Raw genomic sequence first — 72089 nt, 5'->3', positions numbered from 1 at the left:
ATGATCATATAACCTCTTCGCCAATCTCTTCGCACTGTCAAACGTTTCAGGGTTCGTAGCTATCACATTCCCTTGAATGGGGGATGTCAGTCCCCAGATGAATCGCTCAATCTTCTTTCCTTCGGATGTGATCATTCCCGGGCACAGCAGAGATAGTTCGCTAAATCTCGATATGTAGGCATCGATGTTCGCATTCTGCACAGTGAGATTCCATAGCTCTTGCTCCATCTTCTATATTTCGCCTCGGGGGCAGTACTCAGCCATTAACATTTCTTTCATTTCTGCCCATGGGATAGAGTTGGCGACAGGGAGCGTCATAGCTTCCACGTGTCCGTTCCACCAAGTGAGTGCTTGGTCCACAAAAGTACAGGCCGCGAACTTCACCTTCATCTGCTTGGGGCAATCGCATATCTCGAATACCGACTCTACCTTCTCGATCCATCACTTCAGAGTGATCACCCCTCCAGTGCCGTTGAAAGTTCGTGGTTTAGCATTTGTGAAGTCCTTGTAGGTGCACGTTTTAGTGGGTCCTTGGTTCGTCCCGTTGTTCGAACTTCCGGACCCTTGCCCGTTGCCTCCTCCGTTGTTCCCTCGGTGAAGTTGTGCCATAGCTGCTGTGACCGCAGCAGACACGGCTGCCTGGAAAGTAGTGGTGTCAACTTCGGGCGGGGTTGGTTCGGGATTTCCGCGAGTAGCTCGGCGAGGCATCTTTCTGTCATGAAACGGAAAGATGTTGAGTGTATGTGGTTTCTGTGAGGTTGTGATCCTACTAACTAGGTGTATGGTACGAACCTAGACATTACTACCATCGGGCATACAATCATAACGTCTCAACACATAACAACTGGTAATATCATAGCAAAACACATAAAAGTTCATTAATATTATCTGCATTTAATACAAGAAAATTTGCTCGTAAGAGCATACATAAGTGACACTAATTCGACAGCATAACGGCTCTATGAGTAGTGTAGTCACTTAAACGTAGAGCCGGAGTACATAACATAGTTCCTAATGGCCTACTATGATAAGTCTATCCCTAACCGCGATGAGCTGCGTCAGGAGGTGGTGCCGAAGTCATATGCCGAAATGTTGCGCCAGTAACTGCGCCATCTCTGCCATGTCTCCAATAACCTCATCCCTCTCATGCTCTGCTTGCACTGCCCGAGCTTCCATAGCATACAGCTGTTGTCGCAGTGCGGCGACCTCAGCTTCGAGGGAACGGTTCTCTCTTGGGGGGTTCACTGGTGGAGCGGGGTGATCTGGTTGTGCCTCGTTCTCGCATGGCGGGACGGGGTCCTGGTCCCCGACCTGACCTTCCTCGTCGCCGTCGTCGATCTCTCCAAATTCGTAGTCAGAGTCTACGTATTCGTCGGGTCCGACGTCGTGCGCTTCCCCTGGATTCTCTCCCGGTTCATTCTCAAGCATCCCGTGAGCTACTAGGACCTGATGAAACTGGATACCCTGCTGCTCTTCCTTAGGCTCCTCCTCCTCTAGCCACCCGTTGTTTCCCTGATTAGGGAAATAGGGGTCTCCAGGGTGATGAAAACCAGCCATGCTGTCTGCGCGAGTATGTAAATATGCTAACATTATTCCTAGGGTGCTATGACTATTGTACAGACTAAGCAAACGTTCTCTTTTTGGTGATAAAGGGTATAGTTTTAGGTTCCCTAGCTATCCAGATCTCATCAAGACGTGTGTTAGTTTTACTTTGGAGAGAATGTAGTTGATCAGCCTACATTCACTCCTTGGTATCACTAAGAACAGTCCCGAATTAACCGAGATACCAGCATTATTGTGTTTGATTCGGCGTTAGGTCCTTATTCCTAATGCAAGCAAGTGTGTTTTATTTACTTGTTTTGTTCAGAGTTATGTTAGTCCCTCTTTTTGGTTTATAGTTGCATATCAATGTGTGGTTCGACATGCTAGTTCACTATAAACAAAGCTCTGATACCAACCTGTCACACCCCCGAACCAGGCGGCGGAAACGTTCGGGAGCTGTCGTGACTCAATTGAATACCATAACATTGAATATATATGAAACGTAACAACATTCGTCACCATGCATTAATATAGTACAACCAGTAGAGTTTACATGAAGTACATTGTTTAAACATTACATTCCCAAAAATAAATTGTTCGATTCGTACATAAATAAACTGCAAGCCATCACTGAATATGATTTCCTTTGATTCACTGGTTCCCTGAGAATACAAGTATTTTGAAAAACGTCAACATGTGAAATGTTGGTGAGTTCATAAGCGGTATTTGAAAAAAAAACAATGTTTCGTATCGTTTGGAAACCACCAGAAAATCCGATATTTTCTGAAAAGAAAAGCTTTTGAAAACGTTTGTGAAGATCCATAGGTATGCTTGTTTGTTTCTATACTTGTAAAAAAAATTGTTCATTAAGGTTGTATGCATTTCGAATCTGTATGTATTGAAAAAACCCTAGGAAAACCCAATGTTTTCCTAATTCCTTGAATTCCATGAAGTTACATTGAAACCATTGCATAGCGTGTAGTGTCAGTCCCAGGCGACGTTGGATTATTTTTGAGCATGATTAATTGCTACAAACACGCATTACACAAACGACCAGTTTATAGCTATACTAACGATCCCGTAGGCGTCGTCCGTACTAATCACGTTATCCAACCGCCCTGACTACGTGTAGTCCCACATCCGAAGAGAAAGAGGACACGAAGGCCTCGATAACTCCATTAACCGGTTGGGGATAAAAATGTACGAGGGGTCCCAGACCCGCCTCGCATGAAATGTCGACTTTACTAGCAATACCAAAGGACCCTTGGGGACCAGTAGTATACAAGCCATTGAAAGTCCTTTTACGTTGTGTTAGATCGGTAAAACCCAACACTTCGTAAGATAGAGGTCTTCGGGCCTTAAGATCAGGCCATTGGGCTAGCTAGGCCCAACAAACAAGATTTTACACTTTTGGGGTCCAAAGATGGTGCGTAGACGTCTGTGCACACTCGCATGTATATTGAAGTCCCAAACGTTACTTGTATGAATCGTAGTGTTGTCGTGTTAGTAGTTTCGGATTTTTATTGGTTCGAGACCGAACCAATTCGTTTAACAACGACTTTTGGTATTGTTGTGTATTGTATTTCGTCGATAGTTGCGGTGCCATTATTTGATCAAATCGCGTGTATTGAATTAGCCTTGGAAGTTTTCTGTTTTCAGCCCCTCATTATTTGTAAAATTTACTTTTTCAGCCCTTTAATTAAATAACTTTCCGGTTTGGTCCTTAAATCATTTTTCTTGACATTTTAACACCAAAAATTATTGAAATTGATATTTTTCAGCATATTTTTCATTGAAAACAGTTTAAGTCCCTGAAAATGCAGTTTTCTCGGTTATAACCCTCCTTTTTCGCAACTTTGACAATTTTGGCCCAAATTGGAAAATGTTTGCAACTTTGGTCCTTTTTAAATTTAAAAAGCATTTTAAACCTTTGAAAAGGACTTGGAACACTTATAGTCCACTGTTTTACAGAAAAACACAGTTTTGGCCCTCCAAAACAGAAAATTTCGCATAATGGGCCTTATTGGGCCGAAAATGTCATTTTTAGCCCATTAAGCTTGAAATTTATGTTTTTAATCCTCCAACAAGTATATTTTCAGAAAATACATTATGGAAACTGTTTTGACTCATCTCCCCATCAGATTTCGAAATATTTCAATTTGGGCCCTTTAACTTTATATTTTTAGCATTTTATGTCCAAAAATTGAGTTTTTAGCCCAAAGAAAATGTTACTAAGCCATTTAGCTATTTTTCTTGGAACACTTTGTATGTAGAAATATACTTGATGCTAATATCATTTCACACAAGGTATATCTCGGTTTTGAGGGGTTTTATGGCTAGATCCAACATTATAACACACAAAAACACACATATAAGCATGGAAATCATACAAGGCATACAAAACACATATAGATCTACACTTTCACTTGTATTCCCCCCCCCCCCTACAAAACTCATAAAAACAGAAAATAGGGGGTATGAAGCTCACCTTGTTTGAAGCTTTCGGTTTTTGAAGAAAGATGGAAGAAAAATGAAGTGATTTTCGGCCCTAGCACCTTTCCTTGGTAGATCTCGAGTTTGGTGACTTCTAAGGTGCATGATCACAAGTTGGAATAGATTTAGAAGAAATTTTTGATGGAATGAAGTAGCTAGATCATGGATATAAGTAAAAACTTACCTAAGATGAGGATTAACTTGAAAGATCCTCTTGAAAGTTTCTTGATTCACGAAATTTTTGAAGAAGGGGAAGGAGATGTTCTTCAAGATTTAGAGAGAGTTTGGAAGAGATTTTTGTGGTGTGTGTGTGTGTGTTTCGGCCGAGAGTGAGAGAGAGGGAAGAAGAAGTGATCTTTGAAGTGATGTGCATGGAGGTATGTGATATGTTGCATGGAAATCCCTTGGGTAATGGTGAGGTGTCACACACAAAGTCAACCCTCTCTTCTTTTGGGCTTGGGCCGAGAATGAGGAGGGTGTGAGGAGATTTTTGGGCTTTTTGCCCTTAAGCCCATGCTATAGCTAAGTTTTTGATGATTGTTGGTCCAAAAGAAATATAACATGATTTTCACACTTTGTTGGGCTAGTTTTGGTTAATCATGGTTCAAAACTTTTAATTTATTTCATTCTAGGCCCAACATGGCCCAAAATGTTGAAATAAATTAGTGTGGGTCCAATTAGAGCCCAATTAGGGTTCTAAGCCCATGATAGTCAAATTGAAAGCTTATTGGTCCATTTGGATCCAATAAGGAAGTTCTAGTCCAAGGTGGACCTAAATAAGAACTTCTAGAGTTTCCAATTGTTTGATGACTATTTGTAGTACTTGTATGATGTATTTGATTGAAGTTTTTGATGTCATAATCATAGGTGTCACACATGTTCTTAAATTTTTGATTCACATTAACTTGAGTGTATAGATTACATGACACAAAATTTCCAGTTGTGACAATTTTGCTCTAAGCTTTCACTAACGAATTGACGGATTTATCCAAGGTTGTAAAAATCGTTCGACATTAGCTAGTCGGTGGACTGGGGTTAAGGGATTAATCGGCTAGACGGAGATTAATCGGGGGATTAATCGGGTACCATTAATTGTTAATTTGTTAGATTTCAAAAAATTAAATATGACTAATATCGTATAAAAGTTCGTAAATGCCACTAATATCATAACAAAATAGGTTAATATGATAAATACAATACTAATCATACCTCAAATAGTTTTTATTGAGATATAACATTTCTTTTGTGTGATTCCTATAAAATTGTTAAGTCCTATAACATTTCTTCCCTTGGAATCCAGTTTTAAATTTTTTTTTAGATTTACATAAACTATTTTATCTAGCCACTTAAATTATTTCAAACCTACTTGTTCAACAGACTGCATTGGTCTCACAAGTACTTCGTTCGATTTCTGTCTTATATCAAGATCAGGAATTTTGAATTGAAGTGAAAGCCACCCAAATTAGCCTGATTAAAAGAAGCCTTTCAACACTTCTCAATAAGTGTCTGATCGTTATTCAACGGGAAACCATACAAACACTTTAAAGTCTCTCTTGACTTTGAAGGAAGAGATTCGTGCCCGGGATCCTTTGTTTTGTGTCTTTACTGACATCACAAAATCCCTCATATGTGTTGCTTTATTTCTTTTTCTTTTACACACTAAGCACGAAAATCTTTTTGATTTTCCAAAATTCTGGTTTCATTAGTTACAAGGCATAATTTTTAAATGGGATTTGCAGTTATAAGGGAGTTGTGGTTAATATTTATCCACGTGGTCAATTTTGCTTTAAGATGACGTTTAATCTAAAAGGATAAGATGCTCCACCACTCAAATACCATCCACCTCCATCCTAGTACCCCCTCCCATCTTTACCGAAGCAACCACCACCACCGCAGAAGTAAGAACCAATGTATCTGATACAGGGGTTCCTACTGACGCACCCAAACCCCCACCAACTACCGAACATACAGCCCAAACCGAACCTACTACAACTACCGAGCCTCCACCCTCACCACCACCCTCATCTCCTGCTCAGGCAGCAGAGGACGAAGAACCATTCCTCGGCGGGGAGGATATGACATTTGATTCGGTCTATTACAATCCGTTTCAGGTACAGAGTGACGACGATGATGATGCTCCCGTTACCAAGAAGCATCTCAAGGAGCTTCACGATAAAATAGATTCGCTCATCGCCTCCTCTTCTTCATCCCAGTCTACCATCTCTGAAGCTGCCATTCAGAAAATTGTTGATGCTTTTTCCAAAGCTCATCAAGTCTTTCTAGACTCCGCCACTGCAGCAATTGATGCCTCAACCAAAGCCTGTGAGGCAGCGACCGAAAAAGTCGATAAACTATTCACTGATGCTTCTTCTTTGTTACAATCTTTATAGGAATCTGCTGAAGCCGCCAAAATGAAGCTGGAACCAATTGTCAACCAACTGGCTACCTCAGTTGCATCAGAACTGAAGTCGTTTTCTTCTCTTCGTCAAAATCTCTCAGACGACCACTCTGCCTTTAAGACGACCATTGAGGAGCAACTGACCAAGCTCCAAGAGGATCTTGCTGCTGAAAATTCTCTCATGGACGCTCTTGCCAGAAAGACCACTGCTCTGAAGGTCAAGAGTCTTCAACTCTCCAATTCTCAAAAGGAGATTGAGTCTCTTTGATCTGAAAGAGAGATTGTGTCTTCGTGTGTTTCGGATGTCCACGCAGCCATTTCAAACATCCTGGAAGCACATGCCCCGATACTCAACTATTCTGTGAGGCGAACTCTTGCAGAAAAACTTGCTCCTGCCCTTTCTCTCCTAAGCAAGATTAAAGGGCTCCTTGCTTTCGTGTCCATTCCGAAACAAGGGGGAGAAAAAGAAAATGTGTCTCAACCGCCTCCTACTTCAACAGCAACCAAAACAACCGAACCTCCTCCTTCATGCCAAGCCTCAGGTTCGAGTGTTAAAGACAAGGGAAAGAAAATTGCTGAAGAGAGCGATGATGAAGATAAGGAGACCATTGCCGACCTTCTGAAGAAGCAAGGTCGAGATAAAGATGCTGACATCAGCGCTCGTGTAGCTAGAGAGGCTGAAGAAGCCGAAAGAAGACAGAAAGAAGCTCACGACCTTCTCAAGAGTAGGAAAACTCTCTTTCCTCCTTGGACTCTTGAGAAGTTGCTGAAAGAAGCTATCGATACTCCAAGCATCTTGTGGCTAGAACCGGTGATCTCTCTAGATCGTTCTAATACTGTCGATTCTCAGTTCGATATGCCACTGACCCGAAAGGCGTTCGTATTCCATGCCTTTGACAACATTGCTGAGTTCCCTCATCCTCATCCAAAGGTTGACAGGGACTTAGTCGAATTCTATCTGAGGGCCGCTCAACCACAGTATCAAACATGGAGTGCTCAGAAGATTGTCAATGTTCGGGTTCTAAAGCCGTATATGGAAGGAAACTTTACCAACGTTCGGTTTAAGGTGCTGAGAGGATTTGCCAAGACTGAACATGCCATCTCGCTTGCTGATCTTCCCAACTTGAATCCACACGACTGGATTATTTTGCACAATATCCTTCTTACTAATGAAGCAGAATATGGTCCGATCATCGACCACTTCAAGAGGATGCTTGTTTGTTACATCATGGAAGTCGCCAAGATGGATCAGGAGATAGTGAGTGTATTCAAGAAAAAGCCTACCATATCTCCTGTTGGCTCAGCAAGTGACCTAAACATGATGCAGATGGGAAAGATAGACCCGAAGAGAAACTTCGTTATGTTTACCAGAAACGAAGGCCAAAAATGCCTGTTCGCTTTGGCAGACAAACATCTCTATACCACTGCATGTCTGGAACATGTCTTAGGGATCGTTCATCGGTGCAAGCAGAATTCGGTGGATGACAAGAAGTACTTTGATGATATGATTCAATGGTACATTCGCTTCAGACAGACTATTCTCGCACTTATCTCTCGTCTGTTTGATACAACCAAGAAGGTTCCAGCAGCTGGTCCGAGCAAGAAGAAATGATAGTCTCGCTCCAAATTGACGCAAAGGGGGAGATTGTTAGGTCCAGTTAAGTGTTGCGTCTTTGGGATCGTTAGCTAGTCCAAGTTTTGTCTCCGGTATGGGCCTGTCCATCCGTGATTTTTGTTTAGGGTTTATTATATATAGATGCTTGCATGCATTCTTAACGTAAGATTCATAGAGATTTGATAGCGTACAAGTTCTTATCTTTTGTAACCCTAGAATCCTCTATAGCGGAAGTTCTTCATCGAGCTCTGCTGAGGATTGAGTTAATCAAATCATTCGACACATTCAGATCCATACTTGTGTTTTTTACATTAATGTTTCTGTTTTATTAATTTACCTGTTACAAAGATCTAATCGATCAAAGATTTTTCGAACTCATCAAGCTCGAGCCTTGAAATTTTTAACCGAGCCAAGCTCGAGCTTGGTTAGGCTCGGGCTCGGCTCGGCTCGTTTACACCCCTACTAAAGATGATTAAAATCTCAATCTAAGCTTTTATATTTGAAATGAGGTACAATTTCCTCTCCCTTAATTATAGCAAAACAACTTTTCCCAATTGAAACTTTTTGTTTTTCTATAATTAACATTGCTAACTTGCAAAGCTTATCATAATTATCATGCTCGCACTAACATGAGAATTATCAACATAACACTTATGCTCCCACTAGCTTTGGCATGTACTCAAAAATCAACTGGACTTCTAGAAATCAGTACTTTATTGACTTTCTAACCAAAGTTCAGACTTCTGATACGAGATGCTTTGATAAAAACTTCATCAAAATCATACACATTTCCTTAGATAGCACACATATGTGCCTAAACAATTTCAGAACTATGAAAAGGGATGTCGTAATCATAGTCTCAATTGTTTAGACCTTTTCCATTCCTCACAAGTCCATGTTAGTGTGTCAGTTAACCACACACGCTCCACTAACGACTTTGAGAATGCAAATATCACAATTGCTATCTACCTAAAATCACTTAGTGAAACCGCTTCCTCACCATCATTTTCATGAATCAAGGAGAAACCTTATGAAACTTAGATTTTATGGTGTGTGTGTTCCTATCCATGTGAATTTATCAAAACCATAATCACAAGACAAGGTAAGTGACAAATCCAAACTTATATGGACTGAACATGTTCAATTTTAATTTATTGCCATCTAGCAACACGAGGGCATGCCATTGCTTCCAAGTTGTTATGAAACCAATTAAGAACTCTCAGAACTCATATGCAAACCCAAATTTAACTAGAATGGGCACAAAAATAGGAATATGTCAACACGATAGGTCATAAACCTTATGTCGTCTGCTAGTGATAAACTACATGTTTTATTCTTGATTAGATCTTGAAATTCTTTCAGGATCTTTTAGACTCCCACTTTCCTCTTGACATATAAGACTCTCTTGCCACAACCCATTCTTTGACAAAAAAATATTCAAGAGATAGTGTGGATTCTTATCAAGACAATCACTTCACACAATTGGCCTAAGTTGGTCTCTGTTTTATCCAAAACATCACACATTACCAATTTCAAATATACAAGAGTACGACACATTTTACTCTTACATTTGACAAGCGTTAATAAACCTTCTTTAAGATATGTCACTCAAGTTACAATCTTGGAGTATGACTCTAAGAATTTTTTTAGAACGAAGTATGACTCATCTTCTTAAGTTAACCATTTCAACAATTTACGATTCCTCTTTTTAGCCATAGGAATGCACTAAGATGTCCTTAGAGGACGAATCATAGATTTATCTAGGAACAGATTACAAACACTGTCACAGATTTATCTAGGAACGGATTACAAACCCTGTTCATTAAATCCATGAATGCTGTTGGAGCATTGGTTAGTCCAAACGACATAACCAAAAACTCGTAGTGTCCATATCGTGTTCTGAATGCAGTCTTCTCTATATCCTGCTCTTTGACCTTCAGCTGATGATATCCTGACCTTAGGTCGATCTTTGAAAATAACTTGAACCTTGTAGTTGACCGAATAGGTCATCAATCCTTGGCAATGGATACCTATTTTTTATTGTTGCCTTATTCAGCTCTCTATAATCGATGCACATTCTCATACTTCCATCTTTCTTCTTCACGAATAACACCGGAGCTCCCTTGGGTGATGAACTAGGTCTAATGAAACCTTTGTCCAATAACTCCTGAAGTTGCATCATCAGCTCCTTCATCTCTGTCGGTGCTAATCGGTAAGGTGCTTTTGCTATTGGTTTCGTCCCTGGTAACAAGTCTATTGTAAACTCTACTTGTCTATCAAGCGGTAATCCGGGAAGATCTTCGGGAAATACTTCCGGATAATCACATACGACAGGAATGCTCTACATCTCCTTTTTCTCCTTCTTAGCATCGATAACGAATGCTAGATACGATGTACATCCTTTGGCCAAACACTTTCTGGCTTTCATCAATGAAATGATTCTAGAATTTACTCTGCGTTTATCTCCATACACCATAAACAACTCTTTCCCAGGCGGGTTTACTTTGACTATCTTCTTCTTGCACAATATCTCGGCGTCATTGGCACTAAGCCAACCCATTCCAAGCTCGATGTCGAAACCGTTAAGTTCGATAGGCAATAATTCCTTGTGAAACTTATTCCCATTCAAGTCTGTTGGGTAGCGTAGGAATTATTTTGTATTGCATCATTGGGCTTGGTTTATAGTCCAGTTTTGCACTCCGGTTTGGGCCTGTCCAACCGTGAGCATGTAGGGTTTACTATATAATAATATGCTTGCATGCATATTAGGTCAACGTTTGATAGATCGATTGAGAGCATTACGATAGATCACAGAATACTTTCTTTCATCGTTCCTGTAAACCTTTTAATCCTCTACAGTTGTAGTTCTTCATCGAGCTCTTCTGAGGATTGTTTTATAATCATTCGACATTGTTCGATCCATTCTTGAGTTGTTTACTGTTTTCGTGTTCTTGCTGTTTACTCTTTATTTTACCTGTTTAAGATCTAATCGATCTTCAAGTTAGTTTTTAACTTATCAATTGGTATCTGAGCAGGAGGCTGTGTAATCGATACACTTCTTTTCTGTGAAAAAGGTTTCGATTAGGGTTATTCCGCAATTACTGATATTTATTGAGCCGTCATCTCATTATTGACGTATCTCGATATTTATTATTTTGCCCTAATTTGATTTATTACAAGTCTGATCTTTGAACAGGTTATTCGATCATTATGGACGAGTCGCAATCGAATCCCATCAATATTTCGAACAACATTGGATCAACAATGAAGATTCCCATCCTGTACACCCATGATTATGAAGTCTGGGCACATAACTTTGAAGATTATGTTATAGGATCTGAGGATAATGGATACCTCATCTGGGAAGCAATCATTAATGGACCGTTTTCTCATTCTGCAACTTCAAGGATTATTAAAACTCAAAAGGAGTATAATGATCTTCTGAAAGATGTTAAAGATATTGCGCAAGATGAAAAAGTTAAATTTCAGTGCAATATCAAGGCGTTAAGATTGATCAGATTCGCCCTTCAGTCTGATACTTTTAGACTAGTGAGTTCATGTACGACGGCAAAGGAGATTTGGGACAGGCTACGTGAACTGTACTCTACAGATGAGGATCTTGAACACTCCATTCAAACATTACTCTTGTCTGAGTTTGGTGAATTCAGGCAAGGAGCTGAAGAAACTGTGACCCAAACATTCAATCGCTTCAATCATCTTCTTAGCAAGATGATCAAACATGACATCGAAAGAAAGCTTATTGAGCAGAAGGTTACGTTCTTAAATGGTCTTAGATCAGAGTGGAGAGCAGCCGTGTCCACAGTTAAAGCCCACGAGCAATTTAAATCATATTCCTTGGCGAAACTGGTGGGCATTCTCAAATCTCAGGAGAAGATTGTGTTGCAGGAGAAGAATGTGGTTTCAAGCCTAGGTTCGTTAGCCCTCCTGTCCAAAAGTAAAGCTGTGATGGAGGACGAAGACCTCAACTTGGAAGATTATGACCTCACGTCCGAGGATTATGCTATGATGGTGTCCAACCCCAAGAGGTTCATCAAAAAGAGATTTCCCTCCAACAAAAACCGAAACTGGAAGGGGAGTTATAGTTCTGAAAAAGTTAAAGATGAACCGAAGGTTGAAGAGTCTAAGAAGGAACCGAAGGCAGAAGGTGATTCTGGAGTAAGCTGTTACTATTGTGGTGGAAAGAACCACTATGCAAAGGATTGTGTCCTTAAAAAGATGGCTGAAAAGGATGAGGAAAAGGATGAGGAAGCTTTGCTGCAGAAAAAGCTTGATGAGATAAGGAAGAAGAAATCTACCGCTAACCCTTCTATGAACGCTCTAATTGTGCAGGGTTCGGTTGCTGATTACGAGTTCGGTGGCGTGGAGGTTTGGTCAACCGACTCTGAAGACGATGAAGTGATGAAGCCTTCTCATGGAAAGGCTTGTGTGGCTAAAGAAGAAAGCAGTGGAGGAAGGTGCTTGATGGTGTCCAACGTATCTCAGATGAGGGGATACAACACTGATGGTGGGAGTAATGAACCGAAGGAGCAACAGGATATGTGCTTTACAGCTAAGCCGCTCAGCGTGCAGTTCAACGAACTTGACGAACTAATCAAGAAGGTACAATCCATCTTTGTCTCATTTAAAGTCCCATAAAGCTCATATGAAAAAGAACTAAAAAATGTTAATTCAAGAATCTCTCATCTAGATAGTAGTTTAACTCAAACTCGAGTCACCAATTATAACCTAACTGACCAATTAAGCAAGGTGTCTTCGAAGAGTGAGGAACGGCGCATGTGGATCGAACTAAAGGAGTCAGAATTAATCAAAACAAAAGATGAAAACATTTATTTACAAAGGGACAATTTAAAGTTGTTGAAACAGCGAAATGTTTTTTGTTTGATTGCCAAACGTCTTTACACTAATATTACTCAGCTTCATTTGGATTGTGAAATAGGACAAAAGATTCATCGCATGATTTTGCCCTTCCTTGAGTTTAAGGAGGATGAAATTGATGCTGAAGCGTATAATTGTGAGAGTGTTATTTCATATGAGGACGTTAATCCGACGTACATGTATGGACTGGACAAAATAGAATCTTTCATTAAATCCAAGGATCATAAGGACATGCTTAAAAACCTTTTGGATGAAAATGATAAACTGAAACTGAGAACCGAAACCATACAAAAATTTGATTCTTTAAACGCGAACTTGAGCTCAGAAAATAAAATTGATGTTGAAAATGCATCTGAGCTTAATGAGGACGATAATATGAGTGAAATTTCTGTAGAGGATACGGTTGATTGTTCAGAATTTGTAAAAAGCGAACCTGAAAACCACAAGAATCTAATTTCAGAAAATTCAGTAGAGTTCGCTCGATTGTCCCAACAAAAGTCCCCGATTATTGCAGAGAAGGCCGTAGTACATCAAAAGGTTAGAACCACTCCAAATCAGGTCTACAAGGTCACGGGCGTAACCGAACATCAGACTGCTGAACTCACAGCTATTGTAAACGAAGACAATGTTGATGGCTGCGATGAGTTCTTCTGGTCATCTCCAATCGATAATGCTGATGAAACAGTAGGCTTGTCTGAAAGGACCTCATGGAAAAGCAAAGGGAGATACGTACCTGAACCCTTAAATAAACCTGATAACTTCGATGTGCCAAGCACAAGCGGTACAAAATACATTCCTCAAGAAAAAGGAATTCCAGCAAAAGAAGTCACATCTTCAAGTGAAACCTCCTCAGTTCAAAGTGAACCAGCCATAGAAAAACCGAAACCGAAAGCTAATATCCATCATCAACCGAAGCAGATGAAAAATCAGAAACGTCAAAGGAATCAGAGATACAGGAAGAATCTCTCTGAAAGAAAACAGTTCTGGCAATCCCAGAATGCTTATTTCTCTCATCAAGACAAGAACCTAAAGTCTGAGAAAAATCCTATCGAAACGCAAGAGAGATACAACAACCGAAACCAGAGGTTCGGTTCGGAGAAAAACATCAACCGAAAGCAAAGGTTCGGTTCAGAAAATGATTTCAACCGAAAGCAGAAGTTCGGTTCAGAGAACTACACCAACCGAAAGCAAAGGTTCGGTTCGATTCGGAAATCAAAAGAGATCAAAGCTCTAAGGTCGGTTCCACCAATGATCAAAAGCAAAAGGGTCACCTAGAGTCTCCAGCCAAGAAGTCATCTCAATCTAAGCTCTCTCATTCTATCTCATCTAATTCTGCTAATTCTTCCAACTCTTCTTCACCTCGTTCTAAATTCCATTCTGCTCCTTCTCAAAAATCTCAATCATCAGCAGAACAAAAGGGAAAACAGAAGGCTTCAGCGTCTGAACTAGAGTCAAAACCGAAAGCACCAAATCCTAATAAAATTAAAGTTTTTACCATCAAAAAGAAAGATGAAACAACACTAATAAAACGAACATATCTTGCTGACATCTCTCTTACTATTCCTGTTCCTGTGAAAGGCTCACGTGGACCCAAGAAACTTTGGGTTCCTAAATCTGCTTAATTTTTGTAGGTTATCAGTGACGAGCAGTTTGACGAAGAATGGTACATTGATAGTGGCTGCTCGCGTCACATGACAGGAAGGAAAGAAGAGCTAAGGGAATACAGGTCTCTTTCAAATGGTGGAAACGTCAAGTTTGGAAACAACTCCTTCGGCACCATAAAAGGATATGGAATGATTACTAACGGTGATTTCAAGATAAGGAAGGTTGCATACGTGGAAGGGTTACATCACAACCTCATCAGTGTATCTCAGCTTGTTGGAGGTACCGGTCTCAAAGTCTCGTTCGGTGATGAGGGTTCTGAAATTATTGAGAAGAAGACGAAAAGAGTTATTCTCAAATCTGAACGTAAAGGTGAAATGTTTCCTCTAAACCTCAAACCCATCAAAGGAAACCCAGCTATCTGCTTGTTATCAAAAGCGCAATCTGACGAAAGTTGGCTGTGGCACCAAAGGCTCTCTCATCTTAACTATAAGGACATCAACAAACTTGTCACTGGAGGTCATGTTCGAGGTCTTCCATTGCTCAAGTACGATAGAGACCATCTGTGTGTTGCATGTGAAATGGGGAAGCAGGGTCGTCAGAGTCATCCATCTATAATAAACACTAAAGTTGTTGAACCACTAGAATTACTTCATATTGATTTGTGTGGTCCATCATCTATCGAAAGCATCGGTGGTAGCAAGTATATTCTTGTTATTGTTGATGACTTTTCACGTTTTACATGGGTGTTCTTTCTAAAGCTTAAATCTGAAGCGAGTCATAAGATGAAGGTGTTCATCAAGCAGATTGAGGTACAGCTGAAGAAGGTCGTTCGCAACATCAGGAGCGACAATGGCCTGGAATTCAAAAATAGAGAATTCGAAGAATTCCTGGCGGAAAAGGGAATTAGTCACAACTTCTCAGCTCCCTACACACCTCAACAAAACGGGATTGTCGAAAGACGAAACCGATCTTTGTGTGAAGCAGCCCGAATTATGCTAAGTTTCGCTTTCTTACCTCTTTATTTTTGGGCTGATGCTATTTCTGCTGCTTGTTTTACACAGAACAGGTCATATCTCAACAAGCGATTCACGCTCACTCCTTATGAGATTCTCAACAACAGGAAGCCCAATGTGAAGTTTTTCCATGTGTTCGGTTCTAGGTGTTTCATTTTCAATTCCAAAGAACACCGAAACAAGTTTGATGTCAAAGCCGACGAAGGAATATTTCTGGGCTATTCTCTCACTTCTAAAGCGTACAGGGTATTAAACAAGCGTTCGAGGAAAATCGAAGAGACTTACTACGTGACTTTTGATGATAGCTATGTCAAAAAGCTAAAGGCCAATGAAGACACAGCTGGGGAAATCCTTCCTCAAACTGGCCAAGTCACAGTCTCGATCGCTAATCTATTCGAGAAGTTCATGGAGCTCTTTGATGAACCAGAGAAAGCCACTCTCTCAGAAGCAGGCGCAGCAGACAACAAGGTTGATCACATGAAGCAAATTGTCGAAGAAGCTGCCAGGAGAATGAATGAAGGAGAATCAAGTTCTGACGAACCTCCACCACATAATGCTTCAGTCGAGGGGGAGGATCAACCATCGTCAACTCAGCCGATCTCACATGTTGAGGGGGAGCCACAATCTCCAACTGCTCCCGAAAGCACTTCGCCAACCGAAAGTGCCACACCATCCGAAGGTGCATCAACGCCCGAAAGCTCCACACCTCAAGAAACCTATGAAGCTCAAAGCATTCCTGAAAGCTCATCTATCGAGGGGGAGCAAGCTGATATGTCTTACGACTATGCAAGCCAGTCCGAACCAGAAGAAATGATAAATGCTGAATTAGATCCAACCTTTGATCCAAACTACCCACCTCTCACCAAATGGACCAAAGATCATCCTGTCTCTCAAGTTGTTGGTGATGTATCTGAAAAAGTTCTGACTCGATCACAACTCAAGGCAAAACAGACTTCCTTGTTTTCTAAAGTCGAATTTTGCATGTTTAATTCATTCGTCTCAAAAGTTGAACCAAGGACAGTTAATACTGCTCTTGATCACTCTGATTGGGTTCAAGCCATGCAAGATGAACTGAACGAATTCGAGAGGAACAAAGTTTGGCGTCTTATTCCAACTCCTCCAGATGCCTTGGTTGTTGGTCTTAAATGGGTCTTTAGGAACAAAATGGACAAGGAAGGAAACGTAATTTGAAACAAAGCTCGTCTAGTCGTGAAAGGATACTGTCAGGAGGAAGGAATTGACTATGAAGAGACGTTCGCTCCTGTAGCTAGGCTGGAATCTGTAAGAATATTTCTAGTCTATGCTGCCCACAAAAACTTTGAGGTTTACCAAATGGACGTCAAGTGTGCATTCCTCAACGGTGAACTCGAAGAAACTGTGTATGTGGAGCAACCTCCTGGCTTCGTAAATGAAAGGTATCCTAATCATTGTTATATTTTGGATAAAGTCGTGTATGGACTGAAACAAGCTCCGAGAGCCTGGTATGAAACGCTGACTAAATTTTTAAAGATGTCCAAATTCAAGCAAGGTTCAGTTGACCCAACCTTCTTTCGCAAGAAGGAAGGTAACCACCTTATGATCATTCAAATTTATGTCGATGACATCATCTTTGGCTCAACGAATCCTAGCCTAACAACTGAATTCAGAAAGCTGATGGAGACTAAATTTGAAATGAGCTCAATGGGTCCTATTAACTTTTTCCTTGGTTTAAATATCAGACAGGGACCCGAAGGCATCTTTATTAATCAGGAAGCTTACACGAAGACTCTCCTAGCAAAGTTTGGCATGATGGGAGATTCCAAAGTCAAAGTTCCAATGACGTTTTGTCACAACTGGAAATTTTGTGTCATGTAATCTATACACTCAAGTTAATGTGAATCAAAAACTTCAATCAAATACATCATACAAGTACTACAAATAGTCATCAAACAATTGGAAACCCTAGAAGTTCTTGTTTAGGTCCACTTTGGACTAGGACTTCCTTATTGGATCCAAATGGACCAATAAGCTTCCAATTTGACTATCATGGGCTTAGAACCCTAATTGGGCTCTAATTGGACCCACATTCATTTAATCCAACATTTTGGGCCATTGTGGGCCTAGAATGAAATGAATTAAAAGCTTTGATCCATGAATAACCTAAACTAGTCCAACAAAAATGTAAAAATCATACTATATTCTTTTAGGTTAAAACTCACTCAACTTAACTTACACATGGGCTTGTGGGTACTAAACCCCAAAACCCTCTTTTTCCTTCCATGTTTTCGGCCCAAAACAAGCCCAAGAGGAAGGGTTGACTTTCAAGTGACACCTCACTATTACCTCATGGTTATCCATGCATTATATCTCATATACCCATGCATACATCACCTCAAAGCTCATTCCTTTCTCCCTCCCTCACTCTCGGCCGAAACACACACACACATACACCAAAAATCTCTCAAACTCTCTCTAGAACACTCAAGAACACTTCCTCCCTCTCCACTCAAAGATCTTGAAATTTAGGAAGCTTTCAAGAGGATCCTTCCACAAACTCTTCATCTAAGGTAAGATTATGCTTGGATCTATGACTTAGGTTCTTTGTGTTATTAAAAATCTTTTCCTAATCCATGCAAAAATCGTGATCTTACCTCTTAGAAGCATACCAAACTCGAGATCTTCAAGAAAAGGGTGCTAAGGCCAAAAATCACCAAGTTTTCTTCCATATTTTCTTCAAAAACCGAAATCACACCCTAAGGTGAGCTTCATACCCCCTATTTTCTGTTTTTATGAGTTTTGTGGGGGGGGGGGGGGGGAATACAAGTGAAAGTGTAGATCTATATGTGTTTTGTATGCCTTGTATGATTTCTATGCTTATATGTGTGTTTTTGGGTGTTATAATGTTGGATCTAGCCATAAAACCCCTAAAAACCGAGATACACTCTATGTTAAATGATACTAGCATCAAGTATATTTCTACATACCATGTGTTCCAAGAAAAATAGCTAAATGGCTTAATAACATTTTATTTGGGCTAAAAACTCAATTTTTGGACATAAAATGTTAAAAATATAAAGTTAAAGGGCCCAAAATGACATATCACGAATTCTGATGGATGAGGAGTGTCAAAACAGTTTCAATGAAATATTTTCTGAAAATATACTCAATTGGAGGATTAAAAATATAAATTTCAAGCTTAATGGGCTAAAAATGACAATTTCGGCCCAATAAGGCCCATTATGCGAAATTTTCTGTTTTGGAGGGCCAAAACTGTGTTTTTCTGTAAAACAGTGGACTATTAGTGTTCCAAGTCCTTTTCAAAGGTTTAAAATGCTTTTTAAATTTAAAAAGGACCAAAGTTGCAAAAATTTTCCAATTTGGGCCAAAATTGTCAAAATTGCGAAAAAGAGGGGTTATAACCGAGAAAACTGCATTTTAGGGACTTAAACTATTTTCAATGAAAAATATGCTGAAAAATATTAATTTCAATAATTTTTGGTGTTAAAATGACAAGAAAAATGATTTAACGACCAAACCGGAAAGTTATTTAATTAAAGGGTTGAAAAAGTAAATTTTACAAACAATGAGGGGCTGAAAACAGAAAACTTTCAAGGCTAATTCAATACACGCAAGTTGATTAAATAATGGCACCGCGACTACCGACGAAATACAATACACAACAATACCAAAAGTCGTTGCTAAACGAATTGGTTCGGTCTCGAACCAACAAAAACCCGAAACTACTAACGTGACGATATCTCGATTCATACAAGTAACATTTGGGAATTCAATATACATGTGAGAGTGCACAGATGTCTACGCACTATCTTTGGGCCCCAAAAGTGTAAAATCTTGTTTGTTGGGCCTAGCTAGCCCAATGACCTGATCTTAAGGCCCGAAGACTTCTACCTTACGAGTTGTTGGGTCTTACACGATCTAACACAGCGTAAAAGGACTTTCAATGGCTTGTATACTATCGGTCCCCAAGGGTCCTTTGGTATTGCTAGTAAAGTCGGTATTTCATGCGAGGCGGGTCAGGGACCCCTCGTACCTTTTTTTTTATCCCCAACCGGTTAATGGAGTCATCGGGGTCTTCGTGTCCTCTTTCTCTTCGGATGTGGGATTATTCGTAGTCAGGGTGGTCGGATAACGTGATTAGTACGGACGACACCTACGGGATCGTTAGTATAGTTATAAACTGGTCGTTTGTGTAACGCGTGTTTATAGCAATTAATCATGCTCAAAAATAATCCGACGTCGCCTGGAATTGATAACTTCACGCGTTGCAATGGTTTCATTTTAACTTCATGGAATTCAAAGAATTAGGAAAACATCGGGTTTTCCTAGGGTTTTTCAATACATTCGGTTTTCAAAACGTACACAATTTTGATGAACATTTTTTTACAACTATAGAAACAAACAAGCATACTTATGGATCTTCACAAATGTTTTCAAGAACTCTTTTCAGAAAATATCGGATTTTCTGGTGGTTTTCAAAATGATACAGCACATTGCTTTTCAAATACCGCTTATGAACTCACCAACATTTCACATGTTGACGTTTTTCAAAATACTTGTATTCTCAGGGAACCAGTGAATCAAAGGAAAAATGTACTCAGTGATGGCTTGCAGTTTACTTATTAACGAATCGAACAATTTATTTTTGGGAATGTAATGTTCAAACAATGTACTTCATGTAAACTTTATTGGTTGTACTATATTAATGCATGGTGACGAATGTTGTTACGTTTCATATATATTCAATGTTATGGTATTCAATTAAGTCACGACAGCCCTCGGACGTTTCCGCCGTCTGGTTCGGGGGTGTGACAGGTTGGTATCAGAGCTTTGTTTATAGTGAACTAGCATGTCTAGCCACACATTGATATGCAACTATAAACCAAAAGAGGGACTAACATAACTCTGAACAAAACAAGTAAATAAAACACCCTTGCTTGCATTAGGAACTAGAACCTAACACCGAACCAAACAAGGTAATGCTAGTATCTCGGTTAATTCAGGACTGTTCTTAGTTGTATCAAGGAGCGGATGTAGCCTGATCAACTACATTCCCTCCAAGGTACAACCATCACATGTCGTGAAGGAATCGTGATAGCTTGGAACCTAAAATCATACCCCTTAATCTCCAAAAAGGGAACCTCAACTGAATCCATGCAATAGTTGTAGAATTATAGGAGTAATTGGTATGCTATTTGCTTCTAGTATTCATAGCCCTTCTTGCAATACGCTATGGACGAGTATCATTAGCCAGGAAACCCTATCTCCCTAGTCAAGGAATAGTAGGATGGCTAGACCCAGAGGAAGAACCACAGGAGGAACATGAAGTAGAACTCACAGGTGAACCCGCCAAGTCAATAAGTGGACCCCGAAGAGGAAGAGCCAGAGGGCAATGATGGTGATGACTCGGATGTAGAATCCCATAACATCAACCCTCCAAGTAAAGCCAGAGTACTGACACATCGTGTGGGCCCCGGTGACCCCATGCCCCTCGGGCACACAATATTTGGAGATAGAGTCACCAGTAGGGAATACGACCACACTACAGTAGGAACTGAGTTCTCTTAAATCTTGGTCACAGAGGACCAGCTGACCGGGCCCTCCCAGTCGTGGTCCAGGGCACCTGAGGTAGGGATAGCCAAGCTCAGGACACCCCTAACCGAACCAAACAAATGTGGTTTGCTATTGAGAAAGATGAGAGGCAAACATAGGAGGTGAATGGAGACTCTCGAGCGAGACTGTTAGTGTGGAAGTACGATTACAAGCCACCGAACAACAAGTAGCTTTTCTCCGAGGTGCATTCACTTCATCAGCACCACCACCAGACACTTCCCGCCACAATTAGGATCAACCTTTTCTTTTTCCCCTACTATTCAACATGACTCTCTTTCGCGTACTAAGATGGTACTTACCACTGGAACAATTATGTGGTATCTTTATTTCATATTACTACATAGACTCAATTATATGCTCAAGCGAACTCTCAAAACCGCTAGAAACTTAAGGATCTCGAAACCGGAACAACCTATATACTCTAAGGATAGACGTAACGATCGTGCCAAATCTGTAATTATGTACTACCGCAAATACATCATAGGGATGTAGATGGAAGCAGTGAGAATTATACAACAAGATACAACATTTATAGAGTACAACCAACAATGACGATCATTACTTACGATCTGGATTATCAACGTGCAGCAGGCAAATGCCATCCCACAAGAATAACAAGTGCGCCCGCGAGACACCACTCCTGCAGATGGACTCTGCTACATTTCAAGCTGCTGTAATGGCAGTAGTAACCGCTGCTATGGCACAGATCAATGCAAACAACCCTAATGGAGGCGGGAATAGCATTGACAACTCCAGCCAAAGGAACAAACATGGAAACCAACAAGTGACAACCTGTCAAGGAACTCCAAGCCCCAAGCTTAAGAGCAGGAAGCTGAGGTCTGGAGGTAAGAGAAAGGGACAACACACTCAAGGGTTCTCAAGGGAGCAACGTGTTGTTGCTGTTCATGCGACCACGACCCCTATTATACCAGCAACCAAGAGACCATATGCTGGAAACCTTCCAAAATGCAACCAGTGCAAATTCCATCATAATGGAGCCTGCAGGGAGATGCATTGTAACGAATGCAACCGAAAGAATCACATCGCCAAATTCTGTAGAACTTATCCATGCCAGAATCGTCAGCCAAATGAAAACGACAACAATCGCAACAACCCTAACAACAACACCAATGATGAGACCAGTCGCACCTGCTATAGGTGTGGAGGAACTGGTCACATCAGGCGCAATTGCCCCAGGGATAACAATCGAGGAGCAGAAGGATCAGAAAATGGTCCTGACCTTGGGTTAAGGCAAAGCAGATCAAGACCCGACAGTTGTTACTGGCATGTTCCCATTTAACAACTCTTTCGCTTACCTCTTATTCAATGGTAAATCCGAGCGAATTTTCGATTAGTATCAAATTCAAACACTTACTAAAACAACATCCCCAAAGCTAAGCTAAGCCTTTTCAATGGGCATGGCTAATGGGGAAAAAAACCGATTTAACCTAGGGTACTTATGTGGAGTACACCTTAACCCTAGACAACCATTCATTACAAATAGGTTTCATGCCGGTAAATATTAGGAGTTTTAAATGTGATAATCGTCATGGTTGGGTTAAGCCCCCACCGTGCTGATACTATGTGTCGCGAGAAGGCCGTTTGCCTTCACCTTTCTAATCATGAAAACTCTAATAATCCATGGTGATAAACCTGGCGCCAATCTTCTCCTTACCTCGTGCATCAAGGCACAGAAGTGCCTGCACCAGAAGGACTACGTTTTCTTCACTCATGTTGTGGAAAAGACCAAAGAAGAGGTAGGCATACAAGGTATTCCAGTAGCATGTGATTTTTCCAAATGTGTTTCCCAAGGAACTTTCGGGAATATCCCAGAGAGACAGGTCGAATTTCGAATCAACCTCGTATCGGGAACCACATCAATTGCCAATTCACCCTATAGGTTGACTCCCACCGAAAATTCATAAAGTTATCCAGTCAACTGAGTAGAATTGTTCCGCAAAGGATTCATTAGACCAAGCTTCTCACCCTAGGGAGCTCCGGTCTTGTTCTTCAAGAAGACAGATCATTCCGAAGGTACATCGATTTTAGGAAATTGAGTAATCTCCCTATTAAAAATCGATACCCACTTCCACGGACTGACGATCTATTTGGCCAGCTCCAAGGAGGTCGTTACTTCTTTAAAATAGATCTAAGAATCGGTTATCATCAACTCTGAGTCCGAGAAGGCGACATTCCAAAACTGCATTCCGAACTCGTCGTGACCATTTCAAATTCATTGTGATACCCTTCGGTCTAACGAATGCTCCCACGGTATTCATGGACCCTACAAACCGAGTTTTCCCAACCATTCCTAGTCGTCCTTTTCATTATTTTCATCAATAATATACTCATCTACTCTCGAGGCAAGAACAAAACACTGTCAACATCTACGACCAGCCTTGAAAGCATCAAAGCTGGGAATGTAGCGACGAAAGCACTGCATGGATGGATAAAACTCTCGAAGTCGAAAGACGAAGCTTTTTGTTATAAGAGTTGAGTTGGGCGTTACCTGGGTGATCGTCGATAGGTTAACCCAATCTACCCATTTCCTGCCAATACAGAAATCAAACAAGATGGAAGGATTAGCATTGGATCTATATCCAGGAGATCGTGAGACTCCATGAAATATCGGTAGTTACTATCTCGGATCGAGATAACAGATTTTCTTCAAGACTATGGCAGTCATTTCAGAGGGCTATGGGAACATAACTAGACATAAGCGTTGCTTACCACCTTCAAACCAATAGCCAAAGTGAACGAAACATTTGACCACTCAAATTCATGCTACAAGTCTAGGTGTGGGAGTTCAACAAGTCAGGGGATACCCGGTTTTCCCTTGACTAAATTCTCATACAATAACAACTATCGTACGAGCATCAAGGATGCTCCTTTCGAAAACTCATTATAGTCATAAATGTATATCACTCGGTGGTACTCTCATGAGACTGGAAACCACTAACGAAACAACAGAGAAGATAATCCAAATCAAAGCTGGACTTCAAGCATCGCGAGACCGACAGAAGAGCTATTCTGGAAAGCAGCGTAAGCCATTAGGATGTCAAGTCAGGGATCGCGTGTTATCAAAAGAATCTCCTTGGAAAGGAATGATTCTCCTTAGAAAATGAGCAAACCAAACCCACGATACGTCGGGTTGTACGAGATTCTTGCTCGGATTGGTCCAAAGACTTGTAGGCTGCAGCTACCAGTAGAGCTCAGCAACGTACACCCTGTGTTCAGCGTCTCAAAATCTGAAAAAGTGCCTATCAGGCAAAACTCTTATCATTCCTTTATAAGGGATCGAAATAAACAAGAATCTCATGCTCGTCAAAGAACTAGTCGAGGTGTTTGAGATAGGGAAGTAGAGCATACAAAGCAAAGCCACATTTTCATTGTGAAGGATCGGTGGAACGCTACGCGTGGACCGAAATACACAAGGGAACCACGAAGACCAGAGGAAGTACCTACACTCTCATTCGTGAACCTACCCTTCGAAAGAATTTCGGGACGAAATTCCCTCTAACGGGGGAATGATGTCACAACTGGAAATTTTGTGTCATGTAATCTATACACTCAAGTTAATGTGAATCAAAAACTTCAATCAAATACATCATACAAGTACTACAAATAGTCATCAAACAATTGGAAACCCTAGAAGTTCTTGTTTAGGTCCACTTTGGACTAGGACTTCCTTATTGGATCCAAATGGACCAATAAGCTTCCAATTTGACTATCATGGGCTTAGAACCCTAATTGGGCTCTAATTGGACCCACATTCATTTAATCCAACATTTTGGGCCATTGTGGTCCTAGAATGAAATGAATTAAAAGCTTTGATCCATGAATAACCTAAACTAGTCCAACAAAAATGTAAAAATCATACTATATTCTTTTAGGTTAAAACTCACTCAACTTAACTTACACATGGGCTTGTGGGTACTAAACCCCAAAACCCTCTTTTTCCTTCCATGTTTTCGGCCCAAAACAAGCCCAAGAGGAAGGGTTGACTTTCAAGTGACACCTCACTATTACCTCATGGTTATCCATGCATTATATCTCATATACCCATGCATACATCACCTCAAAGCTCATTCCTTTCTCCCTCCCTCACTCTCGGCCGAAACACACACACACATACACCAAAAATCTCTCAAACTCTCTCTAGAACACTCAAGAACACTTCCTCCCTCTCCACTCAAAGATCTTGAAATTTAGGAAGCTTTCAAGAGGATCCTTCCACAAACTCTTCATCTAAGGTAAGATTATGCTTGGATCTATGACTTAGGTTCTTTGTGTTATTAAAAATCTTTTCCTAATCCATGCAAAAATCGTGATCTTACCTCTTAGAAGCATACCAAACTCGAGATCTTCAAGAAAAGGGTGCTAAGGCCAAAAATCACCAAGTTTTCTTCCATATTTTCTTCAAAAACCGAAATCACACCCTAAGGTGAGCTTCATACCCCCTATTTTCTGTTTTTATGAGTTTTGTGGGGGGGGGGAATACAAGTGAAAGTGTAGATCTATATGTGTTTTGTATGCCTTGTATGATTTCTATGCTTATATGTGTGTTTTTGGGTGTTATAATGTTGGATCTAGCCATAAAACCCCTAAAAACCGAGATACACTCTATGTTAAATGATACTAGCATCAAGTATATTTCTACATACCATGTGTTCCAAGAAAAATAGCTAAATGGCTTAATAACATTTTATTTGGGCTAAAAACTCAATTTTTGGACATAAAATGTTAAAAATATAAAGTTAAAGGGCCCAAAATGACATATCACGAATTCTGATGGATGAGGAGTGTCAAAACAGTTTCAATGAAATATTTTCTGAAAATATACTCAATTGGAGGATTAAAAATATAAATTTCAAGCTTAATGGGCTAAAAATGACAATTTCGGCCCAATAAGGCCCATTATGCGAAATTTTCTGTTTTGGAGGGCCAAAACTGTGTTTTTCTGTAAAACAGTGGACTATTAGTGTTCCAAGTCCTTTTCAAAGGTTTAAAATGCTTTTTAAATTTAAAAAGGACCAAAGTTGCAAAAATTTTCCAATTTGGGCCAAAATTGTCAAAATTGCGAAAAAGAGGGGTTATAACCGAGAAAACTGCATTTTAGGGACTTAAACTATTTTCAATGAAAAATATGCTGAAAAATATTAATTTCAATAATTTTTGGTGTTAAAATGACAAGAAAAATGATTTAACGACCAAACCGGAAAGTTATTTAATTAAAGGGTTGAAAAAGTAAATTTTACAAACAATGAGGGGCTGAAAACAGAAAACTTTCAAGGCTAATTCAATACACGCAAGTTGATTAAATAATGGCACCGCGACTACCGACGAAATACAATACACAACAATACCAAAAGTCGTTGCTAAACGAATTGGTTCGGTCTCGAACCAACAAAAACCCGAAACTACTAACGTGACGATATCTCGATTCATACAAGTAACATTTGGGAATTCAATATACATGTGAGAGTGCACAGACGTCTACGCACTATCTTTGGGCCCCAAAAGTGTAAAATCTTGTTTGTTGGGCCTAGCTAGCCCAATGACCTAATCTTAAGGCCCGAAGACTTCTACCTTACGAGTTGTTGGGTCTTACACGATCTAACACAGCGTAAAAGGACTTTCAATGGCTTGTATACTATCGCTCCCCAAGGGTCCTTTGGTATTGCTAGTAAAGTCGGTATTTCATGCGAGGCGGGTCAGGGACCCCTCGTACCTTTTTTTTTATCCCCAACCGGTTAATGGAGTCATCGGGGTCTTCATGTCCTCTTTCTCTTCGGATGTGGGATTATTCGTAGTCAGGGCGGTCGGATAACGTGATTAGCACGGACGACGCCTACGGGATCGTTAGTATAGTTATAAACTGGTCGTTTGTGTAACGCGTGTTTATAGCAATTAATCATGCTCAAAAATAATCCGACGTCGCCTGGAATTGATAACTTCACGCGTTGCAATGGTTTCATTTTAACTTCATGGAATTCAAAGAATTAGGAAAACATCGGGTTTTCCTAGGGTTTTTCAATACATTCGGTTTTCAAAACGTACACAATTTTGATGAACATTTTTTTACAACTATAGAAACAAACAAGCATACTTATGGATCTTCACAAATGTTTTCAAGAACTCTTTTCAGAAAATATCGGATTTTCTGGTGGTTTTCAAAATGATACAACACATTGCTTTTCAAATACCGCTTATGAACTCACCAACATTTCGCATGTTGACGTTTTTCAAAATACTTGTATTCTCAGGGAACCAGTGAATCAAAGGAAAAATGTACTCAGTGATGGCTTGCAGTTTACTTATTAACGAATCGAACAATTTATTTTTGGGAATGTAATGTTCAAACAATGTACTTCATGTAAACTTTATTGGTTGTACTATATTAATGCATGGTGACGAATGTTGTTACGTTTCATATATATTCAATGTTATGGTATTCAATTAAGTCACGACAGCCCTCGGACGTTTCCGCCGTCTGGTTCGGGGGTGTGACACGTTCGGCACCAAGCTCACCCCATCCCTGGACAAACCGGCTGTTGATATTACGCTTTATCGACAGATGATTGGCTCACTGATGTATCTTACTGCTAGCAGGCCTGATATAATGTTTTCTGTGTGTTACTGTGCTAGATTTAATGCAAACCCACGCGAACCTCACATGCTTGCAGTGAAGAACATTCTACGCTATCTCAAGCGAACCACCTCTCTTGGTCTATGGTATCCTTCCAACTCAGGCTTCTTCGTTCAAGCCTACTCAGATGCAGACCTTGGAGGTTGTGGACTCGACAAAAAAAGCACAACTGGTGGCTGCCAATTCCTTGACGGGAAGTTGGTTAGCTGGCAGTCAAAGAAACAAACGTGTGTGTCTTTGTCTACTGCTGAAGCTGAATACATTGCAGCTGCATCCTGTACCTCTCAAGTGATTTGGATCCAGAGTCAACTTCGAGACTATGGACTCAATATGAAAAAGATCCCTCTATATTGTGACTCTGAAAGTGCAATTAGGATCTGTCATAACCCAGTGCAACACTCCAAAACCAAACACATAGCACTGAGGTATCACTTCATCAAAGATCATGTGGAAGATGGAAACGTTGAAGTACATTTTGTTAGAACCACTGATCAACTGGCTGATGTCTTTACCAAAGCTCTTCCTGAAGCATCATTCAACAAAATTTTACAAGGGCTAGGTATGATGGAATCAGAGTCAGTACCACAAACTACCTCTTGATCTCAAACGGAAGAAGCGAAATAAACCGAATGTTCGGGTTCGGTTGAATAATCTGCACTCGCTCATCACTTCAAAGGTAGTTTTCTTGGTTGTAAATTTCATGTACAAAATTGCTTATCTTATTGTTCAAAAGTATTTCCTTTTTGCAAGTCTAAATTCCTTGGTTTCTAAAAATTTTTCAAAACCGAAACCTACCGAAGGTTTGGGTTCGGTTTTCCAAAATTTTTCAAAACCGAAACCTACCGAAGGTTCGGGTTCGGTTTCTCAAAATTTTTCAAAACCGAAACCAACCGAACGCTCGGGTTCGGTTTTCCAAAAATTTTCAAAACCGAAACCAACCGAACGCTCGGGTTCGGTTTTCCAAAAATTTTCAAAACCGAAACCAACCGAACGCTCGGGTTCGGTTCCAAAATTTTACAAAGTTTTTTTTTTTTTTTTTTTTTTTTTTTTTTTTTTTTTTTTTTTAACTCTTTTTAATTTCTTTCTGAATCTTATTTTTTTAACTTAATTTTTTATATATCAAAAACTCCAAAAATATTGTTCTTTATTTGTTTTTGGTCTTTCATTTTATTTGTGTGTTCGTTCGTTTATGGGGAATTTGATGGATTAGTTAAGTGTCCCTAGAAGCATGCTGCTGTATGTGACCAAAGTCTCATCAGATTCTGAATAACAGCCTTAATGACTTGGTATACACAAACCTTGTCTTCCCAATTAGGCTATTACATTTATTCTAATCAAGCGCTACCTACCTCTTTTCTCACATGAGATAAGAGTTTTCTGCTTGGTCCTACTTTTATAGCAGAGGTACTTTTCTTTCTTACACCATCTCCATTACATTTCTCCATTAAATTCGTTTCATCAATGTAACCCTTGAGACTCTCAGAAATTACCACTGAGGTTTATGGTTACTCAAAAACTGTATTTATGATCTTAGTTTCGCGTCACTACGAGCTAAGTGAAACCCAAAATTCAAAACCAAATCTGAATTGACGGTGAACAATTAATTTGATCAAGTTTTCACTAATGAATTGACGGACGTATCCTCATAAAATCTCAAGTTTTTCTTTTGTGTGATTCCTATGAAATTGTTAAACACCATAACATTTCTTCCCTTGGGATCCAGTTTTAATTTTTTGTTGAGATTTTATATTTACCAGTTACTTTAAAATTATTTCATGCCTACTTGTTCAACAGACTACACCGGTCTCACAAGTACTTTGTTCACTTTCTATCTTATTTCAAGATTAGAACTGTTGAATCAAAGCTAAAGCCACCCTAAGGAGCCTAATTAAAAGACGCCTTTCAACACTTCTTAATAAGTGTTTGATCGCTATTCAACGGGAAACCACACTAACACTTTAAGGTCTCTCTTGACTTTGAAGGAAGAGATTCGTGCCCGGGATCATTTGTTTCGTGTCTTAAATGACATCACAATTATTCCTAAAAAGATTTGCTTTATTTCTTTTCTTTTTACACCCTTAGCACGAAAATCTTTGATTTTCCAAAATTCTGGTACTAATAGTTACAGGCTGTTTTACTGAATTGGTGGTTAATTAAAAGACGTGGTCAAAATTAATCCACGTGGGCGTATCATTCAAAAGATGTCGTTACAAGGATAAGATGAAGGGTTGCTGACTCAGGCGGGAGTCTAATGGACTGAATTTCAAACGGCGGTAAATCGGGGACGCATGCGAAATTGAAACGTCCATTCTTTAACTGACATTGTAGACGCGTGTGCGAATTTGAAGCGATTCCTCTCTGGCACATAAAGGCGCGTGTGGATTTGAAACGGTTTCTTCAGAAACGGCGCTTGTTGGGCGGCGTGTTCCAAGGAATCTGACATTCTCTCTCATGCGTGATCATCGCATACCTTAACTGTCACACATCAGTCAAATTCCGGAGAAAACCTTTCGTATTTCGATAGAAGATTTGAACAGATTTTTCTCTCTCCTGCAAACCACTATAAAAGGCGACCTCCTCTCCCTTTTACCTCTTTACTGCATCAAAATTCCCAAGAGAGCACAATTCCCTGAAAACCTAACTGTTCATCATCTTCTTCCCCACTTCAACAATGGCAAAATCATCGTCAGTTCACGCTACTTCCCACATCCTTCCCATTCGCCCTCAATAGTGTTTGGTGATCAATTTAACTCCTCAGGCGTACGACTCCTACATGTTCCCGATCATCGAGTGCCTGAAATATTCCCCAATCGCACCTGCACTTTCACGGGTGGAATCAGTGCCCATGGAGATTTTATCGCAGATCTATGCGACTGCACATTATGACAAAGCAGTCGATAGAATCTTCTTCGAGGTTTCTGATCACAAAGCCTCGATTTCCAGACAAAGATTTGGCTCATTGCTAGGGTTTGCTGCTGACCCTTCTAGGGTTAATCCGGAGACAATTCCGTTGGGCCATCTCTTCAACATGTTCTACAACATGGGGTACACGGAGGCGCTCACCTCCGTCGCTAAGTTCAAAAAGTCATGTTTGCCGCCACAGTGGAACGGCATGTTCACTGTACTCTTCAAGGGTCTCTCAGAACGGAGCTCAGGTTCAGACGGCTTCAGTCGACTCTTCCTCTCCATCATGTATGGTGTTTACAACGGCGTCAACGTTGATTATGGGTTGGTTCTCTGGCAACAACTCATCCAGAGTTTATCCTCCTCCTCATGACATTCTGAGGTGTCGTATGCCAGGTTCTGGACCATCGTTGCTAAATGGGCGATGGATAAGCACGATGTCCCCACTGCTGCCGGTGCATCGATGTCTTCGATTGGTACATTCCATACCACGAAGATTATCGTCTCAGATGCATCGAGGTTCTCTTTCATTGGCTCTATTCCGGAGACCATGTACGGCGATGTTCCATCTGACAGCAGGATCATCCGGACTATCAAGGAGTTCAAGCAGTCTGGACCGAGGGAACTCACACAGGAGATGATCAAGTCTATACATGATGTCGATAAGCTTGTTTCAAGAGGCAAAAAGGCAGAAAAAGGGAAGCAAGTGGCGAAAGGGGCTAAAGGCCCTTCTCCCAAAAAGAGGAAGGCTACTAAACCTGCTCAGTCCCCTCAGCAGAAGAGGCGCAAAACTCAACCGAAGCGAAAGCTGATAATTGCCTCCTCTTCCGGTGAGTCAGAAGGTGAGAGTTCGGATTCGGACAGCTCTCAAAGAGGCGAAACCCCTCCAAGAGGCAATACCCCACCCAGATCACCTACCCCTGACATGGAAATCCATATCTCACCAATTCCCTCTCCCACTCAAACAATTCCCACTTCCATTCCCACCATAACCCCCACTACCACTATTCCTCAAACCTCTTTCCCTATACCACCACCCATTTTCACTGATACAACAACAACTTCTACTGCAAAGGTTACAACCAACGTATCTGATACGGGGGTTCATACCGATGCAACCGAACCACCACCAGTAACCGAAACTAGAAACACAACCGAAACCCAACAACCACCCGAACCTACCCACACTCAAAAACAACCTGAACCTACCCCCCGCATACACTCAACCTGAACCAACTCATATCACAACACCACCAGCTTCACCACCACCACCATCTCCAGGTCATGCCTCTGACGGAGATAACCCTTTCCTTGGAGGGGAAAATATGACCTTCGATTCGGTCTACTACAGTCCGTTTCAGGTCCAAAGCGACGATGATGAGGAAGCTCCAGTAACGAAGAAACATCTTAAGGAGCTGCATGAGAAGGTTGACCTGCTTATTGCTTCATCCTCCAATTCTCAATCCTCTCTCTTTGAAGCTGCTCTTCAGAAGATCGTTGATGCCTTCTCCAGGGCTTAGCATGATTCCGTCGCTTCAGCCACTGCTGCCATTGACGCCTCGACAAAAGCATGTGAGGCTGCGACCGAAAAAGTCGATAAACTATTCTCTGACGCCTCTTCCCTGTTAAAGTCCTTACAGGAGAGTGTCGATGCCACAAAGACAACGTTGGAACCAATCGTTCAACAATTGGCCACGTTCGTCTCCACGGAGTTGAAGTCGTTTGCTACCCTTCGTCAATCAATCAGTGACGACAACTCGGCCCTTCGTGCCTCCATCGACGAGCGCCTCTCTAAACTCTAAGAGGATCTCGCTGCAGAAAACTCGTTGATGGACGTTCTTGCAAGCAAAACCACCGCCCTTAAGGTCAAGAGTGCTCAGCTTTCCAACTCTCAGCAACAAATTGACGCTCTTCGATCCGAACGGGAGGTCATCAAGACATGTGTTTCGGATGTACACTCTACCCTATCCAACATCCTGGAAGCACACGATCCGATTCTGAACCATTCGGTAAGGCGAACCCTAGCTGAAAAACTTGCTCCTGCCCTGGACCTCCTCAGTAAAATAGAAGGGCTACCTAGTTTTGTGTCCACTCCGAAACAAGGGGGAGAAGTGAAGTCCGGATCGAAACCACTTCCTTCCTCAAAAGCTGCTCACACAACCGAACCTCCTCCTACAAGTCAAACTTTTGGTTCGGGTGTGAAGGATAAAGGAAATAAGATAGCTGAGGAAGAAGATGAAGATGATCAAGAAACCATTGCTGACTTGCTGAAACGCAAAAATAGTCGCAATGTTGATAATGACAACATTCGTGTGGCGCGAGAAGCTGAAGAAGCTGAACGCAAGAAGAAAGAAGCCCACGATCTCCTCGAGAGCAGGAAGACTCTTTTCCCTGCTTGGACTCGAGAGAGAATGATAAAGGAGGCTATCGATACTCCGAGCATCCTATGGCTCGAACCGGTAATCTCCTTCGACTGGTACAAATCTGTCGACTCGCAGTTCGACATGCCCTTAACCCGAAAGGCGTTTATCTTCCACGCCTTCGCCAACGTTGCTGAAGTCCCTCATCCTCATCCGTAGGTTGATCGGGAATTAATCGAGTTCTATCTGAAGGCCGCTCAACCACAGTATCAAACATGGAGAGCTCAGAAGATCGTCAACGTTCAGGTTTTGAAGCCATATACCGAAGGGAGATTCATCAACGTTCGGTTCAGGGTGATCCAAGGGTCTGCAAAAACCGAACATCTCATATCTTTAGCAGATCTACCGAACCTCAACCCCCATGACTGGATCGTTCTGCACAACATCCTCTTGACGAATGAAGCTGAATATGGTCTGATCATAGACCATCTCAAAAGGATGTTGGTATGTTATATCATGGAGGTAGCCCTTATGGATCAGGAGATTGCCACTGTCTTCAAGAAGAAACCGAAGATCTCTCCTGTTAGCTCGGCCAGTGATCTGAACCAGATGAAGATGGGAATGATTGACCCAAGGCGAAATTCGGTCATGTTCACTAGGGCTGAAGGACAGAAATGTCTCTTTGCCTTAGCGGATAAACATCTTTATACCACTGCTTGTCTAGAGCATGTGTTGGAGATCATCCATCGGTGTAAAGAGAATACAGCGGATGATATCAAATACTTCAACGATATGATTCAATGGTACATCCGATTCAGACAAACGATGCTTGCTCTTATCTCTCGTCTGTTTCAGACTGTAAAGAAGAAGGTTCCTGCTGCTGCTGGCCCAAGCAAGAAGTGATGATCTCGCTCCAATTGACGCAAAGGGGGAGATTGTTGGGTAGCGTAGGAATTATTTTGTATTGCATCATTGGGCTCGGTTTATAGTCCAGTTTTGCACTCCGGTTCGGGCCTGTCCAACCGTGAGCATGTAGGGTTTACTATATAATAATATGCTTGCATGCATATTAGGTCAACGTTTGATAGATCGATTGAGAGCATTACGATAGATCACAGAATACTTTCTTTCATCCTTCCTGTAAACCTTTTAATCCTCTACAGTTGTAGTTCTTCATCGAGCTCTTCTGAGGATTGTTTTATAATCATTCGACATTGTTCGATCCATTCTTGAGTTGTTTACTGTTTTCGTGTTCTTGCTGTTTACTCTTTATTTTACCTGTTTAAGATCTAATCGATCTTCAAGTTAGTTTTTAACTTATCAAAGTCAATTAAGATGTTTTTCATACGATGGATAACAGGTACAAACTTGCCACTAGCAACTTCGACTAATAAGGCATTATCTAGTCTATCAACAGGAAAAGCTAGTTTTCTACCAAATTCATGCGAAATAAAGGAGTAGTTGGCTCCAGAATCAAATAAAATTTGGGCACGTAATTTGTTTACGAGAAAGGTACCTGAAGCAACATCAGCTTCATCTTTAGAAGCTTCCAGTGTCATCTGGAATGCTCTCACCTTCGGCTTTGGCAGAATATTGGGTCTAGTTGCCTCCTTCTTCTTCGGGCAATCCCTTGAGATGTGACCTTTCTCACCGCAACCATAGCAAAATTTCTTAGTGAGGGTGCATTCGTTGGCATAGTGCCTTGGCTTTCCACATTTAAAACATGTGGCCACTACCTCACATTTTCCATGATGCTTCTTCTTACATTTTTCGCACCATTTCGCTTTGCCTCCTCCTCCCCTCGAACTAGACTTCGAGAACTTGTTTTTCTGGTTGGACCCCGAAGGTCCATCGAACTTCCTCTTTTCACCAACCTCTATCCTTTCCAGACCCTTTTCCTTCTGCTGGGCCTCTACATTCTTAGCTGCTCGAACAACTATTTTCAGAGTGTTTGCTATCTTGACTGTCAGGCCAAAGTCGGCATGCAGTCCATTAGCGAACCTCTCAATCTTGGAGAGTTCTGTTGGCACTAGGTACGGAAATAACTTCATCTTCTCAGCGAATGCAGTAGCATAGTCGTCCATGCTCATTCTCCCCTTCTTTAAGCTTTGGAACTCATTGTTTAGATCAATCAGATCTATCTTCGAATAGTACTGCACCCTTAATTGCTCCAAGAACTCCTCCCATGACATTTTCAGGGCTTCTCCTTGTGGCATAGTATATGCCAACAACTTCCACTGACTCAAGACTCCAGTCTTCAGTTGTCTAACTGCAAAGACAGTCTTCTGTTTGTTACTACAGTCGTAACTTTCAAATACCATCTCCATTTCGGAGATCCAATCCATAATCTCAACAGGCTTTGGGCTTCCATAAAGACTTGGCGGCTTGGCGCCCAAGAAATTTTTGTACATTCGCCCATCCTTGTTGTTTCTCCTTTCCGGGTCATTCCTTCATTCTCCTTGAGTCCCAACTTGACTCATAATGCAATTATTGTTCCCTTCCTCCAATTGCTCGGGAATCAATTCAGGTTCCTCGATGGGCATGATAGGTTCGTCCCTATTATCATGCAACATCTGTCGCATTTCATCACTTTGTTCGGCTAACATAGCCCGAATCATGGCTTGCACCCCAGCCATTGTTATTGGTTTTGGTGCTGCTGCTACAACAGGTATTTGCTCAATCACTGGTGGTTGATTCCTGTTTTCATCCGCGTTTCCAACGTCACTCTTTGTTCTCACCATTTTTGATCTATACACCGAATAAGGTGAAATTAGATACTCATTCATGATAGATATTCAAATCATCCTTATTACTCCGAAACATTTACATGCTAGTTCTAATACCGTAGACATACGCTTAGAATCCTAAACACATAAGGTTTCCAGATCCGGTCGGCAACAAATCATAGATCCGAACAAATAATATCATATATGGCAACATATAACATTTAGCACATAAAAGCATTTTAGGCAACTTTCCTAAAATAAACTAGTGCTCGTGTCTGAAATATAACAGGCACACATCTAACAACCTTCACTTAGCGTTCTAAGTTTAAGTCTAGAAATCCTACAAATTCCTAGTTCGCTTAAACTAATGCTCTGATACCAACTGTGACATCCCCAAAATCTCGGCCAGAAAAGACCGATTTCATTTATCCTTTTTAAAATAATTTCAGAGTAAATCATTTTGATTTAAAAGAGTTGCGGAATTTGTTCCCAAAAACAAAATATGATAAAATAATATTTATCAAAGCATTTCATCAAGATGCATTTTCATTATATAATCAAAACTCGGGATGTCATGTTCCGATACAGACCATAAAGCATAAATGATAACTTCACAAGTCATTCAACAAATATATACATATATAGACTTGTAAACAAAACAACTTGATTATTCATCCATCTTATGCCATCGCGCCACTACCTGTAATATGAATAAACTTAGTGGGTCAGGCTTGGGAGCCTGGTGAGCATATAGGGTTTTCAACCCACAATAAATAATTATATTTAATTTTCTCCAACCAACAATAACCCGATTACCCATTCCCGTTATCCTCACTTTATGTCCCTAAAACAACATCTATCTCAAGGGACCCAATCTAGGATTTTCATCGGGACGAACATTACTGCTAAGGGGTTTCCTCAACAATAGATATCCTAAAGGCAACCATGAGGGGATAGAGTACACCGATGAACACATCGTTCATAACACCTACAGGTTATGAACCTACTAGCGTTCCACTGGACTGTCTAGAAAGAGTCTGTGGTCGTCATCCATACTCCACTAGATGACTAGGTCAACATCAACAACATCGAGGCCTCTCATCTGTTTATCACACATCAACTATCTACCCATGTTCTACCCAACATATTAGTAGATAAAAATATATATTTTTATACATATTTTAAAACCAGTATAACATGTTCAATCAATACATATTCCACATAACAGATGAGGCACACCCACATAACACGTATTTCATAGTGAATAAATCAGATCTATGAGGTAGAAGAAAGTGAATATACATTCACACATATAACAACAAAATATACACATAACACGTATTTTATATAAAATACTTCATAATTATGCGTTAGAAGAAAGTAACTACACACTCACTTGTTCAGAAGATGATCGGACAGCACTACGACTTGTAGAAGTAGTAATCTTCGGTAGATCTGGAAGATCTTCACAAAAAAACGGACTTCTCGCGGGCAGAGCTTCGGCTCGGAAATCTCACTTCTCGGGATCTTTGGGGCTTCAGGACTTGCTTCGGGGCTCGGGATTAATATCGGGGCTTCGGGATATTTCTAGCACGTAAAACGGGGTAAAAGCGCGAGAGGAAGGAAGAATGGAGCAATAGAACTCGGCTGCACTCGACTTCCTTTTATAGGGGGCTGGAAACCCGAATTACGCTAGGCGTAAATTAAATTACGCTGGGCGTAATGTGGATAGGGTCGCTGACTCCCCCCTTTGGATAATATCGGATATTTTATAATTAAATTTAATATCAAAATTATTTAATAAACTTCAAAAATTCATATCTTCCTCATACAAACTCCGTTTTCGACGTTCTTTATATCCACGTGTAGGTGAGACTACGCTCTACAACTTTCGTTTAGACTCTGTCGGCTAATTTTGACTTTATTTTTATTATTTATTTTTAGTAAGCCGGGACAAGAAAACTCCGTTATAAATTCATAACTTCTTCATCCGACGTCCGTTTTCTCCTATCTTTTTATCGTTTCACTACAATTAACGAGATCTTTCAATTCTCGTTTAGATTGTTTTGGCTAAAAACCGCTCGGTCTCAAATCGAGTATTTAGGCTGCATACTGCTAAGTCGAAACTTCAGAAAATCATAACTTCCTCATACGAAGTCAGATTTGGACGATCTTTTTATGCACGCTCACGGTTTAACGAACTCTACGACATCCGTTTAGATCACTAGGGCTAAATATCACTCTAATGTAAATTTCACTTTTTACGTCATTCAGCGTTGTCGGTTCTGTCGCGAAACTTCGACATGTCATAACTTCTTCGTTATAACTCGAATTTCGGCATTCTTTATATATTCGGAATCCTTGTTTCGACCACTACATCTTTATGCAAAGATATCAGGCTTATCTCACACTTTAAATTTGACGCTTATTTTATTGTTAATTCAATTAAGACATACAACTAAGCAATTAAGCATCAAACACATAATATTCAGATAATACATCTTTATTATTTCAAGATGCGTTACAAAGGTTAACCTAGACTATTACATTGCTTTTAATGACAAGCCCGGAAACACAGGCGTTACATCATAGTTGACCCTCGTTTTACATGCTTTTTCAGGAAATAATAAGTAAGTGGGTATAAAGATTCATCATCATAGAGCATGCTGCATCGTGTGGAAGTTATTTTATGAAGTTATCTTTTGAACAATGTCATTTTGGAAAACTTGTATTTTGTGTTGTTTGAATTATGGGTTGTAAACTTTTAACTACTATTATGGTGATGTATCTTTATCTTTTGCAATGAAACCTGTATCGTTGTCATATCTTGTGTTTCCGCTTTTGCGGGGTGTGACAATAAGTACGAGCACTTACTCTCTTACATGGAGTGATTAAAGGGTATGTTCCAAGTACTCGATACTTGACTTTTTCCAAGTATAAATTAGAGCATAAGGAGCTAGTCTTGGTGCTTCCTTTTCTTTGAAAAAAAATGAGGGTATTCTTCATCTTATGCTCTCACTCTCCTTCTTCCTTTTTTCCACTTACGCACTTAATGGGTTGAGTTCATATGAAGATAAAGTTGATACTTTCACACTCTCATTGAGTTAATACTTTGTATTAACTTCAAGCTTAAGAGTTTTAAATCATTACAAGATCAAGACTAGCATCTTCATCAAGTTGATTTATTGTTGGTGTCCTAGAGAAGTTGGAGCTTTGCTCTACATTCTACATCAACATCTAACTTTCGGAGAGGAACCAAAGTATGAAGTTTAGACTATTTTTGAATAAAATCTCAACATGCCAATCACCATAATTCTTCCATGAATGGAGCTTCAAGCTTTACAATTCCTCATCAAACTCCACCATGATTAATTAGAGTTAAATTGTATGAAGTTTAGGAGCTTAATCGCTAAAACAACACTAGAATCAACTATTAATCTCAAATGAAAAGTCAAATTTTAGATTCAAACTCCAATCTAAACCCTCGATTATGAGATAAAGAGATTAGAGAAGGTGACTACCTTCAAAAGCAAGAAATTGATGCGGGGAAATACATGAATCTTCATTATGTCTCCATCTATGCTTCAGAACATCATAGTTCCCTAAAATGTTCTAATTTGAAGAAACCTCTAAAACCTAGATTGATGGTGGGGGAGATGAAATGAGTTTATGTCTTTCTAATAGATTCTTATCGAGTTCCTAACTTGCATGCTTAAACTAATCTTTAATTTCATCGCTAGATCTCTTCTTAGCTTCTCCAAACATCATGAATCTCTCTCTTTCCTTGAAAAACGATTTGAATGAGATTGGGAAAAGATGGAAAAAAACAACCAACCTAGTAGTTACATTAACATTTTACAATCTACTCCCTTAACTTCTTTACTTCTAACAATTTTTCCCAAACATTGACTCAACTAACTAGCTAGTATTTATGTACATTAGTAGTCCTTTTCTACCAAGACTTCTATGAATAATGTCCTTACTAGAATTAGTCAAGTCAAATCTTGGTCAATTATACGCTTTTATCTAAATTGCCTATTTAGCACTAGTTTTATATTTAACTCAAATAAGTTCTAATTTATTTTATTTATACTAAATAAATATATAATATATTCAAAATCATTATTTTAAGTTTTAATTTGGTTTATCTTTTTTTAATTGTTTATTTTCATTTTAATCAAATTTTTATTTTCACAAAAAAATAGACAAAAATCCTAAGCCCAAAAGAGGATGCTTTGTTTTCATCCAATGTTACCTTGGGACATTATAAGAGGGTCTATGGGATAATTGACTTTTATCTAAGCTACAAGTATTTCTAATATGTGTAATCATAATCCAATTAGTGTTTAACTCTAGGTAAATTGTGTTTATCATATATACTTACAATGGTTTTTTTAGATAATCATTGACCTCATATTCATCTATAAAAGTGGATTATAAGATCTGATATACTTGTAATGTGAGTTCGTTACCTAAGAACGAATGTCTTTAATATTGTATTTTGTTTTGATACTTTCTTTGATTCCAATTATTATGTGCATAAACTATGTGGAATACTATATGTACTAAGTGGTGCTTTCACAAAAATGACTTTTATAAAGAGTTGTTGAAATTGGTACGAATCTTTTTATTTTAAATTGATTTTGATCGGTGATAATGTACATCAAATTTTGGATGTGTTGTGACTTGTGTAGCACTCATGCATATTGAAACTTTGTACCATGATGGCATTCTACATGATCTTGCTTAGACCGGTGATTTTTAGCCCCTCCTACGATACTTGTGTGATGGTTTAGGCATTTGAAAGTGCACGATCATTTTGAAAACTCAAAAGAAATATCATGTTATAATTTTTGTGTAATATCCATGTATCCAATATGAAACTTTATAAATTCCAAACTCATAGACCTATAAATCAAACACTTCCTAACATAAAAACTCACACATTTAACTACCAATAATCTCTACACGAACATTCATAATTCTTAAACCGATGAAACCGATTATTATCTCTCACAATAATCTCTCTCCCAACAATCCCCGAAATAAACTTAATCGCACTATGACAATCCAAACAAATCCTCAAATTCTTCGTAACCCTAATGGGAACTCCGGGAGGTATAACACACAACCCAAAAGCAATCGCTATCTTCTCACTATGGTGCCAAACTTCCGATTCACTCTCTTCTTCTTCTAAATCGAAAAGAGATAATTTTGTGTCGGGTATGTATCCGGCTGCTTTCATTTGGTTCTTGAGTTTTGTGAGCATTGATTGGATTTCAGGGTTTTGTTCGTGAGATGTGTCTTTTGATTGAAATGTGTGGATGGAATTTTTCACGGAAATCCAACTGTATCCTGTGGATTTTTTTATTCCGACGTCTTTCATCTCCATTCTTACGAGATTCGCATCCTCCCACCTAAATTTAATGGATAATTAGATTAATGATTGTTTTGCATAAATATTGGTTTTCAATACGACTAAATGCAAGAAATGTGAAACTACTTTATCTCTGTTTTTTGGGCATAATATATAAACCATCGTACTATACTATTTTAGTAATTTGAAATTCTAATTTAATTCTTATCAAGGTGTTGTACTTTTAATTTTTGTTCTTACGAGGACATTATATTTAGAAAAATCTTACACAAAAGCAATGAAATGTAATATAGCTAAAAACCAATGATAGTAATTGTTATTATTTGTAGAGTAAATTACTGAAATCGTCCCTATGGTTTAGTCAAAATTGCACATTTGGTTCCTAATTTTTATTTTGCACTCGGATCGTCTCTATGGTTTGATTTTGTTCCATTTTTCGTCTCTTGCATACATAAAGTTACGGACCAAATGTGCAATTTTGACCAAACCATAGGGACGAAAAACGCAACAAAATCAAACCATAGAGACGATCCGAGTGCAAAATAAAAATTAGGGACCAAATGTCCAATTTTTGACCAAACCATAGGGACGATTTCAGTAATTTACTCTTATATGTATTTAACCTTAGCAATGTATTTTCATTTATTCATGTATTACACCATTCTAATTACATTTCTTTTTTGTTACAACTTATAGAGTTTATTCCCCTAACTGAAGTGTTACAAAATCATTTTATAATGACAAAAGATTATCATGATCAGTTTTGAGAAAAAATTATACCTTCCAGTAGCTGCAAACATGTTTGAAAGAATAACATGGTTTCCAGAATCCTGAGGATCCAATTGAAACAAATTATCAGCAGCAATTTTTCCTATCTCATTATATCCATGGACTTTACAAGACCCTAAAAGAGCACCCCAAACAGACACTGTAGGCCTACAAGGCATTCTTTTTATAAACTCATAAGCACTCTCCACCATTCCACCTCTTCCCAACATATCAACTACACATGCATAATGCTCAACACCTGGTTCAATTCCATATCTTAATTTCATTGAATCAAAAACATTCATCCCTAGTTTCACTTCTCCAGCTCTACTACATGCTGCTAAAACAGACACAAATGTAACATAATTTGGTTTCACTTCAAATTTCATTTGTTCAAACAAGGAAATGGCCATGTTTGATTGTCCTAAATGGGCATACCCACTGAGTAACGCGTTCCATGTGATTAAGTTTCTTTCAGGCATTTCATCGAACACCTTTTCACAGTCTTCTATGTTTCCACATTTAGCATACATGTCGACTAATGCACTTCCAACAAAAATGTTTCCATCAATACATGATTTGATTGCGAGTGAGTGAATCAATCTCCCTGTTTCCAGGGATGAAATCCCAGCACATGCACTGATAACGCTTGAAATGATGAAGTCTTTTGGCTCGATGTTGTTTCTCATTGCTTGTAGAAAGAGGATGCAAGCTTTATCTCCTTCGTTGTTTTGTTCATAAGCAGACACCATGGAACACCAGGAAACGTCGTTATGACTGCTAATGTTGTTGAAAACTAAGTGAGCTGAAGTTATGTCTTTACACTTACCATAGAAATCGATCAAGCTGTTTGCAACAGAGACGTGATGTTCATACCCATATCGTATTACAAACGCATGAATTTGTTTACCGATTTGCAGAAACAGGGCATCGGAACAAGCATTAAAGACAACGCAAAAGGTTATTGAAGTAGGCTCTCCAGATAGCCTCCTTGATTTGATGAAAGCGTCGATTGCTTTACGAGGGTTTCCATCAAGTACAGCGTTGGATATATACGCATTCCATGTTGCAAGATTCTTCACAGGCATTTCGTCGAACATCTTATTGGCATCATCCTTGAGACCGATTTTGGAGTACATATCAAAGGCACTGCACCCAACAAAGACGTCATGTATTTGACCTGATTTAATAGCGAGTCCATGGAGCTGTCTACCGGTTACTGGAGACCTCAGAGAGTTACAAGCTTTGAAGGCGCATGGGTAGGTGAAGTCGTTCGGTGCGATGGAGTCGTGGTGCATGTTACGGAAGTGGAGGATGGCGGCGGAGAAATGGCCGTTTTGTACAGAACCGGAAATGAGAGCGGTCCAGGTGACGACGGAGCGATCTTGTGCAGGTATGAGGGAGAGCAGGAGTTGGGCTGAATCGAGGAGGTCGAGCTTGGAATACATGTTTACGAGGTGGTTGCAGATGAAAGTAGGAAAAGGGGAGTCGATGGTTTTGATGATCATGGCGTGTGTTGCTCGACCCACGACGGAGGAACGGGATGAGACGGCTGATTGAAGCAGCGACGCGAGGGTATTGAGGGTGGCGGACGCCATGGTTACCGGAACTCATGACTGGCAGCCTTGGTGTTTCTGTCGTGGCATTTTATTAGAAATGTTTTAAATGTTAAGTGTCGACTATGGAGTTGATTTATCAAAGGAAAATGTCATGGAAAATTTTATTTTATCCTAACAAACTTATTATGTTTGTTTTAAAAGATCATTTAATTTTTTTCTATATATTAAAGGAATGAATTATAATGTGACCGACTGAAATGGTTCCTTGACCCTTGATAGAAGTTATTGATGCCAAATCACACAAAAATGAGTCAGGTTGATGTCAAATCAGACAAAAATTAAAAGATACGGTTGGCATGCCCTTGGCCATGTCGATATTGAGATTGACTCTATCATCTTCACCGTGTGCATATTTCCCAACGTCATCTTCCCTTGTAGTTGTAGGGTTCATTCCCTATTATTCAACTCCACCACATGTAACATTCAAAAATCATGAATGAAATTTTCATTTTTAAAACTATTCCAAACGCCTTAAATTACATAAAAACATATTTCCAAAACCAAAATCATGAATCAGAGTATCCCAAAATCATGAGTCAATAAAATTCAGGATGATGTGCAAAATCACACATTCGCCTTACCCCTTATCTTCTGATATACCTGAAACCATAAACTCAAACTGTAAGCCAAAGCTTAGTGAGTTCCCCGAAAATACCACCACACAAACATATAACATCATGCATATTGGGTCCACAGCCATTGGATTGGATTACCCCTAAGCCCACAGCACAAGTCTAGATTGCCCTCCTGACCCACAACTCATGTCTGGAATGGTCCCGGGCCCACTACATAAGTATGGTTTGCCTCCCCAGCCCACAACATATGTATGGTTTGCTCCCAGGTTTATTCGTTTCCATACAGAGCATTATTGCCTCAACCCAACCGCACTCTGTCGACATATGCAACAGATAAACGTATAACCAACAACATATAATCATGCGGATCAATCAGTCTAACAGGACAATATAGCATGGCAACATCATATATACCAGGATACATCATACAACCTAGTGGCCCAACATAGGTGCCCTCGACCCACAAGTAGAGTGAGGAAACTCACCTCACAAACTGGAAGACAGCTAAACTGATCACTGCTCCGAACACTATCTCTATAGATCACATATGCAATAAACAGGGATCCAGTCTCAATCTACAATTCAAATTACCCCAAATTACCTAAAGGCAAACTTGGTCAAAGTCAATAGTCAATGGTCAAAAGTCAAAGATCCACATCGGACTGAGTACGCCCTATATACTCCATCTCTACGCATGGTGTAAAGTCACATCCCATAATATAGGGTTCAACCAGGTCACACGCTGTGTAACCTTAAGTACGCCCTATGTACTCATGATGAATGTAAACTCTACATTAAGCACTTATTTTCTTAAGACCTTTCATCCAATACTCAGATCTAACCCTAAAGAGCATTCTAAATCATAAAGTTTCCAACTTTATGTCCTTGCATGGATAGAAAGTGTTCAATCCAAAACCCCAACTTATCACAAAATCCCAAACTCCATAACTCATGCATGGTTGGAAAGAAAGGACCAAGATTGCATTTTTATGACTGCATGCACACAAAAACGTCTGAAAATGCTACTCATAAGGTCTAGAGTAGCTCATACCCAACTAGACCAAGAATATGGGACAAAAAGGGCATAAAACTAAAAGCTAACAAGATATATCAAGATATTTATCAAGTTTTGAACTTTGTATCTCTTGGACAATGCTTGTAAGATGTAAATTCCAGATCCACAAGATATTCATCAAGTTCTGAACTTTAATTTTCACCTCTTGGAGAATGCTTGTAAGATGTACGTAAATCCGAGATCCACAAGGCCTGAAGCCTTACAAGTGCTCTTCAAGGGACTCCTTCCTTCAAGATGAACACCAAAACACTCAAAACGCTCAAAAACTCTCAAATGAAGATTAGTGTTTCGAGAGAAGACCTTAAGAGAGTTAGAGCTCGTAAAAAGGGTTCAAAACCCCGAATTTAGTGTTTGGTCTTTGGCCATGTACGTGCTACGTACTCATACTTACGCCCTATGTAACACATTAAACCCTGCCTCCAAGTTTTCCATCTACGCAGCATGTAGAAGGCTATCTACGCCCTGTGTAGATCAAAACTCCACACTTAAACTTGAGAACAAAAGAAAGGGATTAACCTGCAAGGACCGAGTGTTAAACCGTATCTTCAAACGACTCCATCATCTGTAGTTTTCCGGTGAAGAGTCAAACAGTGCTCTACATGTACAATTTTCTTTGTGAGTTCGAGATTTGAAACGAAGAGGTTTTGTGAGATTGAGATCTAGTGACGAGTTGAAAGAACAAGGTCAATAGGTTCAGGTTTGACCCACCATATTTGTAGGTTATTTGGATGTCATGAATCCCGATTTTAAACCACATTTATAGGTTATTCGGTGTTTAGACTTGCAGATCTAGAAAAAAACACAGAGAAGTATTATAAGTTCATAGGTGCAGTCTGGGGTTTTTATTATTTTGAGATATAGGGTTTTCGTAGATGCAAATCCATTAAAGTTAAAGGTTTGAAGACGAAGGTTAAGCCACAAATTTGACGTTTGATTAACAAAAGGATTGTAGTGGTGGTCGATGATGGTTGTGATGGGTTTTATAAGTTATATTTAAAATCATGTGGTGGAAAAACTTAACCCTTAAGTTCATATGTAACCCATTAGGATCTAAGTTTTCTCTAGATTGCTATAATCTATGAACATCAAAGATCCCCAGGAAAACCCTATTATTATCGAAATTCACAAAGAGATTAGGGTTTACATACCTTTTTATTATTGTTGTAATAATCAATAAAATCCTTCTTAAGCAAGCTCTAGAAATCAAGCACCAGAAATCTCGTGCCTTTGATGGTCTGTAGCTAAACCCTAGCAATTAGAACACTTGAGGAGTGAGGAGAAGGGAGATAATTTTCCGCAATCCTTCTTGGATTAATGGTGGCCGAAAATCACATGGTTAAGACCCTATTTATAGCTGTTAGGAAAACCCTATATAACCCTAATTTGAAATAAAATAATATTATTTCAAATCTTGCAATTATCTAGTTTCCTTACAATCCATATTATCTATATGGAATAATCTAGAAACCCTAAGGATCACTCGAATTTTCATCCTACCCTAGAATATTCCATAATCCTTCTCTTGTTCAACTATTGAACAATTACAACTTAGGTCTGTAACATCCCAAAATTTTCAGATAAAAATTTTCATTTAAAACATCCAATAGTCATGAAAAAACAACCAAAAGTGTATCATAATGAAAATAATATCAGAGTTCAAATCCCAAAAATCAAGTAAATGTGAAAAACATGGGCATATGTGGTGCGATCAAATCGAGCCCTTCCCTTTCAAGTTGGAGATACCTGAAACATAAACTGAAAACCGTAAGCACAAAGGTTAGCGAGCTCCCCCAAAATACCTCATACAATACATAACATTCAAAACATAATTGGGTCTATTTCAACCCCTTCAGTCTCTTTCAACCGGTACCGGGTATATTTCAACCCCTTCAGTCTCTTTCAACCGGTACTGGGTATATTTCCAACCCCTTCAGTCTCTTTCAACCGATAACGGGTATATTTCAACCCCTTCGGTCTCTTTCAACCAGTATCGGGTCGATTTTACCCCCTACAACTGGCATATAATCATAACAGTAAGAGTCATAGAGACATCAAGCATATATAGGCATAACAAGTAATTGTCACGATGACAATCATCATCCTACAAACATAATCTAGTGGGATGAAATTGGTGCCTTCGACTCACATATATAGTGAAGGAAACTCACCTCACACTGATGATATGAAATCATACTCAAGCTACTGACTCTTGAAATCCTCACAATAAATCACAAATAATAAAACCCTAATTAGAAATTAGGTCAATAACCCAACCCTAGATTCCAAACCCCGAATCCCACCTTTAAGGCTAAAAGGCTGCTTTACCCTTCCCTTATTGGGCCTAACATACCAATGCCTAAATCCAAACTAGCCCAAAAAGTCCAAAAAGACATTCTAAGTCCAATATGGGCCCAAATCCATAAAGGTCCAACTCAAAAAACCTATGGTTCAACAAGGGCCCAAAACTCTAAAGCCCAAGCTGTCCCAAAACTAAAAGCCCAAAAACCCCCTACGTAAGTACGCTAAACGTACCCTCAGTATGCCTGGCGTACTTGGATAATTCACCAGATCGGGACCCTAGGCGCGTACGCTCAACGTACAACTGCTTACACCCCACGTATGCCCCATTTTACCAAATTCCCTTTGTAAGGTCTTAATCAGTTAAGACCTAATGTCCAACTTCAGATATAGCCTTCTATGGACGTCCTAAACAATAAATTTCACAACTTTATTCCTTTGCATGCCTTAATGGGACTCAATTTATGGATTTAACACTCTACTTCCATTAAATGGTTACAAAGTCATGCATGGTTGATCTACAACCATCAAGATACAAGCTTTATGGATCAATGGACCTCAAAACAACAAAATGGACAACCCATAACATCAGGAATAGCATTTAATCATAAGAGTTCATCCATGGGACCAAAATATGCTAAATTCTTCCCCAAACTTAGATCTAGACATAAAGATAAACAACTTTCTGACTTTATACCTCCAATCAGCTAGAAATGGTGAATAACCTATGGATCTACAAGCTCCTTCTTGTCCACTGCTTCTCCTCAAGCTTTCTTCTTCTTCAATAAGCACCACACATATACACACACAAAACGTACACACAAGCTCAATCTCTTTGAGAAACTAATTAGGGTTTCGAAGTTAGCTCAAAAGGCAATGAAGGCCGATAAGATGAGGGTTAGGGTGGTGGGAGTAATGTGTTTAAAAAGGGTGCAAACTCTAAAAATTAGGGGTTGCCCCTGAGTCACTTACAACCTACGTACACATGGGTATGCCCATCGTACCAAGGGGACTCGCCGCCTCATGCATGCATAGGAGTACTCCCGACGTACCTTGCGTATGCCTAACATACTCGGGTCCAATACATAAAAATAAATGAAGTAATTTGCTAAGAGTTTTACTTGGCAATTCGGGTGTTACAAGGTCTTTGCACTTTTAATTAATCCAATTAATCCCAAAATTAATTCTAGTTAATTTCTGATTACTTATTAACTAAATAATATTATTTTTAATTAATATATTAATCTCATAATATATTAATAAATCATTTATTTATATTTATTAATCATATAATAAACCAAGAATCAGTCTCTCTATCCAAAAGTCATTCTAGTCAATTACTAGATTTAAGGGCAACCCAAAAGGAGTTTGCTTTTAATTCAAGTATATACCAATTTAGTTATTGACTTAGACACCTAATCCAACAATATCCTAATTAGATAAGTCTATAACTACAATTGAAAGTATAACTTCTAGATCAAACATCAAAGTATGCTTTCCAAAACAACTCCGGATTCTGATATGATCAAACATTTGTCCTAAGATAAGTGATCAAATATTCTTCCATTCTACAAGATATCGTATGGACATGAGACATGGATTTCAATCAATCTCTTGTCTAAAATTATGTTTCCCGATTTTCTAATTTGTGATGACCTCATAAGAATACTAATTGAACACATCAATTCAGTCCTGGTTGGGCCCAACACTATAATGTCAACACCAAATCACTAAGGGGCCCAAAGATATCTCTTTTACCATTAGGGCAATAGGAGCAAATAAACTTCGACTCATATGCATGTATCTTTTACTCACCAAATCATGCATGAGACTACGTTTATAACATCATGTTACTAATGCATTTTTATAACACCAATGCACAATCGACGTTTAAATTACAACTCATATATCTTCATATGAAGAATATAAGATATTATCGCCTCATAATTACTCTTTATATAATCCATGAAGTAATTCTATGAGCGTGGGTTTTATCCAAAACTCAAAATCTCTATTTTTCTAAGTACTCACGAACATTGTACCAACCATTGCAATGTCTACTCTCCATAGACAATCTACAAGCAATTCATGACAGTCATGATTCACTACTTACTTCCAAAAGTATGAGTGACTGTGGAATTTTGAATAATCAAATCATTCATGAAGTGACACATGAAACACAAGAATAAACAACTGAAAAAGACAGTAACCATACTCATGAACAATCTCTATTATTTACTTATCAAATTCAATTACATTTATTTTGTTACAAGTTTCAAAATATCAACTAACTAATAAAAATAATATCATCTCTCAGGCCTATGATCCTAGCATGCTGGTTATGCTTAACCCTACTTAGACCCTTTGTGAAAGGATCTGCAGGATTATCTTTTGAGGACACTTTTTTCACAAGAAGATGAGCCTATTCAACCTTATGTCTAATGCAATGGTACTTTCTTTTGATATGCTTGAATATACCATCATCCTTGGGTTCATTGGTCAAATCAATCGCGCCTTCATTATCACAGTAAAGTTCCAATGGCTCTTGAACGGTCGGGACTACTCCGAGATCTTCGTTGAAGTTCTTCAACCAAGCTACCTCCTTCAATGCCTCACTCGATGCAATGTACTCTGATTCACAAGTAGAATCAGCCACCGCCTACTTGGAACTTTTCCAAGTTACTGCTCCACCATTTAACACAATTACCCAACCTGACTGGGAACAAAAGTTGTCTCGATCTATCTGTAAGATGGTGTTGGTATATCCAGTTACCCTTAACATACCACTGCCACCAAGGACTAGAATCATATCCTTCGTCCTTCACATATACTTAAGAATGTTCTTTACTACATTCCAATGAGCTCTACCAAGATTGCCCTAAAATCGGACTAACTATGCTCAAAGCATAAGAGCATTAGGGCGAGCACACATCATAGCATACATGATCGAAGCTACTACCGAACCATATGAGACTCAACTCATCTCAGTTATCTCCTCATCTGTACTATGGATTTGAGTCTTACTCAACTTGGCATTACATTGAATAGGCAGTTCCCTTTTCTTGGAATTTTCCATACTAAAGTGCTTTAGTATTTTATCCAAGTAAGTACTCTGACTAAGACCAATAAGTCTTTGATGGGTTTTGAGCATTCTAACACTTCCTAAGTGTACATGCAACCCTAATAACCTTGGATCTATGTTTGTCTAATTATCATGCAAAGTTGAATTCCAAGGTTATATTCCTATCTAGCATACATGGGGAACAATTTCTAACTTGAATGAAAGATAGAATAACTTACCTTGTTGTTGCTTATGTTCCTTGAAACCTTGTGAGCCTAGCACCCCAAGTGTGATGCCTCAAATGCTTCACACAACACCAAATGCTCTTGGAAAGACTTTTGAGAGAACACACACTTCTTGAAATCGGCCTAGCCCTCTTGTTTCTTATGTGTAGCCGATTTTGGTGGAGAATGGGATCCTTATATAGTGTTGACACATCTAGGGTTACACCATGTAAACCCTAATGTGTCATGACTCTTCATTTCCATGACCCATGGGTTTGTAACTCCCATGGAGCATCCATGGAGCATCCTATCGGTAGAACCCAACTTGATAATCCATGGAGCCTCTTAGCCCACTATACAAGATATGAATGATTTACATAATCAACCCATATATTTAATTAGTTATCTTTTGATCACTTAATTAATTCCAAATTAATTCTTTGATCAAACTAATCAAATAATATTATTAATATATTAGAACTTATAATATATTAATAATCTCCAAGTGTTATTCCTCTCATTTAGTCTATCCAATTGCATGGTGCCATGCAACCCAAATGGACCATGTCGGGTCGAGTCAAGTACTAACCAGAAATAGTTATGGACTTAGACACCTTATCCAACAGTCTTTTCCTTAGATCCCTCAGAATCCTTATCCTAAGAATATAGGTTGCTTCCCCTAGATCCTTCATGGTGAAACATTTCCCAAGCCAATATTTCACATCTTGAAAGGTTGGAATGTTGTTTCCTATAAGGAGTATGTTATCAACATACAAAACCAGGAAAGTTACTATACTCCAGCTATCTTTGACATACACACATGACTCATCCTCGCTCCTAAAGAAACCAAATTCTTTGAATTTCTCATGGAAGAAAATATTCCTATAGTGAGATGATTTCTCAATCTTACACTCTCTATTAGGAAACTTTGCATGTATAAAACCCTCTGGCGGACTCATATAAACATCCTCAGCCAACTTCCCATTAAGGAAAGCAATTTTGACATGTATCTGCCATATTTCATAATCATGAAACGTAGATATGTCAAGCATTATCCTGATAGATTTCTCTTAACCACTGGTGAAAAGTCTCGTCATAATCAAACGCGAAGGTTTGAGTGAAGCCCTTCGCAACCAGTCGTGCTTTGAATGTGTGTACTTTCCCATATATGTCAGTCTTCTTCTTGAAGATCCATTTATAGCCTACTGTCTTTTGACCAGGTTCATGATCAACCAAATTCCAAACTTGGTTTTCATACATGGACTGAATCTTGCTTTCCATTGCCTCTTTCCATTTGGCAGCCTTAGGGCTCACCATTGCTTCCTTGTAGTTTGCTAGATCATCCAAATTTACCAATGTACCATGACTGGTAAACGTGTCACCATCTGATGTTATATGGAAACCATATAATGTAGGTGGCATGCTAACTCTACTGGATCGACGAATAGGTAATGAATTGTCAATGGGCTCAATAGGAGTCTCATCCTCTGATTGAGAGCTAGTGTCATCGAAGGTTCCTTCATTGGTCGATTCTGGAATTTCTTCCAGATCAATAGCATTCCCATTGTCCTCTTTGAATATGAGCTCTCTCTCATGAAAGAATCCTCTTCGAGCTACGAAGACCACATTCTTACTAGGTTTTTATACAAGTATCCAAAATACTTTTGTAGGTAATCAATGAAAATACACCTCTCACTTCTAGGTTCTAGCTTGTAATGAGTCTCTCATCTAATGAAAGTTTCATATCCCAAACCTTGATTCGACCTAGCGAGGAACTTGACTTGCCCACATATCATGAGATGTTTTGGCAACCTTCTTAGTAGGGACAAGATTAGGTATATAGGCGATTGTCTCTAAGGCATACTCCTAGAAATAAATAGGAAGTGAAGCTTGAATCATCATGGAACAAACCATGTCTAATAAGGTTCGATTTCTCCTCTCAGCTTCACCATTAAGTTGTGGTGACCTAGGAGGAGTCAATTGTGAAACTATTCTACATTCCTTGAGATGGTTGTGGAACTCGATACTAAAATACTTCTAACTTCTATCAGATTGGAACATCTTTATATTCCTTCCAAATTGATTCTCGACTTCGTGTTTAAACTCCTTGAACTTTTCAAAGGTTTATGATTTATGTTGGGTTAAGTGGATATATCCATATCTGCTATAATCATCCATAAATGTCACGTAAAATCGATTACCATCCCTTGTGGTGGATCTGAAGTGTCCATAAACATCTTTGTGTATGAGATCCAATAAACCTTTACCTCTTTCACAAGACCCGATAAAAGGTGATTTTGTTATCTTACCCAAAAGACATGTCTCACATTCATCATTTGACCTTAAGTTAAATGATTCCAACACTCTGTCCTTTTGGAGTTGGGCGATGTATTTCTTATTAATGTATCCAAGACAAGAATGCCACAAGCATGTTTTGTATACACCATTAGGCGAATCAATATTCAATACACTATTGCCTAAGCTATCAACACTAATCATGGTTTCATACACACCATTACAAGGTAAAGCTTCAAACATAAAACACCTTTTTTATAAGCTAAAATCGAACCATTCATATCATTAAAAGAATATCGAACCCCTTTTCTAAAAAATGCAGGAAAAGAAATAATATTTCACGTTATTTATGACGAATAGATGAAATTAATCAAATATATCATAACATCACCACCAAGCACAAGACCATAAGTTCCAACCTTGGTAACAGGAGAAGATCGCCTATTTTCCATGATCAGATTTATTCTTCCATACTCCACTTCCTCACTTTCTCTTAGCCTCTGCAAATTCGAAATAAATGTCAAATCCGCATCTTGTATCAGGGACCCAAGAACGAGTAAGTTATGAGTTATTGACTTGAATAGTGTACGTACTTACCAACGATGGCTTGATCTTTCCATCCTTGATGTCTTGCAAGTATTTAGGGTAACTTCTTTTCCAATGGCCCTTTTCAGTACAGTAGTAGCAAGTGGCCTCTTTGGGGTCACTAACTACAGGAATGTTTGAACTAGGATTTATGTTCGACCCACGGCTAGACGATCTAGCTTGGGCCTTGCCCTTCCAGTTCAATTTCGGATTAGCCTTCCTTTTATTTCCTCTGTTTTTTCTAATGGCAAGGACGGGAGCATTTGTAGCAGAAACGGATTGATTCTTCTTCATCCCTAATTAAAAAATCTACAACAAGTTGTGGAGTTGTGTGACAACCCAAAAATTTCTAATATGTACAACCACCCACTTCAATAGGAGTCAAAACTATTTCTGCTAACTTTCAAGCTTTTTGGAATAAGTTTGAGTGTTTTAAAGTTAGTGCTTCAGAAGATATCAGGAGAGTGGATACCCTAGGGTTTATTATGTAGCAATAAGTGCCCAAAACTTCAAGAGTTTGGAGTTTACGGCCCAAAAATGATTTGGGACCGTAAACCCTAAAGGATATATAAGTGAGACTTAGATATTTTATTCACTTTTTTCACACTTCGGAAGACTAAAGCCATTTCTCTCTCAAGTATCATCCCGTTTTTCTTCAAGATCTTCAACTTGTAAGTGCTTCTAGCCCTGATATGTTTAGATCAAGTGTTAACCATCATGAAATCACTCAAAAATCCCTAGGACAAGGTGTTCACGGCGCAAGATCTTCTTGGACTGTGAACACTAAAAGTGTGGCAAAAATGTGCCCAATGTCCCTTTAGACCTTGGAAACAAGCATAGAAACAACCCTTGACATGTTTAAACCTTAAGAGCATCAAGAAAACACCCAAAATCACAAAGGATAAGGTGTTTACGGACCAAGAATCTTCTTGGACCGTAAACCCTAAAAAGGTTGCCAAAGTACCCCTAAACTCTTGCCAAACCTTAGAAGCAAACATAGAACCTTCCTTTGATGTGTTTAGCACATGAAAACCACAAAAATGTCCCAAGTATGTGTGTTTACGGTTTGGGGAGCTCCCAAAACCGTAAACACCCCAATGAGGGTTATAATGCCCCATAACTCTTTCATTAAGCCAAGAAACTAGCCTAGACCTTTACCCGGAAGTGTTTAAGACTTAAAAACATCATTTGAACATAAACCATTTGAGTTTACTACGATAAACCCAAAGACAAATGGTCCAAAAACCGTAAACCCCATAAAGGGGTGATATGTTGCCCTAATCACTTCCTAAGGCTTAGGCTTGAAGTTTGAATGCTTCAAAATGACTTCTAGGGATTCAAAGCACAAAATGGTCAAAGGAACATGAGTTTACGGCAGTGAACTCATGGGTTACAACCGTAAACTCAAGTGGAGTTGGTTACAAAACCGTAAACACCCTTAGATACCTTTTTACTTCCCTTTGTTGAATCACATGTGATGCCAACACTTAACCAAGGTGTTTCCTTTCATATAGTTGTTTATAAACACTATATTCATGTCAATATGTGTCCTTATATGTCATATAGGACATATTGTGTCTTGGGACTTCATTCGTGGAACTTCTCATCCGTACGCGCATACCCATTTGAATCACCCACATCAGGTGAGTTCATACCCTGTAATGAATCTTTTAAACTATTTTAACTGTTTTAAGGGGGGAATACAAGTTGAACACAATGATAATTGTGTAAATGTTTGTTATAAACATCTTTCAAAATGTTACTTATGTTATTTATAAGTTGTCAATACATTTCAAAACTCTTTTAAAGGTTATGTTACTTTATAGTTGTACAAAACTCCGTTTTTAAAGTATGAGCATAACTTGGTATATAAATGAGTCTTTTCAGTAGCAGTACAGTTAGAACATTAGTAAACTATTATAGGGATAGTTTAGGAGAACACTATTCATTACTTCTAGTACAATGAAGCACACAAAGAGTCAGTCCAGTTCATAAGTCTATACAAATACAATACGCTTACATGGAATACATTTACATAAATACGATATCAACACATGATAACAGAATAGAACATAATAAGGTGCTATAGCATGGAACGTTTTCAGGATCTAACTATACCAATGAATCACTTTTGCATTTGTGATAGTTATATTGGGTATACATGATCATAGTAATGTGGATGTTCGCGACTTGCACTCATGCAGGGGTCGCGTGCAGTTCATAGAATCTCTTGACAAGGGAGCGTCTAGCATAGGATCTAGCCATCACATTATGCCTTAACCGTCAATTAAGGCACAATAGTACTAAAACTAGTCCCTTATTTCAAATAATACTGTACTTACACTGTCAACACGACAATTACAGAAGGATATAAAATTCCAGTTTCAATATTATTAATACCTTTACCATGTGTCATATTCACATAATCGATGAGGTAAATTATATTTAATTAATAATAGTCGTACAGTCGGGTCTTGGTAGAAGGCTACTTTCAAAACAGTCAGTTCTTGGTAGAAGACTACTTTCAAAACAGTCAAGTCTTGGTAGAAGACTACTTTTAAAAGTTAGGACCATAATGCTAATCTTATGATTCCTTAATGTATACACTATAGGATACATATATACTAATAGATTCCGACAGCTAATAGGATGTGTGCCTTCGCTTCATTTCCTGTTCTCGTTGGATTGTGGTCTTGAACCGAGCTCCCCCAACCTATTATCTACCCGAATCTATATATATTTATGCTTAGTATACATTAAGTCATCATAAGGATACCAAGTATGGATCAGGTTATAAGACACAGAGTCGAAGCACAGTTTTTCTAGTACAAAACATACTTTTCAAAGTCAGTACTTTTGGTAAACAAAACTAGAGATTTACCAGATAAAGGCTTAAATCATTTTATTTAGCCAGTACAATTTTAAAGACTTTAGGTGAGTAACTCTATAATACCTTAGTTTATACACCATGTTTATATATAAAACTAATATCCAATAGGTAGTTAAATGTGTGTTTTCCGCCTCATTTCCTGTTCTCCGTTGAGTTATGGACCTAGGGCAGATTCACCCAATTAACTTTCTACTCGATATCAGATTATATATAGCAGTATAAACAAAGCTATCATAAAAGTGGTCACTGTGGTCAATATTTTACTATAAGAAATATAGGGTTTCTTAAAAGAACTTTTCATTAGATAGAAAGGAATCATTACAAATAACTCCATGAGTAACAAGTGAATACACCAGGTTTATATATGACAACGATCTAACATCCAATGGGATGTGTGCAAACCGCCTCATTTTCTGTTCCCCGTTGGGTTGTGAGTTTATGGCACATGCGCACAATCGATTGTTTGTTTACTCTGAGTTATATATAACTTGTACTCGCTTAGTACTCATAGAAAGGCTTGTAGTTTCATTTTACTTAACTTTCATTCGAGTAGGAAATATAGGATTTTCTAGAGGAACATGCGAACTGTTCAAAATAGAACTTACCGCTTACATCTCCTTACATACACATTTTTCAACAACATTTTACAGCTTACATCACTTGTACATATACATTTTTAACAACGCTTTATAGCTTACTCACATCACAAAAATCTTATGAACTCACCAGCTTAATTGGTGATCAAATCTTTCAAATAACTTGTATTCTCAGGAGGCTATTAGACAGGTGCTCGTGCTGGGGATTTAGAAGATGAAGCATTTCAGCTTCAAGTCTTATTTTGTTATTTGTGTATGAATTCTATGTTTTGTGAACACACTTTGTAAGCACTTTCTTTTGAAATGAAATGGTTGTTTATTACTTGCTTACCATATACATATCTCATGATACTTAGCATGACGTCCTCCACCCCAAACGTTTCCGCCGTTCCGGTTTTGGGGTGTGACAGATTGGTATCAGAGCATTGTTTATAGTGAACTAAGTATATCAACCGATAAAAGATATACAACTATAAATACAATGGGGCTTAAGTGCTATGGATAATGATATATTTTAGAATATAACTTCAAGTTATAAAAATAGACCTACTTGCTTACACATGTACATAATAGAACTAGTGTCACGAGGAGAACAGAACTAAAAGTATTTAAAGGTTGGGCACTGTCGTCAACCCGAACACATATGTAATCATAGCTAGGATCAATATAGGCTGATCAACTATATTCATTCGAGATGTGACCAACATGTGTTTGGGAATGATGTGGTGTTGCAACAGGGTTAAAACTTACCTAAACACCAGTCAGGAGAACACCAGAACAAGTACAGTTAGAATTAGAGTACTATGGGAGTATTCTATGATACGATAGCGCGATAACAATTTTAGATCATACCAAGTACATTACGTTAAGATACTATAGGAGTATTTTAGTTCAGATAAATAACTTATGTGAGAATTTAAAAGATCCTTAAGGATAGACCTATAATCTTACAGGGTATATTCATAAAGTTTTATATATAATCAAGATTTTATCGACATAGAATCTGTGACCGACGCTTCGCTATCCATTCCTCTTAAGGAAGTAGTGTTGAGGTGGGATCAATTATTTGAAGGTCTATTTGATCTTCAATTATATATATAATACAAACTGGTGTACCTTGCACAATTATAGGAGGATTCCATAAGGATCACCCCATAAAGTTACCTTAAAGCTCATAGGTTCTTTAGTCACTTTCATTCTCGCGCGTCGAACCCAGATAAATATAACCACATCCTCAGAGTATGCAAAAGAAGAGTCCAGGAGGAACAAGGACAAGTTCTAGAGAAGTTTTCGAGCAAAGATAGGCCGAAGTAACCAAAACGTCTTACGCGTCACACTAATAAATATTAATTAGATTAATTTTTCGAGCGAGTGGAAACACTGCTCATATTACATGTGTTAGAATTATTTTCTTACATGTAGCTGGTGACAGTTATTCAGGAAACAGATATTCATTCGAGGATAGTCATTTCAAATTCATAGATTTTATTAGGTATAGACTCATGTATGAATTGTTTCTAGAACCCTATAGAAGTCAGGACCCGATACATCCAGAACTAGGATAACCTTGTCTTTTCAGCTTTCAGCTTGTGTCCATCGCTTTAAGCTTTTCCCATTTCATCTTTCTTTTCTTTTTAGCAAAGATGCCTCCTTGCAGATCACCTAGACACACTACTCCGATAACTTCGATACCGCCTTCTTCGCAAATCGATATGGCAACGATAAACGCTGCAGTGGCTGCAACAGTGGCAACAGGCATGGCCCAATATCACCCCACCAGTACGAGTGGAGGTGAAATGCCTACTGATCCTACTCAAGGTGAGGTCCCTGTGCGCCCGAGAGATTTCTCTTACAAGGACTTCACCAGATGCCAACCATTGTCCTTTAATGGGACTGAAGGAGTCATTGCCCTTATGCAATGGTTCGAGAAAACCGAGTCGGTTTTCGAAATCTATAAATGCCCAGAAGGAAGCAAAGTGAAGTTTGCTGCCTGTACCTTCGATGACAAGACCCTAACATGGTGGAACAACCATGCACTGGCCCTATCAGTGGCAAACTCAATAGGTTGGGAAAACCTAAAAGAGTTAATGCGGGAAGAATATTACTCGTTGGGCGAAATTCAAAAACTGGAACATGGGCTGTGGGATCTCACTATGGTCGGCTCAGACATAGTGACCTACTCTGACTGTTTCAGCGAACTAGCAGCTCTATGCCCCGGGATGATTACCTCGGAGAAGACGAAGATAGAGAGATACATTTGGGGTCTGACTGCTCCGACCCCAGGAAATGTGTTATCTTCCAAACCAATCACATTTGATAGTGCTAAACGCTTGGCTCAGAGACTCATCGATCATGGAGTCCACCACAGCGTAAAAGTCCCTATTCCCAAGCCATCGAGGGAAGAGGACAATAATCAAAAGTCGGGGAACAAGAGGAAGAAGAAGTGGACAACACAAGACACCCCGAGAGAGCAACAAGCAAGTACTATGTATGCCGTTACAACGCCTACTATTTCAGCACCTGCCAGTTGATATGCTGGAAACCTTCCGAAGTGTGGAAACTGGAACTTTCACCATACCGGAGTATGCCGGAAAATGCAGTGTCTGAACTGCCACAGAAGGGGACACACAGTCTGTTACTGCAGGGCACCGGCTCAACCGATCTCCCAAGTCCTCGGAACTGAAGAAAACCAAGCCTGTTATGGCTGTGGTGAGACTGGACACCGTCAGGGGAACTGCCCAGTAATAAAGAACTCAGGAGCGGATGGACGCATTCTGATGATCACCGCAGGAGAATCTACCCCGGAGTCGTTACTGTGACAACCGTCAAAATTCGAGTCGGTTCTAGATTTGACTAGACTTAGTTGCACATATAGGCACTACACACACTAGACTTAGTAACTAGAAGCTAAGTTATAACCTACTAGAAACTTGGAAACAATTAGAATAAATGGATAGTGTACTTAGATTTCACATTGATATGTGAATTCTACATCTACTGAGCTGTAGTGACTATCCATATATGGGTCACTCTTTGACTCGAACAACATTTCATGAATCATATACACACATCATGCACTTGACCTAGTGGTAGAAATTAGGTCAAAGTCTCATAGAAACTTAAGTCAAAGTTGAAGACTAGGACTAGTATACTTGATTCCTCAATTTCGCTTGAATCTCGGAATCACTACATAGAATGCCAATAAACCGATAAAAAAATAAATTACAAACATTATTTATAACTATAAAAGAGTTATAATACCATAAGATAATTTGAAGTCCCAAATATTCAATTTATTTTGATATTCAATATTTATTACATCTCAAGACCCTAAAAACCCTAAATGCCCTAAAAACTCACATTAATAAACTTTAACCTAAAAAAAATTCTATAAAATAATTATGAAGCTTCTAATATTATCTTATAATAATCAATATTATGAAAATGAATTCAAGGAAAATAAATTTTAAACTATCAACATTTATTCCTAATTAACAAGTTAAATCAATAATTTAATAAAAACAAATCATGGCTTAATTCACACTTTATAAAAAAATTGGAAATTCTATAAAAATTGAGGAAAATTTATATAAAGTAAATGGAAGAGGTGGGGAGTCTCTCTCCTCATTGAAAATTCGGATTTCCCTCCCCATGCCTCTCCTCTTCCCAATACAAAATGATTCTTCTTCTCTCTCACACTCCATCTTCCCTCATTTTCTCTCATTTTCTCTCTCACACTCTCACACACATTTTCTCTCTTCCTCCCACTACGAACCACGAAATTTTACAGCCAACATGTCCAAGAACACTCAAGATACTCAAAATCTTTACCATCTAATGGTGTTCATTAAGGTAGAACACGATTTCCTTTCATTTTCCTTCAAGTTTTCATGGATTTTCTTGCATATCTTTGTTCTTCTACACCATTCTAATGAAAGATCATGAACACATAAACATACACACACACAAACTCACAGATTTGATGATGATGGTGGTAGGATTTCACCAAAAACAACATGCATGTTGTTAATGGTGAAATCCAAGGACCTAAACCTAAGTCAAGATCATGAAAATGCACTTTTCTACAAGTTTTGGTGGAAAATCACCACATGCACTCTAAGTTTTCTTTCAAAAACGATTTTTGAACATTTCAGACTGATGAATGATCTTTAAACCAACATGCATGTGATGATCTTCAAGCTTAGATGCTAGATCATCAAAGTATGTTGTTAAAAGCTTTCAAATATGTTCATGAAGGATTTATTTCCAAATAAATATCTAAAACTCATTTTCTGACCAAATCCGATTTATCCCAGATTCCCATCAACAAAATAAGATGCTCTGTAAATTTCCAGAAAATAATTCATTTCTCTCGAATTACTATAATTATTGCAACAAAATAAGGAAATAAATCATATAAAATACTTTCTGAGGTCTATAAATCCTAGGTAAATTCGTGGATGATCCCAATGCTAAATAATGATTTCACATTAAATTTTATCGATTTTTGTTACTGTTTAACATGTTTTTGAAATTTCTTTTTTTTGGCTTCAATAAATCATAAAGCCACTTTAGAAAAGGTGAAAGGGGAACCTAAAAATTTTTGCAGCTTATACTCTCTGTGGAAGACTTAGAAAAATATTTTTATAATTTTTCATAATGTATTCGTATTTTTCTCCGATTTTTGTATTTATAATGGCCTAAAAATAGAATAAATAGTTCTGCTCCTCCAAAATTCATGAAACTTTACCAGAACACCTTGTATTACATTAGGAGGCCACATAAAGATTTTTATGGTTTGTCTCTTCTGTATACTATTTTTCTCTTATTTTCTTAAATTAAATACACTTAAATACACAAAATCGGATGTCAGTATATTAAAAACCACATTTAGTATTTTTCTCAGATTATTTACTCCGTAAATGAAGTGTACAAAATTTTTCGTAATTTACTTTAACTGTTTAATAATTATTCTCCAATTAATGATTATTTAAGAGGATAAAACAAAGAAAAATAGAAAGACTAATTGAAAATTATCTTTTATATTTTTCACAGCTTCTAATTGTATAATAAAAGTGTTACAAAAAATTTTGGCCAATTTTGGAAACTAGTTCCTATTTATTTCAGTTTTTATTAGAATAAATGCTCAAAAATCAGAAAATTTGGTTAAACAGTTTAGAAATAAATTTTTATATTTTTCCCAGCTTAATAGTGTTTAATAACAGTAATACAAGAAGTTTGGGTAACTTTGGAAACTGATTTCTCTTTTTCATGAATTTCTATCTATTTAGTGAATTAAATATAAGAAAATTGGTTATATATATCTATAAACCATGAACATTTATCTGGAAGTCTTTTAATGTAGTTAGAACCAAAATCTGAAGTTTGGTAATTTTTATTAACTTTTTACTATTTTTCCATGATTTTATGATTATTCAAGGAATTAAATGGTGAAAAATAATTAGACAAATCAAAAAGTCAAAAAAATTTATCTTAAGGTCTTTGACTTCAATTAAAACTGAAATGCAAACTTTGGGAAATTTTAGAACTAAATTGATTTAGTTTTTGAATATTTAATCATTGGAACACCTCTAAAATGTTAAATATTAACATTCCAATAATGGAAAATTTTCCACTTAAATTGTTATATAACAATTGATTCTTTGAAACTTAATTTCCACATAAAAATGTTTGTAACTTATCAATATTAAATTTTGACACAATATTGACATAATTCTATTGTAGTAGTATGTATACTTATGTTAGATTTCGATTAGAGACTCATTAGTGTGTAACATCGTTGTAGGAAAACGATAGTGGTACCAGTGGAGCGTAGATCAATGCATCATTTGCATCATCTCAATGCATATTGTGAGTATTCACCAATCCCCTATTTTTGATTTTTAAATGATTTGGGGTGAAAAAACATGTCCTAAACTACTTATGTCCGTTGTATTTATTTGAATCGTATAAACTTGGTTGCTATATTTCTCATATCGTGAGTATTCACGCACTCCCTATTTTCAGTTTTTATGTTTTGGGGTGGAAAAGCATGTCCAGAAAAACTATTATTTTCATATTGTATTTAAATTTATTTGTATCAAACACGATTGCTATTATATTGCTATGTCTCCCTATGTATGTCTATGCAACACGGAACGTGTGAACTTAACGTACTAAGGCCCTTCCCTTATCTCTAACCATTAACTCTTTGAGCCAATGTTCATTATGGATAGCGCTATTAGGAATTGACAACTCCTCACTCGCCCTATTGCTGGAGTGCATGATACCATATTCATCTATGGAACGATAAACATAGATCTTGATAGGGCTTCAGTCATAGGTTTGGTTGAGACTCATTGTTTGCTCATACACATACAAACTCGTTTCTCGTTATAGCAATAAACTTGTTATCAATAATAGCAATCAACTGGTTTCTTATTATAGCAATAAACTTGTTTATTAATTATAGCAATGAACTTTGTTTCTCATTACAACAACAAACTTTTATTACTGAAAACTCATATACATGTTTTAGGAATGAAATTGTTTGCTCATTATAGCAACGAAATTGATTGCTCATTTTTAGCAATGAAACTTGTTTACTCGTTTGAGTAACGAACTTTATCTTCCATGAGAATATGAATGTTGCATCCTATTCGGGCAACATACTTTATCTCTCATGATGACAAAGAACTTTGTTTTTTACAAACTTATTTACTCCTTTTAACAATATACTTTTATTATTGGAAACTTTTATCAATGAGTTCACTAGTTTATAAAATTTAGCTTGAAATAAGGCTTTTCTTAAATACAAGTACATTGCTTTAATGAGAAACAAAGTTGATTGCTATTAATGAATACAAGTTTATTGCTATAACGAGAAATGAGTTTGTATGTGTATGAGCAAACAATGAGTCTCAACCAAACCTATGACTGAAGCCCTATCAAGATCTATGTCGTTCCATAGATGAATATGATATCATGCACTCCAGCAATAGGGCGAGTGAGGAGTTGTCAATTCCTAATAGCGCTATCCATAATGACCATTGGCTCAAAGAGTTAATGGTTAGAGATAAGAGAAGGGCCTTAGTACGATAAGTTCTCATGTTACGTGTTGCATAGACATACATAGATAGACATAGCAATACAATAGCAATCGTGTTTGATACAAATCAATTTAAATACAACATGCAAATAATAGTTTTTCTGGATATGCTTTTCCACCCCAAAACATAAAAACTGAAAATAGGGGAGTGCGTGAATACTCACAATATTTCGTTTAGGTACAAGTGGTGCCTCAGAATACACCAACGTCCTACTACCGGGATCCTACGACATCAAACACACTAGTGAGTTTCCATGTCGAAATCTATTGCTAATATACTAAACTCTGCATATAGCGTAATGCCAATTTATGTTTTAATATTGGATTTTATATTAATTGGTTACACTTTTTCTGAAATGATGAAATTTCACAAGTCGTGCGATTAATACAATTTTGGGATATTAATTTTCCAGATTTAGTAATATAAATTAAAGGTATTCCTACACATTTAAAGGGGTTTTATATTCCTAAAAATGTAAAATATTATCAAACAGGGGTATTATCAATGCTTCGTCGGCTAGACATTTCTTGAGATTGGAGACGTGGAATGTGTCGTGAATGGCGCTTAACTCTTGGGGCAATTGGAGTTTATAAGCCACCGGACCAATCCTTTCAAATATTTCAAAGGGTCCAACATATCTCGGGCTTAGTTTTCCTTTCTTACCAAAACGTACAAGCCCTTTCCAAGGCGACACTTTTAAAAGTACCTTGTCTCCAACTTGGAATTCTAATGGTTTTTGATGATTATCCGCATAACTTTTCTGACGATCTCTGGCAGTTTTAAGCCTATCTTTGATGATTGCAATCTTGTCAGATGTTTCCTGGATAAGTTCGAGTCTAGTCAACTGTTTGTCTCCGATTTCTGTCCAACATAAGGGTGAACAACACTTGCGTCCATACAATGCTTCATATGGAGCACATTGGATACTCGTGTGGTAACTGTTATTGTAGGAAAATTCAATTAGAGGCAAATGAGTATCCCAATTTCCTTTGAACTCAATGACACACGCTCGTAGCATGTATTCCAATGTTTGTATTGTTCTCTCTGTTTGCCCATCTGTCTGAGGGTGGTAAGCTGTGCTCAAATCTATCTTGGTTCCTAGTGCCTTCTGTAACATCCACCAAAAACGTGATGTAAAATGACTATCTCTATCAGAAATGATAGATAGGGGTACACCATGCAGAGAAACAATTTTGTCGATGTAGATTTGGGCCAATTTTTCCATCTTGAAATCTTCCCGAATGGGGAGAAAGTGAGTAGATTTCGTCAGTCGATCCACTATGACCCAAATTGAGTCATGACCTTTAGCAGTTCTAAGAAGTTTGGTAACGAAATCCATGGATATCTGCTCCCATTTCCATTGGGGAATTTCGGGTTGTTGCAATAAGTCGGATGGTTTTTGATGTTCAGCTTTGACTATTGAGCAAGTTAAACACTTCCCAATATAATAGGCAATATCCCTTTTCATTCCAGGCCACCAATAGTACTCTTTAAGATCCTTGTACATCTTATCCGCTCCAGGGTGGATTGAGTATTTCTGTCGAGGTTTTGGGGGCTTCCTATTTCTTGATTGCCTCGATCTTAGCTGGATCTACATGAATTCCTCTTTGGCCGATCACATGACCAAGAAAATGTACTTCCCGAATCCAAAATTCGCACTTAGTGAACTTGGCATACAATTTCTGCTCCTTCAACAGCTCGAACACTAGCTTCAGATGTCTATTGTGATCTTCTTTGGTTTGCGAGTAAACAAGTATGTCATCGATAAATACAATTACTAACTTGTCTAGGTATGGTCTACAGACCCTATTCATCAAATCCATGAAAACAGCGGGTGCGTTCGTTAGTCCAAAAGGCATGACTAAGAACTCATAATGTCCATAACGGGTTCTAAATGATGTTTTGTGAATGTCCCCTTCGTGAATTCTTAGTTGATGATACCCTGACCGAAGGTCGATTTTTGAGAAGTATGAAGCGCCCTGCAATTGATCGAATAAGTCATCTATTCGAGGGAGGGGATATCAATTCTTGATTGTCAACTTGTTCAGTTCTCTGTAATCAATGCACATTTGGAACGACCCATCTTTCTTTTTGATGAATAATACTGGGGCTCCCCAAGGTAAAGAACTTGGTCGAATAAACCCTTTGTTTAGAAGTTCTTGAAGTTGTCCGGATAGTTCTTGCATCTCGGATGGTGCAAGGCGATATGGCGCTTTTGCTACCGGTGCCGCTCCGGGAATTAAGTCTATCCGAAATTCGACCTATCTGTGAGGGGGTAGACCGGGTAATTCCTCCAGAAACACTTCGGGATAGTTTTGAACCACGGGAATCTCCTTGAGTTGCTTAGCTTCAGGTTCTCTTTCTAGCACGTGGGCCATGAATGCAATACAATTCCTCTTCAGGTACTTGTGAATCTTCATGCTTGATACTATGTTTAAACTTCTTCCTAGCTTCTCACCGTGTATGATAAGGGTTTCTCCATTAGGGAGAGGTATCCTAATGACCTTCTTGTAACAACCAATGTCCGCTCTATAACCAATCCATTCATACTATCACATCAAAACTACCTAGCTCTATAGGAATTAGGTCAATGCTAAAGAGTTTATCAGCTAAGTTCAAAGTACAGCCATGAATTATATCATTTTCCCTAATTTCATACCCATCAGCAAGTTCAATAGCATAAGCATTCCTCATCTTTCTTGATTTCAAGTCAATTAACGGTCTAAATGCTAAAGAAACAAAACTCCTATCTGCTCCCGCATCGAATATTACTGATGCAAAATGGTTGTTCAGGAGAAACGTACGTGTTATCACCTCAGGGTTCTGACGAGCTTCTTCTGCACCAATCACAAAGGCTACACCTCTTGGCCGTCCACCTTGATTTCCTTGGAAGTTTTTCCTGGCTTGGCCTTGTCCATTGATACCAGGCCCCTTGTTCAGTTTGGGACATGCTCTACGGAGATGATCAGTACTCCCGCACTCGTCACATGCCCTTTTCCCTCCTTATTCAGCTTACAATACTTCAAGTAATGGCCTGTTTGTTTACAGTTTTGGCACACTGGGCAAGCTCCCTTGTGATGGAAGTTACACTTATTGCACTTCGGAAGCGGTCCTGAGTACTGCTTTCGCTCCTGCACTTCCATGACTTCCTGTTCCTGAGTTTTCAGTGGTTCTTGCTCCTGGGCTCTTACCATAAAGTTTCTTGAGACTTTCTGCTTCCTCCCTGACTTGCCTCCATACTTCTTCTCTCCTTGATTTGCTGGCTTCCTCTTGCTACTAGAGTTTTCCTTTGTCAATGCTCCCATCCTTATCACATCATTGGTTAGTCGATTTGCTAGACTTACTGCACTCTGAATAGTAGTTGGGTTTGCTGAGGTAACCATTCCCTGAATTTCTGGTGCTAGACCCCAGATGTAACGATCTATCCGTTTCTCCTCAGGAGTAACCATGTGAGGTACCAGTTTTGCTAGTTCATGAAATCGGACTGTGTACTTCTCTATTTGTGTTCCACCCTTAGAATGGTTCCAGAATTCAGATTCAAGCTTCTGAAGTTCATCCTTGGGACAATACTCCTCTATCAGCAGCTTCTTTAGGTCTTCCCAAGTTAGCTGATATGCCGCTGTTCGGCCTCGGGTTTGCACTAGAGTATTCCACCAGGTCAATGCCCTATCTTGGAGTAGACAAGTTGCATACTCAACTTTGTTGCGCTCGAGGCATTTGCTAATGTGAAGGACCAACTCCATGCTGTCAATCCATTTCAGCAACCCGACCGCACCTTCCTTTCCGTGGAACTCCTTAGGTTTACAAGCCATAAAGGACTTGTAGTTGCATTCTCTTTCATTGTTTCCCCGGTTTCCTCCACTACTTCCTTGGTTAGCATTAAGTCCCGTAGTTACTTGAGTAACAATGTTTGGGATTGCTTCCATGAGTTGTTGTGCTACAACTTGAGCAACATCGGGTGTTTCGTTCTGTGGGCGCCCGTGATTAGGCCTTCCTGACATGGTTCTAAGACACAAGAGTAGAAATACGTATAAATAGATAAAATAATGTATAATATTTAGTTCACTACTATTTTGAAAACCATAAATGTTGTCAAATTAATGGTTTGCATTAATACTATGCATATAGATTTTAGAAAGGAAAGAAAAGAAAAATCTTTTTATTCGACCATTGACTAAGAAAATTCTAGGGTTTGCCCTCATAGTAAAAGTTTTCAAACATAAAATAAACTTCTCCATTACCATTTGAAATAGTCTTTAAAACCAAAACAATACATCAATCCCAAAATAAGGTTTTTAAATGTTTTTCTCAAAAGACACCCAACATGGGTTTTCGTTTCATGACAAAATAAAATAAAATACTGAAATCAGAACCAAATACTAATCGCTATCCCAACAAGAAACATCAACACCACAATCAGTAATAGCCCTCCAAGCACATAATATGCGGTCATCGCACGACCTGCCACTCGTCTAGCAGCACTAGCAGTGTCAGCAGCCTCCATCGAATGCTGAAACAGGATTTCCATCCTTGTCAACACTTCATCCAAAACTTCCCGATGCCCAGCTATCACAGCGAGATTGTGACATAGGCCCGCTGCCATCGACTGCAATCTCCGGGACTCCTCCGGGGTCATACCTGACTGCCTGACAGGTATCCCTATGACTCGCTGTGGTGGGGGTGCTCTCGGTCCTGCAACGTTGGGTCCTACCCCGCTAGGTCCTGCCGTGCCAAGTCCTGCTGTGCTGGTGGCTATCCTTCCTGGAATGGGAACACTCTTCCTCGCCGTCCTCCGAATGCGAAGCCCATAAAATGGTATCAGAGCTAAAGTTATAGAGAAAATTAGTTTTCCTTTAAGAAAACACAACCTATAACCAAAACTTATAAGAAATTCTTTTTACATCAAACATATTACTAGTATAATTAGGTCGGGAGTTGTATCGTTGGACCTCAATTAGACATAGCCTTATCACCTATGTTTAATTAAGGAAAGATTTATACAAAGCCTGAGCTAATTATAATGGGAATATGTTCAACAAAATTTTTGAGAAAACATTATTTCAAAAATTTAAAAAGGTTAATTTTGGTGTGTGTAAGCATTGCATATTATAGGCATGCATTGTCATTTATTTCATATCTCATTGAAACTATGTCTCAGTCCACTATGTCAACATCGTCATCTACCGTCTCAGCCGATGAGTCCGGCTACGTCACTGTTATCCCTCGACGTAATCCCCCCGCCTCGGTAGAAGAAGACCCATCGGAGGACACGGAAGATACAGGAAACTCGGTGGAGATCAGCAATGACAACGCCCCGAGTCAACGAAGCGAGGCATCACCTGCATCGATGTTGCCACCACTTTATGGGCTTCGTATTCGGAGGACGACGAGGAAGAGTATTCCCATTCCAGGAAGGATAGCCACCAACACAGCAGGACTTGGCACGGAAGGACCTAGTAGGGTAGGACCCAGCGTTGCAGGACCGAGAGCACCCCCACCACAACGAGTCATAGGGATACCTGTCAGGCAGCCAGGTATGACCCCGGAGGAGTCACGAAGGATGCATTCGATGACAGCAGACCTACGTTACAATCTCGTTGTGATAGCTGGGCACCAGGAGGTACTGAATGAAGTGATGACAGGGATGGAAATCTTGTTTCAACATTTGATGGAGGCTACTGACACTGCTAGTGCTGCTAGACGAGAGGCAGGTCATGCGATGACAGCATATTATGTGCTTGGAGGGCTATTACTGACTGTGGTGTTGATGTTTCTTGTTGGGATAGCGATTGGCATTTGGTTCTGATTTCAATATTTTATTTTATTTTTCATGAAACGAAAACCCATGTTGGGTGTCTTTTGGGAAAAACATTTAAAATTTTATTTTGGGAATTCATGTACTGTTTTGGTTTTAATACTATTTCAAATGGTGATGAGAAGTTTATTTTATGTTTGAAGACTTTTACTATGAGGGCAAACCCTAGAATTTTCTTAGTCAATGGTCGAATAAAAAGATATTTCTTTTCTTAAAAGCATGTTAAACAGTAACAAAAATCGATGAAATTTAATGTGAAGTCATTATTTAGCATTGGGGTCATCCACGAATTTACCTAGGATTTATAGACCTCAGAAAGTATTTTATATGATTTATTGCCTTATTTTGTTGCAATAATTATAATAATTCGAGAGAAATGAATTATTTTCTGGAAATTTACAGAGCATCTTATTTTGTTGATGGGAATCTGGGATAAATCGGATTTGGTCAGAAAATGAGTTTTAGATATTTATTTGGAAATAAATCCTTCATGAACATATTTGAAAGCTTTTAACAACATACTTTGATGATCTAGCATCTAAGCTTGAAGATCATCACATGCATGTTGGTTTAAAGATCATTCATCAGTCTGAAATGTTCAAAAATCGTTTTTGAAAGAAAACTTAGAGTGCATGTGGTGATTTTCCACCAAAACTTGTAGAAAAGTGCATTTTCATGATCTTGACTTAGGTTTAGGTCCTTGGATTTCACCATTAACAACATGCATGTTGTTTTTGGTGAAATCCTACCACCATCATCATCAAATCTGTGAGTTTGTGTGTGTGTATGTTTATGTGTTCATGATCTTTCATTAGAATGGTGTAGAAGAACAAAGATATGCAAGAAAATCCATGAAAACTTGAAGGAAAATGAAAGGAAATCGTGTTCTACCTTAATGAACACCATTAGATGGTAAAGATTTTGAGTATCTTGAGTGTTCTTGGACATGTTGGCTGTAAAATTTCGTGGTTCATAGTGGGAGGAAGAGAGAAAATATGTGTGAGAGTGTGAGAGAGAAAATGAGAGAAAATTAGGGAAGATGGAGTGTGAGAGAGAAGAAGAATCATTTTGTATTGGGAAGAGGAGAGGCATGGGGAGGGAAATCCGAATTTTCAATGAGGAGAGAGACTCCCCACCTCTTCCATTTACTTTATATAAATTTTCCTCAATTTTTATAAAATTTCCAATTTTTTTATAAAGTGTGAATTAAGCCATGATTTGTTTTTATTAAATTATTGATTTAACTTGTTAATTAGGAATAAATGTTGATAGTTTAAAATTTATTTTCCTTGAATTCATTTTCATAATATTGATTATTATAAGATAATATTAGAAGCTTCATAATTATTTTATAGAATTTTTTTTAGGTTAAAGTTTATTAATGTGAGTTTTTAGGGCATTTAGGGTTTTTAGGGTCTTGAGATGTAATAAATATTGAATATCAAAATAAATTGAATATTTGGGACTTCAAATTATCTTATGGTATTATAACTCTTTTATAGTTATAAATAATGTTTGTAATTTATTTTTTTATCGGTTTATTGGCATTCTATGTAGTGATTCCGAGATTCAAGCGAAATTGAGGAATCAAGTATACTAGTCCTAGTCTTCAACTTTGACTTAAGTTTCTATGAGACTTTGACCTAATTTCTACCACTAGGTCAAGTGCATGATGTGTGTATATGATTCATGAAATGTTGTTCGAGTCAAAGAGTGACCCATATATGGATAGTCACTACAGCTCAGTAGATGTAGAATTCACATATCAATGTGAAATCTAAGTACACTATCCATTTATTCTAATTGTTTCCAAGTTTCTAGTAGGTTATAACTTAGCTTCTAGTTACTAAGTCTAGTGTGTGTAGTGCCTATATGTGCAACTAAGTCTAGTCAAATCTAGAACCGACTCGAATTTTGACGGTTGTCACAGTCTCCCCCGGTTGAAAGAATTTCGTCCCGCAATTCAATTCGTGACACATTCTATTAGAACC

The 72089-nt window shown here is 38.7% G+C and overlaps 2 protein-coding genes across 2 annotated transcripts; both read right to left on the bottom strand.

The window, feature by feature from the left end:
- Positions 1–40680: 40680 nt before the first annotated feature.
- On the bottom strand, positions 40681–43634 carry LOC111912097 (pentatricopeptide repeat-containing protein At4g14850). The gene is made up of 2 exons (XM_023907841.3): positions 41969–43634; positions 40681–41228 (listed from the first exon to the last, which is right to left on the bottom strand). The coding sequence occupies exons 1-2, from the start codon at positions 43552–43554 to the stop codon at positions 40763–40765; spliced, it is 2052 nt and encodes a 683-aa protein (XP_023763609.1). The 5' UTR covers positions 43555–43634; the 3' UTR covers positions 40681–40762.
- Positions 43635–67219: 23585 nt separating this feature from the next.
- On the bottom strand, positions 67220–68284 carry LOC128134163 (uncharacterized). Its single transcript, XM_052771631.1, has one exon. It carries the CDS (start codon positions 68282–68284, stop codon positions 67220–67222), a length of 1065 nt encoding a protein of 354 aa, XP_052627591.1.
- Between the last annotated feature and the right edge of the window lie 3805 nt (positions 68285–72089).

This window comes from Lactuca sativa, chromosome 5 (assembly GCF_002870075.4).
Source record: "Lactuca sativa cultivar Salinas chromosome 5, Lsat_Salinas_v11, whole genome shotgun sequence".
NCBI lineage: Eukaryota > Viridiplantae > Streptophyta > Magnoliopsida > Asterales > Asteraceae > Lactuca > Lactuca sativa.
This window is presented reverse-complemented; position numbering and strand designations above follow the sequence as displayed.

What these genes read in the sequence shown, in the direction of transcription:
- LOC128134163 (XM_052771631.1), bottom strand. Translation starts at nt 68,284, where the DNA reads ATGTCAGGAAGGCCTAATCACGGGCGCCCACAGAACGAAACACCCGAT.
- LOC111912097 (XM_023907841.3), bottom strand. Translation starts at nt 43,554, where the DNA reads ATGGCGTCCGCCACCCTCAATACCCTCGCGTCGCTGCTTCAATCAGCC. An exon ending in ATGTTTGCAGCTACTGGAAG is followed by an intron (nt 41,229 to 41,968) that starts GTATAATTTTTT and finishes CATTAAATTTAG; the next exon opens with GTGGGAGGATGCGAATCTCG.